Source organism: Mesoplodon bidens (assembly GCF_964165515.1).
Source record: "Mesoplodon bidens genome assembly, chromosome: 19".
In the NCBI taxonomy this organism is placed as follows: Eukaryota; Metazoa; Chordata; class Mammalia; order Artiodactyla; family Ziphiidae; genus Mesoplodon; species Mesoplodon bidens.
In genome coordinates, this window is record NC_138179.1 from 42,348,156 (window position 1) to 42,416,403 (window position 68,248).

The 68,248-nt window shown below is 56.3% G+C and overlaps 3 protein-coding genes across 4 annotated transcripts; 1 reads left to right on the forward strand and 2 right to left on the reverse strand.

Moving 5' to 3' along the window:
- The first annotated feature begins 8,260 nt into the window (after positions 1 to 8,260).
- CBX2 (chromobox 2) lies at positions 8,261 to 17,703 on the forward strand. 2 transcript variants are annotated; one of them, XM_081219100.1, is made up of 5 exons: positions 8,261 to 8,391; positions 8,463 to 8,506; positions 9,537 to 9,602; positions 11,879 to 11,984; positions 13,377 to 17,703. In XM_081219100.1, exons 1-5 carry the CDS (start codon positions 8,320 to 8,322, stop codon positions 14,679 to 14,681), a joined length of 1,593 nt encoding a protein of 530 aa, XP_081075226.1. In that variant the 5' UTR covers positions 8,261 to 8,319; the 3' UTR covers positions 14,682 to 17,703. The 2 variants fall into 2 exon arrangements, with proteins under 2 accessions (XP_081075226.1, XP_081075227.1); XM_081219101.1 differs by having other exon boundaries at positions 8,353 to 8,506; positions 11,785 to 11,984.
- A 3,805-nt stretch (positions 17,704 to 21,508) lies between these two features.
- On the reverse strand, positions 21,509 to 26,123 carry CBX8 (chromobox 8). The gene is made up of 5 exons (XM_081218930.1): positions 25,995 to 26,123; positions 25,571 to 25,614; positions 25,320 to 25,385; positions 25,127 to 25,193; positions 21,509 to 24,674 (listed from the first exon to the last, which is right to left on the reverse strand). Exons 1-5 carry the CDS (start codon positions 26,061 to 26,063, stop codon positions 23,796 to 23,798), a joined length of 1,125 nt encoding a protein of 374 aa, XP_081075056.1. The 5' UTR covers positions 26,064 to 26,123; the 3' UTR covers positions 21,509 to 23,795.
- A 35,374-nt stretch (positions 26,124 to 61,497) lies between these two features.
- On the reverse strand, positions 61,498 to 67,743 carry CBX4 (chromobox 4). The gene is made up of 5 exons (XM_081219308.1): positions 67,587 to 67,743; positions 67,396 to 67,439; positions 66,194 to 66,259; positions 63,962 to 64,028; positions 61,498 to 63,681 (listed from the first exon to the last, which is right to left on the reverse strand). Exons 1-5 carry the CDS (start codon positions 67,653 to 67,655, stop codon positions 62,275 to 62,277), a joined length of 1,653 nt encoding a protein of 550 aa, XP_081075434.1. The 5' UTR covers positions 67,656 to 67,743; the 3' UTR covers positions 61,498 to 62,274.
- Positions 67,744 to 68,248: the final 505 nt, after the last annotated feature.

The following is a 68,248-nucleotide window of genomic DNA, read 5'->3' on the forward strand; positions in this document are numbered from 1 at the left end:
TTTTCACATAATAACATACTACCTCGGAGATCTTATGTGTCCACCTGGCTGGGTTATTGTCCCCAGTTGCTCAAACAAACACTAATCTAGGTGTTTCTGCAACGGTATTTTGTAGATGTGACTAACATCTACAATCCGTTGACTAGAGGTAAAGGAGATTTTCCTGGATAATCTGTGTGGGTCTCATCCAATCAGTTGAAAGACCTTAAGAAGAGAACTGAGGTTTCCGTGAGGAAGAAGAAATCCTGCCTGTGAACATGAATTCAAGCCTGCCCTTCCTGATGGCCTGCCTTAAGATTTCCAATTTGCCAGGCAGCCCACAATGGCATAAGCCAATTCCCTGCAATACATCTCTTTAGGTATTGGCATTTCTATATTGGTTGTTTCTCTGGAGGATCGTGACTGATACAATCCACCCCCCAAATGAGGCCGTGGGCCCTGCTCTGTTGTCATTGCTGGCTGGGGTCCCTGCCAGCCCTGTTCCTCACTCCTACAGGGTGGCCTAACACAGTGCCAGGCTAAAAGAGCCACTAAAAAATATTTGCTGTGTGCATGGTCTCATGACCACCTCTGAACCCAAAATTCACCTTGCAAATTCCTATCTGGCTGCACCCTCACTATCTTGTCCAACTCTGTCTACTGAAGTTGTGGGTACATTGATGTGCCATTCAGTCTGGGACACGTGCTCCCATCAGCAGCATTCACACTAAGACGTGAGACTCTAAAAAGCAGCGACTGCAGGATGCAACTTGTACTAAACCCCAAGAAATATGAAATGGTGATGTCGATAGCAGCCCCTTTCACTTACATAGCCAGGACGTGTATAATAGAAGATTTTAGCTCCAAAGAGGAATATTCTATGAAAATACCTCAAAAGACAGCGGTCACCACTGTCAGCACTGGGAGTTATTTCAGATGCTCACAGAACCTGTGAGGACATGCCCAGCCAAAGGAGCTGGGCTCCAGTACATGGCCGTGCATTGTGATTAGATGAACAGCATTTCAACCAGTGTTTTGTTTCTGCGGTCATCATGGACACTTCTGCTGCAGGCCTGCATCCCTCTCACAGTCCAGAGAACAGAAAAACTTGGTTTTTTAAACAAATGTTACTCTTTGCAGCAAGAGATAAACATTGGAACAGCTCACCGTCTGTCAGTCAGGATCTATTTATATAAATTACCATACATCAACTACAGAATATCATGGAGAGATTCAAAGGAGCAAGGTAGGTCTATCCACTGGTTGGGGAGTAACCTTCGAGCCATACAACTAAGAGGAAAAAAAAGCAGCAGGCAGAACAGCCTTAGTGCACTACCATTTGTGTGATCAGAAGAAACCAGCGGGAGGGTGCACCAGGAGAAAATGCTCCACGCATCCTTGCTGGTTCAGGCACAGAAAGTCCCTGGAAGAAAACCTAGGAAGGGGTCGAGTTTGTTGCTTCCAGAGTGGAGAACTAGGCTGCTGGGGACAGGAGGGGGAGGGAGTTTTTTCAGTATCCGTCTGAACCTTTGGCACCCGGGGCATGCCCCACTCTCCTTGCTCAGTTAACAGCCACAAAGGCCTATGGTGATGGAGGAGCAGAGCTGGAGGCTGGGGGGCTGGCAAGGTGCTGCCCGGCATGAGCAGGGGCCCAGCCTCGGACATGTCAAACTAGACATTCCCGCCGTCCTCTGGGCCACCCTGTGCTCACCTGCAAAGCAGAATTTTCACGGTGCCTTTTGGTTCTAACATTCCTTGCCTCCAAATGCAGTTCCTCTGATTATCACTGAGATGTTTGCCAACAAGAAGCAGGAAAATGACTTTTTAAAAGAATAGGGCTTCCCTGGTGGCGCAGTGGTTGAGAGTCCGCCTGCCGATGCAGGGGACACGGGTTCGTGCCCTGGTCTGGGAGGATCCCACATGCCGTGGAGCGGCTAGGCCCGTGAGCCATGGCCGCTGAGCCTGCGCGTCCGGAGCCTGTGCTCCGCAATGGGAGAAGGCCACAACAGTGAGAGGCCCGCGTACTGCAAAAAAAACAAAAACAAAAAGAATATGTGTCCTTTGGACTTACCTTCGTACTATCTCACCAAAGCAGCAGGATTAAAGAGGGAAACAAAAATCTCTTGTTTCATGTGACCTGAGCGACAGACATTTCTTTGTTTGGGTTCTTTTAGACAAGAAGTAACCCAGCAAATGAAGGGACTGAACAAGAGCGTGCATTTGATTCACAGGGGGATTTGCAACCCAGTTCTCAGGTCCATCACTCCTGAAACCCTTGTTTATCGATGGTGCCCAAAGGATTTATAGAGGATGCTCAGGATCGCCTTTAGCATCCAGGGACAACAATTAGCAAACTCACGATGTGTATTTGTTTACTGCTTTGAATCCTCAAGCTAATTATTGGTTTTTAAATAAGGACTTCACCCTAAATTTTAAAACTTTAAGTGTAACTTATTGTTAAATTTGAGAAAATAATGTATTGATATTTCACACTGGAAAATTGCACTCATAAAATCATTTTTACACTCTAACAATCCCGCACCAGGCAAAGGTTTGAAAAAAGCAGATGTGGGATGTGTAACAGACGTGACTAATTTGTGTTAGAATACCACTGAAACCAGCTAAGCATCAAATACTTTCAGAAATGCCCTAGATGGACTTATACCTCCTATAGTTGCTGAGAATTCGGGGACAGAGGCAACCCCATCTACCTGGGGTGGGAGTCTAAATCAGTGCCGACCCTTGGGGGACACTTTGGCAATAGCCAACAACAAAAAAAGTAGACCCAGTGCCCTCCAATACCGCATCCAGGCATGCTGTTCCAGAAATGTGCTAGCACCTTGCACGTGTAAAGATAAAGACGTTCGACCAGGGAATTCCCTGGCGGTCTAGTGGTTAGCACTCCGTGCTTTCATGGCAGAGGGCCCAGGTTCAATCCCTGATCTGGGAATTAAGATCCCACAAGCCACACGGTGCAGCCAAAAAAAAAAAAAAAAAGATGTTCGACCAGTCAGAATGGTCATCCTCAAAAACTCTACAAATAGGGACTTCCCTGGTGGCGCAGTGGTTAAGAATCCGCCTGCCAATCCCTGGTCCGGGAAGATCCCACCTGCCACAAAGCAACTAAGCCAGTGAGCCGCAACTACGGAGCTTGCATGCTGCAACCACCGGAGCCCACGCGCCTAGAGCCTGTGCTCTGCAACAAGAGAAGCCACGGCAATGAAAAGCCCGCACACCGCAACGAAGAGTAGCCCCCGCTCGCCACAACTAGAGAAAGCCCACGCGCAGCAACGAAGACCCAACATAGCCAAAAAAGAAAAAAGTCTACAAATAATAAATGCTGGAAAGAGTGTGGAAAAGAAGGGACCCTCCTACGCTGTTGGTGGGAATGTAAATTGGTGCAGCCACTATGGACAACAGTATGGAGGTTCCTTAAAAAACTAAAACTAGGGCCTCCCTGGTGGCGCAGTGGTTGAGAGTCCGCCTGCCGATGCAGGGGATACGGGTTCGTGCCCCGGTCTGGGAGGATCCCATATGCCGCGGAGCGGCTGGGCCCGTGAGCCATGGCCGCTGGGCCTGCGCATCCGGAGCCTGTGCTCCGCAACGGGAGAGGCCACAACAGTGAGAGGCCCGCATACCACACACCAAAAAAAAAAAAAAAAACTAAAACTAGAGTTAACCATGTGACCCAGCAATCCCACTACTGGGCATATATCCGAAGAAAACTCTAATTCAAAAACATACATGTATCCCAATGTTCATAGCAGCATTATTTACAATAGCCAAGACATGGAAGCAACCTGGATGTCCATCGACAGAGGAATAGATAAAAGAAGATGTGGTATATATATACAATGGAATATTACTCAGCCATAAAAAAGAAGGAAATAATGCCATCTGCAGCAACAAGGATGGACCTAGAGATTATCATACTAAGTGAAGTAAGTCATATAGAGAAAGACAAATATCATATGATATCACTTATATGTGGAATCTAAGAAAATAATATAATGAACTTATTTATAAAACAGAAGAGACTCACAGACATAGAAAACAAACTTATGGTTACCAAAGGGGAAAGGAGGGTCAGGGATAAATTAGAAGTTTGGGATTAGCAGATACAAACTACTCTATATAAAATAGATAAACAACAAGGTCCTACTGTATAGCCCAGGGAAGTATATTCGATATCTTGTAATAAACTATAATGGAAAAGAATCTGAAAAAGAATGTATTTATATATATATATATATGTGTGTGTGTATATATACATATATGTATAAAGGAATCACTTTGCTGTAACCAGAAACTAACACAACATCAAAAATCAACTATACTTCAATTAAGAAAAAAATAAAGATGTTCGTCACTGTACTGTTTCTAATAGTAAGAAATTGGAATCATGGACTGATATGATTGCAAAATTAATAAACGACACTCTTTAAAATAAAAGCCTTCTACAACAGAGGTCTCTCACGGGGGGCTGTGGTCTGGTCTCCAAAGCAACATCGCAAAGGAGTTGGTTAATTGTCGTTCCCCACCTCCTACAACAGCATTCCTTAACCTCCCCAGCCCCCAGGATCCAAGGGGGGGCGGTCCAGTCTGTGCGTATGTTTAGGGGCCATGCAATAGGCTAGGCGGCCTGGGGCGGGCCCCGTGCAGCCCTGGAGGGCCTACTGCGTGCAGGCTGCCTCACTGCTTCCAGACGTAGCCTGCCCGCCCCCACCAGGCACAAGTGGGAAATGGCAGGAACAGGCTCCACAGCCTCAGGACTTGAAGCAATTTACGATTCCTTGTCCTCATCTGTAAAATGAGGGCTGGGACAGGCTGCCCTTTGTAAGAAGTGTTCTAAACAGTGTGAGCTGCAGATGGCCTCGGGGGTCTCCTGGGTCAGGATGTCTGGGGTGGGACCCAGGGGTCAATATTTGCATTGTGTGCCCAGGGGATACTTAGGCAAACTGAAAGCTTGAGAACTTCTGCAAGGGCCCTAACTGTGCTTATTTTTACTTGAGCTCTGATACATAAACACTGTGTGTCACGTATGTATAACATTTATCCATTGCATATACAGAGTCAGCATCACATAACACAGCTAGCCTGTAAGTTATACCTCAGGCTTGCAAATGTGAGTGGACCTGGTTGGGGGACAAATCATCACATTAAATATTCAAGTTTGTGCAATGTATTGTACATCCTGAGTTTATCCCATGCAGACCATTGAGCGTGTGTCCCGTGTGGATGGTGTTAGTTACTCCTTTTAGCCAACTCTGATTACGGTAATGAGACAGTATTTGTAAAAAAAACTAAGAGCTGGCCTGAAACTGTTTTGTAAGATGCAGCCAGTGTTATTTAGTTTTAACTGCCAAAGCTGACAGATCCTGGGTATTGGCTTCATCTCAGTTCCTGACTTTTCCATTGACTTGAGAATAATACCGTTACATCATTCACTTCTTGTCTCAGTATCTTTGCTTTCGGATCCGCAAGAGCAGCATGAAAATATTTCACCTTTCTTAGTGGCATTTCAGACATTAATTACTTGATATTTGTCATTGGTGCTGTCACTTGCACAGAAAGAAGGTGGCACTAAACAGAGTACTTATGTTTGCCTGTATGCCTGTATTTTTTAATATCATTTTGTACATGTTTTAAACATTCTCATAAACAGTAAAGTATAAATGGAAATGTAGATAAACTATTCATGTTCCAGGATTAATTTAAGTATCAATAATTTCATTACTTTTGTTGAAAATATGTCTAAAGTATAGTCCTTGCATTCCTAAGGACTTGTATTGCCCAGTACTTAACCACTAGCTACACGTGGCTATTTAAATTTAAATTATTTAAAATAAAATTAAATTAAAAAGTAATTCCTCAGCAGCACATTTCAAGTGTTCACTAGCCACAGATGGCTGGCGGCTGACACACTGAAGCGCATGGACATAAGGCATTTCCATCCTCTCTGAAACTTCTACTAGACAGCGCTGTTACGGATTCTGCATTATATCCAGTCGTGTCTAGATGACAGCAAATGCTGAGGAACCATTTGTTGAATGAATAAGAAAATAATTAGTTCTAATTTGTCTTAATAATTCTTAAATGTGACAGTCAAAACGGAATCAGCTTTGGCCCAAACCCATGTTTTGACACAATTGGATTAGCTGGAATCATTCCTCAATTCTGCCAACTTCCAGTTTTGTTTTTAGGGAACACTTCACAAACTTTGGATCATACCTCACCCTATTTATCTGATAATTTAATTATAGTCAAATAGGTCATATTTGTTTCTCCCAATAAATTATCTAAACGTTATTTTACCCAAACTGGGTGTCCCCAGTTGGATAGACAATGTATGTATTAAACCTTCCAAGAAATTGATTTTTTTTCCCCCAGTGAGTTAGGATCACATTCTGGACAAATTTATTTATTAGGGGAAGAAAACATTCTCTTTTTTAAGCTTTCTTTTCTTTAAAAAAAAATTAAGCAAGTATCCCAGGATAACATATATCATCAGGAGGAAACTGGAAACCTCCAGGGCAAAAAAACCTCACACCCAAGATGAATTCTGCAAGGAAATGAGAGTTGAAACTGATCCAGCTATTTGTAGGGTTACAATAAGTACACCTTTGGCCTCAGCCCCACAATTTACTGCCTGGCTCCACAAGATGAGGATACAAAAAGAGCTGGAGAGAGATTGTACGCAGTTCTCTCTACCCCAGGAGTGCAGGTTTTATCCCAAAACAGGTATTCTGGGCTGCAGCCCCTCCCAAGTAAGCAATCAACCCCCCACCAAAAGCAATCTTCCTTTTTCCCACCTCCTTTGCAAATAATATCTGAGTTTGCAAATGCTACCCAAGTTCTCTCCAGGATATCATATGAATGTAACCTATTTAACCAAATAAACTGAAGAACATGCCAGAAATGGAAAGATGGGCTCCTGAAATTCCGTATTTTCTACAGTAGGCCTTTCCTATTAAAACAACAACAAAAATACATTTCTCCTGCAGAATCCTTTATAAATATGGTTTTAATGATCAAAATTACATTGAGACAGTTTCCTGCAACAAGAAACGACTTTTTGACTTACTCAACCCAGAGAGTACTTTGCAGCTGTGTCCAAGGGAAAAACAAAGCCAGAAAATGAATTTTGAGTTAAACTGTACTGATACGAAAAAAAGCTCTAACGTATATCCCCCTTATTACTAGTTTGACTTGCTCTGATCCAAGATCTAAATGATTTAAGGGAAGAGTTGCTCACGGAATACTGATCTGAACAGCATTAAGGGTGGCTGCCGAAGATGACCCCACCGCACTCCAGCCCACCGCCTTCTCTAAACCCGGTCCGGTCTCCTCTCTGCCGCATGCAATTGATCCAAAGGACATGGACTGCCAAATCCTAGCGGGCCCATTAATGACTTAGTCCTAGGTTAGAACCATGTCCTCAAATCCCGATCCCATCTCCTCCACATTCATTTCCTTAAAATCATGAAACAAATTTTTAAAAGGTGCAGTTGCTTTTCCCCCTACGTACGCCCTAAAACTTGGGGGTTGGGTGCCACTCTTCACAACTTAAAGAACGAAGAGCCGTTCGTTTCCACCAGATGCATTTTCCTCTCTCGCCTTTGAGAGAAAAAGCTGGGCTGCTCCGTTTTTGCCGCTCACCTCCTCCCCCAGTACTTTGTCTTCCATTCCTTCCCCGCCCCCGCCCCAGCCCGTTTTGCTCCCACGCAAAATAGTACGACTGCCCAAGACCAAAGGAGACCAAGTTCAAAAATGCGGAGGGCGCCTGGGCCCTCCGCGCCCCAAGCAGCGCCCCTCGGGGACAGGGGCAGGAAGCGGCCGCCTCGCCGCGTCCCAACTTCCCCCCGCTTCGGGGCAGAACAATGGCTTTTTGCCCGGAAAACGAAGTTCGGAGGAGGCCGGGCGCACCCCGGAGACCAAGCGGGACTCGACTGTTGATCGCCAGGTCCGAAGAGGCAAGGCGCCTCCTTCTTCCCCGCGAGGGACCCGCCCGCGCTCGGCTGACCCACGCGCGCTGCCCGCGGCCCCAAACCACCCAGACCAGGCGCGCCGGACCCCCGCCCGGGGCGCGAAGCTGATCCCGCCGTGAACAATGCGCGCCCCGCCCCCCCGGCGCCGCCCCCTCTCGCTCATTGGCCCATGCCGGAACAGGGCGGTCCGCAGGGCTGGTGGCGGGCTGGGGCGCGCGGGGCGCGGGGGCGTTGCGCGTGCGCGAGGCGGGCCTGCGCGGGGCGGGGGCGGTGCTTTGTGTGCGGCCGGCAGGGCGCGCGGCGGCGGTGGCTGTGCGGGGAGCGGCGGTTGCCGCGGTCTGGGCGGGGCAGCATGGAGGAGCTGAGCAGCGTGGGCGAGCAGGTCTTCGCCGCCGAGTGCATCCTGAGCAAGCGGCTCCGCAAGGTGCGTGCGGCCCGGCCCGTGCCCACCCGCCCCCGCCCACCCCGGCTCACGCGCCTCTTCTCTCCCTGCAGGGCAAGCTGGAGTACCTGGTCAAGTGGCGTGGCTGGTCCTCCAAGTGAGTCCCCAACAATGCGGCGCCCGCCTTCCCGCCCGCACCACCTCGGTGTGAAGGGGGGGCGGCGTGGGGTTCCTCGGCCGCGCCGTCGGGGGGCGTCCGCGCGCCGGGCGGGAAGTTTGCGGGGGCTCCGGGGGCTCCTCGGGTTTGGCGGGAGGGGGCACCCAGCCTACGCGGGGTGCCCTTTGTTTACAAGCCCGCGGGTTGCAGGGCTGGGCGGCCTCCCCTTCCAGCCCGCCCAGCTCCGCTCCCGGCGCCCCATCCGCCTTTCCCCGCGCCTGGCCCGCGCCCCTCCGGCGCCGCGCGTTCCTCCCGCGCCCATTTGTTGCATGCGCCCCCGCCCGCCTCAGCCCTCCCCGCGGGACGCGAGCCCCCCTCCTCTAGTCCGTATTTTCCCCGCTGTAACCTGAGCTTTCTATTCATGGATGTAGGGCTCCTTTTTTTTTTTTTTTTTTCCTTTTAATGGAAGGGAGGGGACTTGGCATCCCGGAAGGGGCTCTATTTACAGACAATCGCGCAGACCCAGTTCCCCTTTCTTCCCGGACCCCACTTTTCTTTCTTTGCTTAACCCTCCGGGTTCCCGGCCCGCGTAGGCCTGGGCGACAGCAACATCTTTGGGCTGTGTTTCTGTGCCCCTAGGCCTCCTCCTCCCTGCATCCTGAAGGAGCCTTCCCTTCCCTCCCTGGCTCCGGACCAGGGTTTGGGGTCTTCCCTCTCTGCGACTTTCCATTTTATTGGGATTTGTTTTCCTCCAGAGGGAGGCTGTAGAGTCCTCCTGAGGCCGGGTGTTAATTGGGGGTTGAGATAGTGGTTTCCCTTTGAGTTTGAGGACACGGTGTTAGCTTCAAGATTCGGTGTCCAGGAGCTCGTCCTGGGCGTGGGTGAGACCTTTCGGGACTCTCCCCAGCACCCCGGTGCCCTGGCTGCCAACAGGGATCGGAGAGCAATGGGGCAACCCCACGTGGGCTTGTTTCTGAAGTGGCTGATCAGTGCCTAGTGCTTTAAGATACCGTGTTCTTTGCTTTTCCAGACACAACAGCTGGGAGCCAGAGGAAAACATCCTGGACCCGAGGCTGCTCTTGGCTTTCCAGAAGAAGTGAGAAAGTTAACAGACCTGTGGGAGGGGGAGATTGTTGGGGGGACCCTGGCCTGTCACACAGTCGTACAGGGTAGTGATGGCGCTCCAGGAGTCCCAGGCTTGGGCTGTGGTTTGAGGTCCCAGATGAGTCCTCTCCCCATCTTCCCTCGGCTGGCCAGCACTGTGCCCAGACCTTGGGAGTCACTGAGTAAGTGCTGCTTTTCGTCTTTGTGACAGCGAGATTTGCCAAAATGAACCTTCTTGGTTCCTTCGTGAAAAGTTGTGGCTTCTCTTCTTGGCCTTTTCTGTTGACTAGTTTGCAAACAGCACTGATAAAAATAAGGATGGCAGGTTTGCCCTAAAAATTGCAGACCTGGCCTCCCAGTCCTCCTCGTGGGTGCCACTGAGCAAGAGAAGGCTCAGAGAAGGAACTGGGACACACAGCAGAAAGTTATGCCTACTGTGGTGTGTCTGACCAAGAACAACACATTTATTTTTCTCTGTGCTGCAAAACAGCTAGCACCAAGTGAGCACCACGGGGGCCCCTTTACCAGTCTCAGGGGCTGAATTTACTTCTGTAATTCTAGATGTCATGTCTGTTTTTAGGTAGGAGACTTGGGTTAAGAGAGACCTCTTTGAGATACTCAGGGGGAAGGGTGGTGAGGGGCATGTGATGGCATAAGGTTCCAGGGAGTGCTATTCCAGAGCAGGCTGGTGGGGGCAAGGTGTGGGGATTGCCCTGTTGATAGAGGCTGATAAATTAGGTGCTCAAAAGCTTTCCCAGATGCGGTCGATCCGGCCAGCTGTTCTCTGGTAGCTCAAGCTGTGTCCACTTTTTTTTCACTATAGCAGGACATTTTGGGTCTTCTCAGAAGGGCCATAGCAATGGGGAAAAATAGAGATAGATTTTGTTGGGGGGGCGGTGGTGAGAGAAAATACATCGAACGTATGCTTGCCTCAGTGCCTTTGAAGAAGCTTATCAGCAAGCTCACTGTCTGCTGTTTACTCCATAACTCAGGTCCTGTAAGTCACAGAGGGTGGGAGCTGGTACTTTTCTCTGTAAGACAGTGTCCTGACCGTGGAGAGAGTGTGTGTCCTTAACATCACTTTTACTTACAGCACAGCAGACAGGAACTGAGGTTAGCAAATACCAGAGAGATAGATGCAGCAGTTACAGAGAACCATGGGGTGGTCTGGTTTACATCACGGGGGAGAGAAAACTGGGAAGGTGGGTGCTCGGCCTTCCTGTCCACCCCAGAGATCCCCCTGGGAACTAGGAACTGGTGGTGATTTGCTTGGTGTGGTGATGTGGCCTTTGACTGTAAGGGGAAGTCTCAGGTTCAGAGCTCACGGGTACAGGTTAATGTGTCAGCGGAGACCCGTGAATGCTCCTGCTCTTTTAGGAGACAGGTTGGGGCTGCTTTGAGTATGAGCTGTGTCTCGTTGTACTGATTGGCTTCTTGAAGAGATCACCTTACAGGCCTCAATGCGATGATGTTTGCCCATTTTGATTACCGGGAAACTGCTCCAGATAGAGCCTCTTCCCCAGGGGTAGCCTGGAATAGAGGCTTTTGGGGGTGGTGGGTGGAGGCGGCCTTCTTGGCTCCCTGACCCCAAGTCACGGAGCTGGTTAACGGTGTCCTACCTTGAGCCCTGAGCCCCGGCCACCTCGGAATCAGGCGTCACCAGTACTTCCATCTAGAGCAGTCTAGGAACAGAAAGGGCTTAGAAAGAGGAAACCGGAAAAGAAATGTGAGCCAGGGGCACTGGCTCTGGGTAGACCGCGTGGGGAACAGGAGCCCTTGATTACCCCAGTGCTCTGACGACCGTGAGATTTTGTGCGGGCATTAGAAGACTGAGAATAGGGGGCAAGGGTCCTCACCTCCCTACCTCTGGACTCTTACTTGGAGTGAGGGGGTTGGACCACGTGACCACAAAGCCTCCTTCTAGTTGTGGTATTGTAGAATTTCCACAGTACCGTCTCCCTGCAGAAAGTGGCCAGGATTCGCACAGGGTTTTAAGAGGAGTCGGAGAAAACTGGGAACTGTTCCTTTCGCAGCTTTACTTGAATTTCGTGACTTGTCTTTACCCAAATGTAAATGAAATAGATGGAGGTAAAAATAATACTGACCCCTAATGCAAAGAGGGGGGTCTGGACCTCTGCCTTGGATGTGTTCATTAACAGGATATGTTTTTGCAGGGAAACTGGTGATAAGCTACCTGGGGGTGTTTGAAACCACGGGGTTCCAGGGTGGCAGAAGGAAAGTCTGACTCTGATTGCTGATTGTCTTCAGGGAACACGAGAAGGAGGTGCAGAACCGGAAGAGAGGCAAGCGGCCCAGGGGCAGGCCGAGGAAGCACACAGTGATGTCCCCCTGCAGCCGGCACTCCAAGCTCAAGGTGGGTGGCTGCTTCCCTCCCAGCCGCTGAGTGGAAGGCAGCGGCGGGAGGGTTGCGGGCTTTGGGGAAGGAGGCCAGCTGGCACCTCCGCGTAAGTCTTTCTTTTGCTCAGAAGACCTTGGCTCTGCCTCTCTCTAGGCTGCCGCTGTGAGCCTCTGCCAGCAGGGGGCAACAGCAAACCTCAGCTCTCCACCTCCTGCCCTGTCTCTCTGGGGAGGGCCCTGCAATGGTTAAGCCCCCCAAGCTGGTTTCGTGGTCCTGTGACGTCCACTCTGCTACTTTCTCACCTCCATTGGCTTACAGGGAACAAAAAACAGGAAGCATGTACACAGTAGGTGCTCATAGGTTTGCCAGGTAGGTGCAGCTAAGGGGGGCGCACACACCTGGGCTCCATGGCACAGCCCCTCCTTCCAGTAGCTCAGAGGCAGGATGGGGAAGGGGTCCCGTCTTAGATGTGTCTTTGATTTCTCTCTTGAAGGCACTGCACCCAGGGCCTGAACCCACACACTGGCCAGGAGCTCAGTCACTTCTTACAAAACTGCCCTTCCAGGAGGCTGAGAACCCTGCCGTGAGTCTTATTGGCTAGGGTACGCTGGCCTGGTTTTGTCTTCAAAATGTTCTTTTTGAGCAGGATAGTGGGGCTGGAGGAGTCAGCTTTACTTCAGGAGAATGTGGGACATGTACGTTGAGAAACCTCAGCAAGGCGGGGGGCCAGCCAGGCAAGGAGGCTCCAGACTCCCTGGGTTTGAGTCCATCATCCCCAGTTCGGGGCAGGTGAACTTTGCGGCCGGGAGCAGGTGTTGGCTCTGTCTACCTAAAGCACACTTCTTACACAGGGACCTGAGAAATAGTAGGGTGTGCTTCATTAGTGTTTGGGATGACACCCAGAGGATGAGGAGGGCAGTGGTTTGTTTTCCTATGTGCTGGAAGGTTCTGAAGGGGTCAGCTTTGGAAATGGGGAGATGGAAGCAAGATGTCCAGTTGCTTTAGGTTACCAAGCTCTCACACACACTGCTTCACTCCACCCTTCCCTTCTGAGACATGTGAATCATGCTGCTCTGAATTTCCCTTTTCCAGGTGTCTGCTGAGGGCCAGGAGCTCCCCGTGCGTCCCTGGAGAGCTCGGCGTCCATTGTCAGCATGTGAGCGTTTCCCTCCATCGTTCTGGCTTCACTTTGTGAACCACCTATTTTCCTTCGTTCTCTTTCACTTTTAACTGCATTTCTTGGAACCTCGTAAGGACCTCTTCAATCCTTTCTGGAACCAAACAGTGAGATCGCTCCCTCCTGGCTACCTGTCTGGTCTGGAAGCCACAGGAGGGGCTGGCTCCAAGGTGTCTGATGCCCCTGGAGACCAGGCTGTAGAAGTGACACCTTCCCCTTTGTCGTTGCAGGAACCCGACGCCCCCTCCAAATCCAAATCCAGCAGTTCCTCCTCTTCCTCCACGTCCTCCTCTTCTTCCTCAGATGAAGAGGATGACAGCGACTTAGATGCCAAGAGGGGCCCCCGGGGCCGTGAGACTCACCCAGTGCCTCAGAAGAAGGCCCAGATCCTGGTAGCCAAGCCCGAACTGAAGGATCCCATCCGAAAGAAGCGGGGCCGCAAGCCCCTGCCCCCAGAGCAGAAGGCGGCCCGGAGGCCCGTGAGCCTGGCCAAGGTGCTGAAGACGGCCCGGAAGGACCTAGGGGCACCGGCCGGCAAGCTGCCCCCCCCACTCAGTGCCCCCGTGGCCGGCCTGGCAGCCCTGAAGGCCCATGCCAAGGAGGCTTGCAGTGGCCCCAGCACCATGGCCACCCCGGAGAACTTGGCCAGCCTGATGAAGGGCATGGCCGGCAGCCCCAGCCGGGGTGGTATCAGCTGGCAGAGCTCCATCGTGCACTACATGAACCGGATGAGCCAGAGCCAGGCCCAGGCTGCCGGCAGACTGGCTCTCAGGGCCCCAACTGCCAGCAAGTGCAGCCTAGGGCTGGACCTGAAAGTGAGGACGCAGAAGGGGGAGCTGGGGATAAGCCCCCCGGGAAGCAAAGTCCCAAAGGCCCCCAGTGGTGCTCTGGAGCAGAAAGTGGGGGGCACAGGAGGGCCTCCACACGTCCTCAGTGGCAACAAGGTCCCTGCCGGGTGCCTGGGCCCCCAGCCTGCACCCACCCAGGAGCTGAGCCTCCAGGTCTTGGACTTACAGAGTGTCAAGAACGGCACACCAGGGCTGGGCATGGTCGCCCGCCATGCCACAACCACCAAGGGTAACCCTGCCACCCACCCAGCCACTGGGAAGGGTGCCGGGGGTGGCCTCACTGCGGTGAGTGGGGCTGGCCTGCCCACCGACGCCAGCAAGAGTGAGAAGCTGGCCTCCAGGGCAGCAGCACTGCCCACCCCTGCCGGCAAGAGGGACTTTGTCAAGGGCAGCATAACCCCAGGGCAGGAGGGCCACCCGACTCCGGGAGAGGCGCGGAAGACGGCTACACTGTCTGAGATGAGCACCGGCGAAGAGAACAGCAGCTCCGACTCGGACCCTGACTCGGCCTCCCTGCCCAGTGCCGGACAGAACCTGTCAGTGTCCGTCCAAACCAGCCAGGACTGGAAGCCCACCCGCAGCCTCATTGAGCACGTCTTCGTCACCGATGTCACCGCCAACCTCATCACAGTCACGGTGAAGGAGTCTCCCACCAGCGTGGGCTTCTTCAACCTGAGACATTACTGACACCCCCTGGCTGCCCGGGTCTCACCTGCCCCTCTCTGGCCTCTGGCTTTGCTTTGATACATGGCCCGCATCCCAAATCCTCTCCAGGGGCCGGTGGCCTCCTTCAAGGGCAGGCTTGGATGGGAACTCCCCTGGACCCAGCCCTGCCTGCAAGTTTGGCAGGGGAGGTCCCGTGATGCCTTGCCACCCAGCCTCGCCCTTGTTCCTACCTCTGGGCCTTCGCTTTGCTCTCCATTTGCCTCAGGAAGTCTAGGTGGCCGCCTGTGGCTCAGCGAAATATTTCTCAAGAGCATCCTGTGTTTCTTGAGCCCGACCATGTTCGCTGTTTGAACTGCCTCCGTGGCCTTTGATGGCAGCGGTGGTCACCTTGCCTCCCAATTTCCCAGAGCACAGGTGTTAGAGGAGGGGGCTTCTCCTGGCCCAGCTTGGCTGTTCCTGCCCAGCGGCTGAAAGAGAAGGTGTACTTAGGGCTGGGGGGAGGAAAGGCCTGGGGAGCTGCTCCAGGGAGGACTCTGCTCAGGGTGTGGAAGCGGGGGGGGGGGAGCAGGAAAGGGGCCTTTCTGGTGGGAACTCCCCCCTCAGCAATGCCTGAGCTGGCAAGGGTGAGGGGACTGTGCACCTCCCTGTCCCTGCCCCCACCCAGGACAGATGAGGGCTGTGGCCTTAATGTAAGAGGACAGGTGTGGCAGTTGGGATCAGGAACCCTGAAGAGGTTGGTGTTGGTGCCATCTAACCCTGATTCAGATTAACAACAGCAGCCCCCAAATGTTGACTCAGGAGTCCAGCCTGGGCAGGGAGGGGGCTGATCCCACAGCTCCTCCACCTAAACCTCCGAGTTCGGGGGGCAGGAGAAGGGTGTCCTGCTGCTCCCCGTTCTGCCAGCCCGTTCAAGGACTGCCTTTGTCCTAGTCATGGCCCCACAAACTGCCCCAGATCCACTGGGAGGTGGGCAGTTGCTGGAAGTAGGTCTCCCCTGCCGACACCCGCTGGCTTCCAGCTGCCGTGCAGGTGCTTCCCACAGTTCCCACCTACCTTCCCCTGACAATCCCTCCCCACTTCTGGGGGTTCCATGTTCTCTTACCCAGCTGAGAAGCTGTATCCCTGTACCATTTGGGAAATGGGACAAAATCTGAGTGACCCACCTGGCCTTCGGAAAGGCCAGAGCTTCCAGCCTGACTGCCTCCCCCCAGATGGCTGAGTCCGGCAGCTGTCTTGGCAATTCCAACCAACAACAGGATTGCCATTACTGATTTGGGATAGAGAGGTACATCAGTGAGTGGGGTCACTGGTCTTTGATGCCAAAAAGAAAAGTGGGAATGCAGGGAACTTTATTTCTGCTTCAATTATCAGTTAACATCAGCCAGCAGGTGTGGGATCTTCTGTTGTCCCCGTAGCCCTGAGTGCAGTGGACACGGTGGGCTCTGGTTTCTGAGGGTGGGCCTGCCAGAACTCCAGTCCCCTCAGTCCCTCACCCTCCACGCCAAATAGGAAGAGGTGGCTTTTGTGAAGCCAAGTCGATTTCAACAGTGTGCCTTTGGGGACAGATCCACATCCAAGACCTCACTGAGGGGCATCGAAATGCAGCTTCCGACTCTTGTATGTGATAGACATGCTGGCTGCAGCAGGAATGGTGCCCACCCTGGCAAACCTGAGGACTGGGGGCCCTGGACAGCCAGGCTGAACCTGGAAAGTGGGCAGTAAAGGGGGAGAATGCCCCCTCCACTGCCCCCGCAGGAGATGGCAAGATGCCAGCACACGGCACAGTCTGGAAGGAAGGGGTGCCAGCACCCTGGGCCCCCCGCACCAACCTCCCCTCCTGTCCCCAGATGTCCCTGGGTGAGACTAAAGGGGCTCTCGTGGGCTGCCTCCCCCTCAAAGGAGCTCATAACCTCCAAGTTTTGCTGCCTTCGAGCCAGGCCAGTAGCAGCTCTCGCCTGCAAGCCCTCAGGGTGACCCTGCTCTGGGCTGATCCAACAGCCCCAGCAGCCAGGTCTCCAAACTCTGATTAGGTGCCTTTCTGTTTACCAGCTACTTCAGTCCCAAAGTTTGAATCTGCAAACACCTTACTCCCAGCCACTTTGCCTTCTTGCTGTGTTGTGTGTCTTTCTTGGTGTTTGCGACTCCAAGAGGTTCATGTTTGTGTGTGTTTGTGTGTGTACACACGTGCAGGCGTGACAGCCTTCGCTGAAGAGTTGGACAGATGCTCAGAGTTGGTCGTCATGTTTACCAATAAATAAAAGTAGTACTTTTTTTGCTGGGTGTGGGTGTGTGTGTGGGTGTGTGTGTGGCTAGGCATTGGCCACACATCTGACTTGTTTATCCTGCAGGGTTTCTTATGTGAACTGCATCACAGTGTATATTGAGTGGGTGTTTTAATCCTGTTTTTGTTTGCTTTTGTAATGGATAGGAAGAAGTGGCCAGTCTATCTTCTTCTTTAGAGGATTTGGCATATTTTTATATATATTTTTGGTACCAAAAAGAGTGTTTCTTGTTTTTGGTTACACTCAAGATTCTGACCTGACTAAGAGAGCTCTGGGCCTAGAGGTTTTATTAGGGGAAAACTAGCGGGGAGGACCAGAGCTTTGGACCATTGCCAATCACTGGCTTGATTTGTGCTTTTTAATTTTTTTAAAAAAAAGCCAAATTATTCATGTATGCCACTTCTAATTAAAGTGTGGCTGTTTGTTTGCTTTTTTTTAAAAGAGAGAGAACAAAAGTGAATATGTTATTGCCCTGGGAAACTTAAGATCTTTGTTGAAACAGCACAGCAGCCCAGCCCCCATATTCAATCAGGACCAACCAGTTAAAGGAAATGCTTCCCCCAGGAAACCCACAATGGTTTGGGGGAAAGGGGTGGGAGGAGGGGAGAGGTAGTGCTAGAGGACCAGATTTTTGCTCAAGTGCATCTAAAGATTCTGTGGATTTTCTAGTATTTTTGGAGAACTAACACTAGCAATAGGTTGCAGATCTTTTTAGACTGATGTTAATTTATTTTGCAGGGGAGAGTCATTAGCAAAGGTGTCAGAGGATTTTTGTCTTTAACTTTTTGTTAACTCTTAGTATATCAATAAATTCTTTTCTTGACTTTTCAGCCTGGTGTATGTCATGAGTGATACCTGGAAACAACAGTCTCTTCACTTTCCCTTTCTTGAGGCAAAATAGTTATCTGGACTTGAACTGAATCATGGGCTGAAAAAATTAAAGGCTTTGGGAAAGGCTCAGCCACTTCCCTGGGATGGAAAAAAAAAAATGTTCTAAGCAAAGAGGTGGGGTTGATTATGAGTCCCTACACCAGCATTTCCCAGGGAGGGCAGTTTGGCACCAAAGGGGACATTTGGCAATGCCTGGAGACAATTTTGGTTGTCACAACTCGGGGGCCGGGGTGAGTGTTGTTGCTACTGGCGTCTAGTAGGTAGAGGCCAGGGATGCTGCAATACATTATAAGCTCACTCTGAGACATCTCCCAGAAACTAACTCTTTAGGTTAAAACAAAATTTCCACACACACAGTATCCAGTGATACTGTGTTGCAAAGCTGCTCAACCCCTTGAATCCACCACATGTGGTAACACTTCTAAAGGACACAGCAATAAAATTCCAGGGGAGTTGCCATGAAGCACAAGAAACTGAATCAGTGGTGCTACTACGACTCCTAACCCATGGCTCATAATAAAGAGATGATTTGCTTATTATATAACCTTCCCTGGTCCTTTAAGGTTTGCATTACCCTCAGCATGAATTTATTCATAAATTTCAGCCTCCGGGGAGAATGAAGCTCCCTTTGAAGTAAAGAGAGAAGTTGGGCCTGGACGTTGGCCACCACTGGTTGAAAGGCTAGTTGGGGCGAAGGCCTGAATGTTTTAGTTCGGGAGGAGATTCCCAATACAAACAGCAATGCACCACCACCACCCCCCCAGCTCTGCCCGGCTCCAGAAAAAGCCCTGCGAATTTGAAATCAGGTTCTTGCAGGGAAGGCTGCTGGCATGTTTTCTTTTGTTGTGCCTTCGGTGGCTGGAGCGGCTTTCTTTTGGAGGAGGTGGGCAGGGACGACCCTAGCTGTCCTGTCCTCGGCCTTTGAGAGCAGCAGAAAGGGGTTGGGGATGGCCAGGAAAGAGCGGGCTAGAGGGAGTAAGAACCCGCGCCCTTCCCGGTGGTGGGCCCGAGTCCGCTTGTACAGAGCGCCGGCCAGACGTGCACGAGGGGGGGCCCTGACCCACACTGGCCTTTGTTAGTTTCTGCGCTGCTGATCTGATCGCCTAATCCACCGCCTTCCCAGAAGAATGGGCTGGGCTGCCAAGGGGCCCGACCTGGCCCACGGCATCCCGGAGGCTCAGCCCCGCGCCTCCCGGTCCAGCCCGAGGGCGCCTGGTGGAGCCGGCGGGCTGGACACATCCTTCTTCCCTACCTTTGTGGCTGGAGGGCCTGGCCGAAGGGAGGGCGCAGAGGGGGAGCCCGCGGTGGCCCACTCTAGAGTACTTTTGGGTAGGGGAGATGAGTCGTTTCCTTCTCCTTTTGGGACCCAGAAAGGCACCGCCGCCGGGGAGGGGGCGGGCGCCAGGGAGCGGGGCTGAGGCCATCGCCTCTAGAGGGCGCGCGCGACCCGCGAAGATCGGGCCGAGGGCTCTTTGGACGCGCGGGGAACATTCCCCACCCTGGGCTCCGAGCTGCTAAGGGGAGCCGAATTAGACGACCCGCAACCCGACCGCTCTGAGATGCCCCCCAGCAGCCTCCGTTTCCAAAGTCTCACGAAGAAAGCCCCGGCCCCGGGCCACAGCCTCTTTCGCCGTGTCCAGGCTCCCAAGGCTGGAGGTAGAGCCCGAGCAAGCCCTGAGACGCTCCAACTCGAACTCCAGCTGGACTGAAGGCCCCCTCTGGTCCCAGGGGACTTTGGGGTGAGAAGAGGAAATCAGAATACGAGCCCCCGAAGTGAGGGGGCAGGCCTGTTCGCCATTGGGTCTCCCGCACACAGCACGGGGCCTCGACTAGCATCTGTACTGTTAAGCATCAAAGGGCCCCCCCCAAAAAAAATAATCCAACCCGACGCTCTCCGAAGAGCCATAAAGATTCCAGTTCAACCAGTGTGTGTGCTGGGCCAGGCTCCGCGCTGGCGGCGGCCCCACGAGGCGGCCCTGCCCTCCGGAGGCAAAGGAATGCCCCAGCCGGAGGCAGCACCACAGGCCCAGGCCTCCACACCTGGTCTCTTTCCCAGAGAATCTGCCCAGGCAACGGAAACTCTCGGGAAAAGCACCAGATCAAAGCTGAGGCTGGTGGTGGCCAGACAACTGGGGAAAGTGGGCAGAGTCGGTGCCCTCCATCTCCCGGTCTCCCAAAGCACGAGCCCACTCTGCTGCCCAATGCGGGAGGGAGTCTTGGTGGAGCAGCGGGGCCACGGCTTTGGGGCTGGCCGCCCGCCGCGACCCTCGCCAAGCCACTCCACTCCACTCCCCGCCCTCTGACTCTGCCCGCCGGCCCAGTCCCTCACGTCCGAAGGGTGACCCACTGCCCCAAGCCCAGGCTCCTGGCCGCGCCCTCCCTCCCGGGTCCTCACACAGGCCACAGACTAGAGAAAGGAGGCGGGGAGAGCTCTGCCAAACGTGGGGTCACGGATTCGATGGACAAGAGCAGGAGATGCGCCAGCCTACGCGTGCCCACACGCCTCCCTTCGGGCTCTGCCAAGTACGCCTAGATCCGCGCTTCTCCGCGGGGCGACGTCTGCTAGGGCTATGGGGTGGAAGTGAGCTCAATGTGGTGGCCTCTTTGGGGTCCCAAGGGCGGCTCTTCTGTGCCGGCTTCACGACCCCGCCCCATTGCTGCAGAGTCTTCGGCCAGGAAAATCTGAGAAACCCCCACCCCACCCTGTGCTCTGCTCTACCCCAGACCGTTCCTCGCCCAGCGGTGGGGGTGTTGCTCCCCCCACCCCAGAAGACCGGGGACTGAGAGGCAGTAGGGGTTGGCGGGGGCGGGGGCGCGGGGCTGCGCCGCGGCAGCTCCGGGTTCACTAATCACATCAGCGCGCTCTGCGCCAGCTCGGAGCAGCCAGTTGCCTAGCAATACCCGCGAACTCAATTCCTCAATCAATAGGCGCGAGGCGCTGCATTTCGGGGAGCGCTGGCGAGGCTAGGTGGGTCTGGGGGGCGGGTCCCCAGACAGCACTGGTGAGCTGGCGGGGAAGCCGGGGGAGCGCGGCACAGAGGCGCCGGGCGTCAGGGACCAGGACCTCAGGCCTGGGGGTGGGGTGCGCTGCGGGAGTCCTGCCAGAAGAAAAGGGAACCCAGAGGTCGGGCCCATCTTCCCGAGATCCCCGAGTTCTGCCCAGGCCGCAGAGAAGTGCAGTCCGTAGGTGAGGAAAGCCAGGACCATCCCCCTTATAGAAGGCTAAGAAGGGTCCCATCCCGCTCCCTCCCAAGCCTACCCCTTTCCACCGCCGGATTTGGCATCCCCTCAGTCGCGGAAGGGCCTACTGGAAACGGAATCGTCCAGGGCCGACAGGGCGAGAGAGGGGGGTTGGATGGGTAATGAGCGAGGAAGGAAGGATCCTCTCCCCCGCGAGGCGCCTGTTCCCTCTTCTCGAGGACCAGCAAAAAGGAATAAAATCCGAGACACGTCTCTATTTACAAAGTATATATTTAAACATGTAAAAAGCGGTATTGGATACAGACATTCACAACCGCGGAAGATAGGTGCCAACCTTCACTCGAGCTGAGGCGGAGATCGAGTCGAGATTTGTACAAATCTTAGAATTAAATAAACCCAACACGCACACATCCCGCGCGGTTGCAGACTCCCAGCCACGCGGCCCCGACCCTGCCCACCCACCCCCAGGTCAGCGTCGCAAAAGAGTAAAAGAGACGCGCGAATGGCCACGGACAGACGGCAGGACAGAGGGACGGTGGGGCAGAACGACGCTGGCCGGGAAAGGTCGGAGGGAAGGGGCAAAGTCAGCCCCGAGGGAGGGAGATGAGGGCGAAGGGAGGAAGGGAGGGAGGGAAGGCGGCAGCCAGGTAAAGACACGTGTCCCGGAGTGACCTTCCACTCGGTAACAGACATGTCCCGTCAATGAAGTTTCATCTGAAAATAGCGTCGATATTTAAATAGATACACTTGGTCAACGGCGCTTCTTTATACAAAGTCTAAAACACCAGTTTTACAAATGCGAGCATTTAAAAATCCCCATTCCAGGGGCTTCTCTTTACAGGCGCAATTTCATAATTAAAAAAAAATCATGTAGTACACCGTCTTCCTCTTTTTTACCCCCTCACTTCAAAGGCAAAAGTCTGGAGGAGAGAGAGGCTGAGAAGAGGGAGGTGGGAATACGGGGAGTGCGGAAGAGAAACCAGGCTGGGGTTCCCGCCCTGTCCCCCCAGCATCGAGAAGTTTCCCCCCTCAGTCCCGGGTCCCCGCCGCGCTCGCCCGGAATCTGTGCTTCCTCTCAAGGCTCAGGGCCCCCTCGCCCCTCCCTCCACTAGCAATGGGAAGTTAGATCCCCCGCTGGCCCTTTAAGGGTGGGGGAGGGCGGGGAGGCCGCAGGATCATTCCTCGAAGGGACCGGGATGTGAGGGGGACAGATTTGTGCTTTTGAGTCAAAAGAGGAGCGCGCGTTCTGCGACCCTGGAGCACAGCGTGGTCAGGAGTCGGCCGGGGCGGGGGCGTCCCGGGACCCGCCGCCACGCAAGGCCTCCCCAGCCGTCTCTTCTCCAACTCCCGCTCCTCCCTCCCCCTCTGGCGGAGTTTGAATGTCGAGTTCAAATAGAGAACACTCCGCGAATCGAAAAGGCCTATAAATTATAGCTTTTGCTTTTAAGGGGGTAAAAAACAAAAAAGGGAAAGTTCTGATGCGCACTCTTGGATGGAAACCTCCCCTCGCCCCTCCCCTCTCCCAGCCGAAACCGCCGGGATGCGAGTCCTGCCGGCTCCGAGCCCAAGCCCCAAGCCCCAAGCCCCAAGCCCAGACCCTCCACCGCACTCCCAGCCAAGCTGCGGCCCCCGCTCCCAGCCGCCCCTCCCTCTGTGGGTCCCGCAGGGTGGGCCTGTCTGGCCATACATTCTCCTGAGAGCTGGCGGCCCGCCCTCCCCGAGGGAGGGAGGCTAGTCCAACTCCTCCTGGGAGGTGGGGGCCACCGTCTCTTCTGGCGAAACTAGAGGACGCGAAAAGGAAAAGTCCACCCCCGACCACTTTTCTTGTAAAACAACAACCGCCTCGAACTCTGGGCACTGACATGCAATCCTCCCAATTTATCCTGGCATTTCGGGAATGTAAACAGATTCGCTGGATTTCTTTTCTTTCTGTGGAGTAAGGAAAGGAATCGAGGGAACTGGGAGATTTTGTCCACATGACATACACACGATCCGATCTGCGTGTACAACACACACATCTCCCGTAAAGTGCTTTTCCTGGTGTGGTCCTGGGAGAAATCTGCTGCTCCCCAACCACCCGCAACTTCTTACCTTTAACCTCACACACAAAAAGTTACTCCAGTTAATACTTTCTCCCCGCAACAGATTTCTTAATCTTAAAAAAAAAAAAAATAGGAAAAAGAATAACAGACTGACCCCACCCCCTTCCTTTCTGATTGGGGGGAGCCAACCTTTTGTTGGCCTGGCCCACCAATGGGAAGAGAGAAAAAATCCGGGTCCTGCCTTGGTTCCAGGGGTCTGACCTGGGGCTGTAGGAAAAGGGAGGAGGGGTTAGGTGGGCTGGCTGAGTCTCTCCAGACACCACCAGAGGCCCAGTGCCCAGGTCTTCATCCTCCCTAGTGCCCTGGGTGGCTGTCAGGCCCCTCCTGCCCCACCTCAGCCTGTCTGCCCCAACTGAACCACACTGAGTCTCTCTTTCTCTCCTCGTTTAAATAAAACAACTTCAAGAGTTGAAATATATATATTTAGATATTTTTTCTTAAATAACATATTTACATCTAATAGAAAATATAACTCTAGAGATAATCTTTCCAACCAAAACTGAGGGGGAGGGATGAAAGGAAGGGGGTTATGTGAAGGTAGGGATGGGACAGGACCAGCCAGAAGGCCACCTCCCACCCAGAAATAAAAAGCATTATGCCAAGTTTGCACTCTCACTCTCTCTCCTACTCTCTTGTCCTGGGATCACCCACCCAGCAATTCATCTTTTCTCTTTAAAAAAGCCTTGGTCCGTGTTACTTTCCTTAATTGTGACGGTCAAAAAGTTTGAGGTCACGTCGGTGACCACCACCTTCTCCAAGTTGGTCAGAGAGGGGCTCCAGGATTCTTCCTCTGGGTCCCCCAGGATTCTGGCCACTGGGATCCTGGCGATGAGGGAGGGCCTTCCCCCTTGGGCCCCCATGTCCCGATACAAGCCCCCCACAGAGCTGGGGGTGCCTGAGCCATGCCGGACCCGGGGGCCACCAGGGTCCAGGGTGCCCTGGCCTTTGGCCTCCAGAAAGGCGGCCCTGTGCTTTATGACCCTGGCTGGAAAGGTGTCCACAGCCAGCTTGCCCGTGGCCTCAGCCGGGCTGGGGCTGGCCACACCGCACTGGGCCAGGTCCGAGTCCTGCCTCCGAGCCAGCTGGATCACACTGTGGCCAGCTGGGAACTTTCCTGCCCCGGAAGCAGTGTCGTCCAGCTTCCTGCCCTTGAGGTAATCTCCAAGGCCATCGCTGGGTTCTCCCAAGGGCCTTTGTGAGGGGTCCAGGAGCTCTTTCCGGGGCTTGGGACCTCGCTTCTTGGAGCTGTCGCCTGGCGAGCTGGGTTTGTCCTCTGTGCGGCTAGCACCCCGTTCACGCTCTCGTTCCCTCTCCCTCTCTCGATCCCGGTCCCGATCACGGTCCCGAGGGGGCTCCACTCGGCAGGTGCTGCTGGTGCTGCTGCTCCCCGGTGGGGAAAGACCCATGTTCCGAAGGCCCTCACGGGCCCGGGAAGTAGAGGCCAGTTCTTGGGGTGAGCGGCCGGGATAGGGGATCCGAATGCCTCGGGCAGAGTCACTTCGGAACTCGTAAGTTTTGGCCTTTGCCTTGGCTTGGGCCTGCAAGAAGAGAATGCAGTGTCAAGAGCAGAGCAGGGCCCTGTCCACTGCCCCCACCTCCCCACCCCTCTTCCAGCCCCACCCTCCCTGCTACACTCTCTGATGCCTTGGAATTTCTATATGGGTTGGGGTGAAGCTTAGGGGCAGCAGTCTGGAGGGAGGAGTAGACGATCTATCTGGAAGCAGCCATCCACACCAAGCACACTTCTTGTATTTGATTATATGTCTATTTGGGATGGCTGGGGGGTCTGATAAAGGAATTCTAGTGTGGAATTCCAGAATCCCCCTCCCCTCAAGACACCCTTAGCAGTGCCAGTGACTTGGTGACAGCCTGTCTGGGGACTCCCTCCTAGATTACAAATAGGACACCCCACTGGTTCACAAGCCCTCAAGGCCCGTTTCCCACAAACTGACATAACATTGTTGCTCAGCATTGGACACTGCCATCCTACCTTGAGCAGGAAGGTTTTGGGTTTGGGTCCTCGCTTTTTGGGGCCATAGAGCTCCATCTCTCGTTCCCTGCAGAAAAGAAGGAGGGAAAAAGGGGTGTGTGAGTAAAGAAACCAAGTGGGCCTCCAGTTCAAGCTGGATAGGAGCCACCCTTCGTGTTCTAAGTGAGAAGCTGAAGCTTGGAGGGGCCTCTACCTTTCCTCAAAGGCTGCGAGCAGACGAGCATCCAGGATGTTTTCTTCAGGTTCCCATGTGCTGTACCTAAAAGGAATCAGGAAGAAGTGGGCATCAGTCCCGGGAGCAGGGAAAGAGCCGCGGGTAGGTGTGTGTATGTCTGTAACTTTTCTTGTTGCATTGTATTGTATTTCAACGTAAAGGGAAAAAGAGGAAGAAAGCAAGCTCCCAAATAACAGTCTGGGGTTGAGAATTGCACAGAACCTACTTACTTCTGCGACCAGCCCTTCCATTTCACGAGGTATTCCATGCGTCCCTGAGGATGTAAAAAGGAAAATGTATGTGTGCACGGGGAAAAATGCATGACGAGGACACGAGAAATACATGCAAAAAAATGCATGCACCGAATGAATGCGCGAAATCCCACCGCGAAAGGCAAGCGCCCGCTGCATCACCCCCTGCACGAAACGCTGCACAAAGTGCATGCACCGGCATTCATTCCCCCCACCCCGCCCCCCACCCCCCACCCATGCAATCTGTGCATCGCTGCAAGTCTAAGGAAAGCGCTTGGGCTCAGAGCCGCCGCCACGGCCGCGGCCGCTGCTGGGACCTGGGGGAAGGGAAGCTGGGCTGCAGCAGGGGGAGGGAACCCGGGCCGGGAGGGGAGGGCTCGGCCCAAGGCCTGGAGGCACCTACTTTCCGTATGCGCCGCTTCAGGAGGGCTTCGGCCGCGAACACCCGCTCCCCCACCGCTGAAAGCTCCATGTTGACTCGCCGCTTCCCCCCTTGGCCGCTTCCAGGAGCAGAAAAGCAGCAGCCAGCGCACGACAGACCATAATACTCTCCCGCTGACGTCAGTTCTCCTCCCCCTCCCGCGCGCTCGCTCCCTCCCCACCCCCTCCCGCGCGCGGCTCCCTCCTCCCCTCTCTCCCCGCGCTTCCTCCCGCCCCACGTGTTGCTAACGACGTTGCTAAAGCCGAGCGGCCAGGGCCAGCTCTCCCGCGCTCTGATTGGGCGAGCTGCGGGCCACGCCCCTCTCGCTTTCTCCCCCGCGTTGCTACGTGACCCGCGTTCCAATCGCCAGGGGGCGGAGTCCGAAGCGACTCCGGAGACAGAGCGCTGGCGGGGGGGTGGGGGAGAGGCCGCCGCCGGAAGTGACGTAGCATGGAGGGCGGGCTCGGCCGCTGTCAGTCTGCTGGGCTGGCAGGGGGGCTGTCCACCCTCTGTCCCCGCCGGGGCCCCCTTCCCGCCACCAAGATGTCCCTCCGGTGCTCAGCGTCCCCCACAGCTCTCGCTGGGACCCCTGCGGCGGTGTCAGCCAGGCCCCGCCCCCTCAGCGACCCCCAGCCCGCCCCACCCCCCACCGCCGGGACTCGCGCCCTTCCCTCCCCCCGCCGCCGCCCGCGCCGCACAATGCACAATGCACAGGTGTTGGGGCGCCGCAGGCCGCGCCCGAACCCCGAGAGCCGGCGACGCGCCCCTTGCCAGCTCTTCCACCCGGCCCCCTCCCCCCGAGTTGCACACCCGACCCTCGGTCTCCATGGCAACGGCCTCCCCCGCCGCCGCCAGCCCCATCCCGCTAACAAATCAATGTGCCTTCGTCTCCTTCTCCTGTCGCGCAACCCTGCCCTCGGCCACCCTCCGGGCCCTGCGAGCCGGGCTGGGCTCGAGCGCTCGCCCCCAGCTTGGAAGCCGAATGCAGAACCAGTGGCGGCTCGCTGTTGCCGTCCGACCCTTCCCACACCCCGGGATCCCGTGGGGGGCGTCGCGCGCCTTTTTCCTCCCCCCCCCACCCGTCCCAGACGCCCGCAGCCACCTGCCTCTGCCGCCAGCCCGCGCTGCTCGTCCCCGCCAGGCCCTGGCCCCAAGGGTCGCCAGCCACAGCCCAGCCGCTCCGTGCCCCGGGCCTGGGTGTGTTGGAGGAGGGCATGAACGACCACCAAGCAGAGTCTGGAGCTTGGTTGGGGTTGGGGTGCGCGGCTGGGGGAGCGTCCTGCTTCCCCCGGATCCGGGCGACCCTCTGGGCCTGCGCCGCGCACTTCCTGTCCACAGCTCTTCCCAACGTGCGTGGCAGACACTCCGCGAGAAAACCCGGGGAGCGTCGCGGGGTCTAGTGCGGGTTGAGGAAGAGGGGCGAAAATGGCGGGGTCCAGGAAAGGGGGCGAGGGCCGGGCCCTAGATGCCTCGAGTTTGCACACACGCAAACACAAGCTCCTGTTCAGCTCGAGGTGACCCGTGGCTGGGGCGGCGGCGGTGGGGACAGCAGCCCAAGTCCGGGCCCAGCAATCCCCAACCCTTTTCTCTTACCAACCAAGCTGCAAGTAACAGCACCTACTCCTCGGAACCCACGATTTAGTTAAAACATCGCTGATAAACTTGATTGGAAGCAGTTTCCCTTGGCGAGGGATGTGGTGGAAGAGAGAAAAAAGAAAGAACGAGAGAGAGAGAAGGAAAAGCGAGCCAAGGAGTCTGACTCGAAAGGGCAGAAAGCCCAGAGCGGAAAACCGGCCTCCTGTCCAAAGTTAGGTGCGCGGCGGGAGCGGCGCGTCCTGGACGCGCGGGACAGGCGCGGCTCCCGGCCCACCCTCCCTGCCACTCCCCGCCCCCACCCCTGGAAACGCGGGGTTCCAGTTTTTGGCCTTGCTCAAACTTTACAAGGTGGGCTTTAGGTGTACAGTCTCCTCTCTCTGGCCGTTTGGTCTTATTAGCGAACAGCGAGTTGGCGACGCCCAGATCGCTCTGGCGACCCGCGCGGGCTGCCCGCGAGAGGCCGCCGACGGCCGCGTCCTTAATCATAAAAAGTCATTCCCGGTAACAAATAGTTTCGTTGGCCGGTGCCAGCGATACAGCTGTTTCTGTTTAAGCTTAAATACTTTCCAACAGTTTGGGCAGTAAAAATAAAGTCGGCCTCAGCCGCCTATAAGTGTCTGGTTTCCCCGCCCAGAGAAAGCCCACCCTCCGCCCTGGGCCCGGGTCGCTCTGCACACCCCGCCCGCACCCGCTTGGAATCCGCTGCCCGCTGTGGGCGACGGCTGCCAGGCTGTCCCAGCCACGCACCGGCCGCCGGAATTCCCGGGCAGCCCCAGGGCCACCTTGGAGCCGAAGGGAGGGAGCCTGTCCCGATCGGGCTGGAGGAACGGACCGGCTTCACTACCCCCCGCCTTCCCCCACCCCTCGCAAGCTGGCCCGCGCCGGAGAAGAGTGGTGGTTTCCCTTTTGATAGGGTTTCTGGAGCCTTGTTCCCGGGAGTTGTGTTTGCGTTGGGTGCCTTTACAGACCCGGAGTTTGCACGAGGCGTGCAGAGGTCGATGATATCAGTTTCACGCTGAAAAAGTTAGCTCAGCTCCTCCCTCCCGGTGTTTTTCTTTCTTTCTTTCCTTCCTTCCTTCCTTCCTCCTTCCCTCTCTCTCCCTCCCTCTCCCTCTCTCCCTCCCTCTCCCTCTCTCTCTCCCTCCCTCTCCCTCTCTCCCTCCCTCTCCCTCTCTCTCTCTCCCCTCCCTCTCCCTCTCTCCCTCCCCTCCCTCTCCCTCTCTCCCTCCCCTCCCTCTCCCTGTCCCTCTCTTTCTCCCTCCCTCTCTCACTCTCTCCCTCCCTCTCTCTCTCTCCCTCTCTCTCTTTCTCCCTCCCTCTCTCACTCTCTTTTTTCTTCCTTGCCTAAGTGCCTCCGAAACTTCAAGTGGGAAATGAAAACCCCAGCGCTGCCGTGCATGGCCCCCTCCTCCGGAGGGGTATTTAGTAATTTTTTTTTTTGGCTTCCCCGTCGCATTTTCCCGCCTGTCTTTATGCCTGGTGGCAAAAACACTTGTTCTGAACAAAATTAGCTTAGCGCTTGCGAGCTGTCTGAGTTTTCAAACGTCGGGATGCCTGCAGCGCCTATAGCAAAGGTGGAACTCGATCCAGAAGGAAACGAGAGGCATAGAATAATCTGAGAACAATCAGACCAAGCCCAGTTCTTGTCCGCTGCAGAGAAACTCAGTCCCGCGGGGTGGGGAAAGCAACCCCCGACTTAGTGATGGGGGTGTGTCTCACTCCTGACTGGCGCACTGCTGCCAGCTGTTTTCGAGAGAGAGCAGGGTTGCAGAGAGTGTGAACACCAGTCATTGGGTGACCTCAACTCCCCGACAGTTTGGAGACTGAGAGGTGGCAGTCTGAGAAATAGGTTTGTAGTCTGGCGCGACCCAGAGCTGGGGCCTCTCTGGTGGGTGAAGAAAGATGCCTGTACTTGCCGGGAGAGGGGGCTAGCTTGGGGTGGTAGAGGCGTCCTTCCCGCTGAGGCTTTCAAAGTGATCAGCCGGTGACACTTAGAAGCCAAGGGAAGAAGGAACCCCGCTCTCCACCTTTCTTATTGAACCTGCCTTCCTCGATCACTCAGTTCTCGCCACCTCCCTTCTTTCCTCCACACAACCTCTTTTATCCTTCAAAGTTAGATCACTGCTTTTCCCTCGTGCACCCTTGGGTGTAAACAAAACAGAGTTTCAAAGAACAAGAACCTTCTGCTCTTAATTTCATTGCCCGGCGGTCCTCGGCTGCGGCTGTCAGGTTCGAGTGCGCCGCCACTGCAGTAAATAAGGTAACTGCTTCCTATTACTTTAGCCCCATATGGCTGCAATTTGAGTGTCTTTGGAGACAGTGCGTGTGTCGGGGCGGGGGGGAGTGAAAGTGGAAATCAAATGCTCTCAGATCGCATTTTTATGAAGGAAATTGTCCGCGATTCTTTTAGCAGTCTTCCCACCACCCCCTAGTTCCGGGGATGAGCTGCCCAGTTTCTTTGTTCATGGAATTATAGACGCCCGCCCACCTCGGGACACCTGCTTCCCGAACGCCTGGGTCTCCTGCCCGACTCTGCACTCGTTTTGGTGAACTGGGCACACGCCTGCCACTTTCCTTCCCAACAAAAGGCCTCCAACCTGCTCCCGACTCCTGGAAGCCAGCCCCAGCCCTCGGCCCAGTCTCTGGAAGGAGTCCGGACCCTGTGCTCCATGCGTCCGCCTCCTTCACCGGGGAGCCGCCCCCGGTCCAGGGGGCCTTTTAGGCCTCCCTGTGTCCGCTGCCCGCGGACTCAGCCCCCGGGGAGGAGGCCCGAGGCTGGCGCGGTCCGAGGTGAGGGAAGGCGAAGGGCGGCCGCGATGAGGGGCTGGGCTCCTGGGTCGCCAGACTAGCAAGCCCCAGCGCGTCCTCTAGCTGGAGGGTGAGGCCGGGCCTCGGCTCGTTCATTGGGAGCGTTTCAACTCCACGGCTTGGCGGGTGTCGGACCTGCCTGGTCTTGGCCGCGGACGCGGGCGGATTTGGAACCCAACCATTTGCCTCGGGCGCGACAGCCGGGCCGGCTGTGAAGTGAGCGCGGGTGGCTCCGAGTGTGGCCGCGTGGGCCGTGGCCGCGTGTGTGGCAGTCGCGGCCCGTGGCTTACCACCGGCGGCCCCGGAGCCTGGCGGGCGCCCTCCAACTTTGCCGCCCCCACGCCTGGGCCAGGGCCGGACGTCTCCGGGACGCTGTTCGCCCGCTACAGGGGGAAGGGCAGGGGTGACCGAACACCCGGCAAAGAGGTCCCAAAGACCCGGCCCAGGCAGACTGGCCGGTGACTGGAGGTGAGGCTGCCATGGTTTCTGGCCTGGGCTCCAGCCTCTACTCCTTCCCAGAATCAAGAAGTTCCCACCTCTCCTGTCCCGTTTTCTCCTTCCGAGTAGACTTTCAGACCCAGACCATCGGTGTCAGAGAAACACGAGAACATGCTGCAAAGGATACTAAGGGGCTGACCATGTTACAATAATTTCCCACAAGCCTGCACACACTCTAGATGCCACATAGCCTTTGACTTCAGCCCCCTGAAATCACAGGAGGAATAGCAGCCCCACAGGGGCAAACAACATCTATTGAGCAGCTGTTGTTGGGCACCTGCATTATCCCACTTACCATTGGTAAGAGCCATCCCATTATCAACCTGGTAAGAGCAATTCCATTATCCTCATTTTATAGATGAGGAAACTTGAGGCACAGTGAGGCCAGTAACTTGCCCAAGGACATACAACACGGGTTCTGCCTGAGGAGTCCCAAGCCCAATGCTCTCTAATATCTACAGCAATAACTTTGGATACTCTGCATGTTTCACTTCCTCCAGGGCTTATGGAAATTATTCAAGGTAAGAAAGGGCCAATGGAGTCTCATGGAACTGGCCATAGAGGAAGACAGTGATCTTACTGCCAGAATCAGCAACCTGCTTGTGCTAAGCAGAGATGCTTCTCTGGGCCATTAGCATAAAAGATGATGGTGGAACAACAGAGGGAGGGAGGAGTTCTCAGAGCCCAGTCGACTCAGCTGGAGGCTGGATGTTGGTGGAAGTCTTTGTTTTTCCTTCATCATAGAGCACAGTGGCTAAAATTGTGGGCTCTAGGGCCAGTGGTTCAAATCCACTTATTGGCTGTGTGCCCTTGTGCAAGTTACTTAACCACTCTGTGCTTCAGCTCCTATAACTGTTATTTAAAAAGAAATATTAACATGCTTACCCCACGGGGTGAATGGACAGGTTCAGAGAATTGTCATGTAAGCACTGTCACACCGTCAGGCACAGGCAAATGCTCAATAAATGTTCATCATTACTGTTACACTTGTCGCTTATTAGTGTTCTGGGGCCAGGTCAGGCTAATGGGACTTGGTGGGTCTGGGTTGGGTGACTTTCCCCAAGGAACCCGGTATCAAGCCTGAACTTTCCCTACCTCCCATGAGGGGTACCCACAAAGAGGGAGCCGGGTGCTTGCTCACCGACCCTCCCAGGGAAACTGTGTGCTCCTCAGACACAGTCTAGACTCGCCCCTTAAGCATGGCCTGCCCCAGGATGCGTCCCACCAGATGGCCTCGCTACCAAAACGCAACCGCGGCTCCTGCAGCGCGGAGGCCTGGTTCCGTGCGGATGCGGTGCTGCAGGAGCACGCGCACAGAGATGAGGCCGGCACGCATGCGCGCATGCGCGCACGCGCGCCGCGTGGTGGGTCCCCCCCAAGTCCTCTCCGGGAAGGCTACCTGGTGTTGCTTGCGAAGTCCGGCTCCGGGAGCCGGGAGGCACCCTAGGCTGGCGGGGTGCAAGGGGAGATGGCTCCGAGGTGGACGGGAGACCTGAGCGGCTGCACCTCCGTGCCTAACCCGCAGGATGAAAGGGGTCCGAGAGCGGATAGGTCTGGGTGTCCGGTTCCCGTCGTCCCTGGAAGGGCGTCAGACTCTACGGCCTAGGCACAGCCGGGGCGGGACTGGGAGAGGCGAAGAGGGCAGCGGGGTGTGGGGGCAGAGAAGCCTGAGACAAATGGGTGGCCTAAGGGTTAAGGCCTCTGCGCCCCATCCGAGAGGAGGGTGTTATCAGAAGCCTCCTGGCCCCGAGATTCCCCGGACGCGCGAACTCTGCTGCTGCGTCAGCCTTGGCCTCCGGGCTCGACCCACTGACTGCAGCCTGTGATTTAAGATGCCCCAGGTGGAGAGTCTGACTCCGGATTCTGTCTGCACGGAGAGGACCTTGACCTCGCAGTGACTCGACAGGGTCCGTGTGTGCTTCCTACCCGCTCGTGACCGCATCCATCGAGTAGGCAGGGAACACGCACTTCCCAAGGGGAGACAAGGTTGGGCAATGATTGGTGGCCCCAGAGCCTGCGCTCAGCTAGGTCGCCTGGCTCCCTAGAACCCGACCTCTGCCAGGGTTGGCACTTCGGCCGCCAGCCACGGTGGCCAACTGGTCGCCGCACTGCCCTCTCCATCCCCACAGGATCTCTCCCGCCCCAGGGAATCTGCAGGGACGCCTGGGACTCCTCCTGGCACTTCACGTTCATTCTCACTTCCTACCCCGCCCCCAAGCGGAAGGAATTGAAGTGACTTTTTGATGTGACTCAGGGGACTTCAAGTTAGTTCCAAACTGGAGATCCTTCAGTCAGTGCCACTTCCTCGCGAGGTTGTTCACGCTGAGAAGAGCCAAAATCCAGTCTCCCCTTTAAGAGTTCGGAAAAATCGAGTGCAGGAGCCTGCCGGGTCCTTTGACGAGGCACATGTTGGAGGGGTGGGGGTGGGGAGCGAGTCTGAGCGCTCCGAAAGAACCTCAGGGGGCCGAGGCGTTCGCCCTCACCGGGGTGTACGGGAAACCCTAGGGGCAGACGTTTGGGATTCGACGGAGGAAACGCGACGGTGCTCGCGAGGGTCCGGCCTTCTTGTTTCTGATGGACCCTGGTGGAACCTCGGCGTCCGCCGCTCTGATCAGTGCCTTTTCTTGTAGCCCCCGGTCGGGGTTTCCGCGGTGCGCCCCCAGCGTTAGTCCCAAGGGTGGGCGCTGTCGGGGGCCGGACGAGGCCGGGCGGGCGTCGAGGTTGCGCGACCAGAGCGCGCCGGCTCCGCGCACGCCCAGAAGCCGTGCTGCTGGTTCCGGGGCTGCCGGAAAGCGCGCGGCCAGCGGTGGCTCTGTCCCCGCGCAAGCGCCTCACTGCCCGGGCGAGACCCGTCTCTCCGGCCACCCTTGTCTGCGGGATGGCTCACCCCCCAGGGGGAGGGCACCGACGGCCACTCGGGCCGGGCCACCCTCGCGAGAGAGCCGGGACGCCTTCTCTCGCTGCAGATGAAAGCCTCAGATCGGCTTCCCCGCCCTTCTCTAGGAAATCAAATTCAGGGAACGTGGTACCGTATTTACCCGCACAACTTCCTCCCTTGACATTTTGCACTCTTGAAGTTGGGGCAGAAGTAATTATGCAAACATCTGGGGCTGTCCTGCGCCGCTACCCGGCACCGTTCTTATTCATCTTGAAAGCCGCACTCTCTCATTTGCATAATAATGGCTTATCTAGAGTGACACAGCAAATGGAGGCAAAATTAATTTTCTTCAGCTAGTCTTTGAGATCCTGAAAACAGAAGCTTACGGCAAGAAAAACTGATTTTGCTGAGAGTGTGGGGTTCTTGACCAGACCAGGGAGAGATGAAGTTTAAAGTAGTGGAAATGTGATGTTCACGCTGAGTTTCTGTTGTTTTTCTAGTTTCACCCTTGGAGTTTAGCTACTTTTGGCCAAACGGGTCAAGGGCTGAGCCACCGTGAGAGTCCTGGAAAACACTCTATCACCTCAACGGTAGAGGGAAGTTCAGTGACTCGGGAAACAGGGGCAGCATGGACTGCGGCTGGGGGTGTCGGAGGTCGATGTTGAAGGTAGCGTGGGGCGGGGAGAAAGCAGACCGGCGGCCCGACTGGATTAAGGAGGTATCTGGCCGATCAGCGCTCTGGGCCTCTGGTCTGGCCCCTCTAAGGCTCAGTTCCCCACCCTTTGGACAGATCAAGAGGAAGCACTTCCTTGCTCTGGGATTGGTCGCCGCAACGACTGGGGAAGCAGAAGTCCTTGGATTCAAAGCAGAAAAAAGGGTGTGTGGGTAGTCAGGAGGGCATTATGTGGAGGAAGCATCTTTTATACATTAAAACATCTTTTTGATCTTTTTTAATATGAAGGGGAGTGGCATGGAGAAATCCACAAATAAATATGGTAAATGGATTTGGACCAGAATTGTCATCGTGGGGCCACTTTCAGGGCTATTCTGGGCTCCAGAAGGTTTTTGCAGCAGAACTTGTCCCCTCCAAGGTCAGTCTTCCCTCTCCCAGTAAACAGTGCAGAGAGAGCACAGTGCAAAAGGTTGGGAGATCCACCCGCGGCCTCCCCCGCATCGCGCTGTGGACAGGAACTCCCTATCTCTTCCAAGAAGACGGAAGTTTTACGTTTAATTAAGGAGGTGGCGCCAGTTCAGCTTAGCCACCAAGAAGCCACCATTGCGGTCACTCCTTTTAAAATAATTCTTACATTTCATTTAAAATCAGGGTTGCAGGGGGAAAGCCGGATTACGAATTGCTGAGAGTGGAGCGACCTGCAGAGTGAAGTGAGCAAGCGAGAGGGAAAATGGGCGGAGGATTAGCCCCACGGTCGAAGGACTGGCTGTTTTCGCGGAAAAGGAGGAGGGCGCCAAGAGACCGCAGGGCGCGGGAGAGGGTGTCGCTGAGAGTCGGGACTAATGGGTTGGGACAAGGGAAGCCGTCCCTCCCTCCAACTCCTTTCTCTTTCCTCTGCATTCATTCTCACTGCCTTTTGGACGCAGTCTCCATTCTGCCTTTTTTACACCTCCCTGTGTGGCGCAGCTCGACCCCAGAGGTATTATCTTTTTTCTGGCGGTGCGTGTGATATCACAGCTTCTTCCCTGGCGGGGAGGGGCGCCCTGGGGGAAGGGCATCCCTGGAATACCGGAGGAAATGTTCTAGCCGCTCTCAAGTCTTTTCCTAGCCAGGAAACGCAGGGAGAGTTGGGATTCCAGGCCTCCCAATCATAGCTCCAGGTTTCAGCCTCAATTTCTCCATTTAGGAGAGTAGGGAGAACACCCAATGAATAGTAGAGAAAGGAGCCAGAGGAGAGACTTGCAGGGCGTTGCCGGTTCCACTACTTCCGAAATCTCTTAAGTCTGAAGGAGAAGGTCTCTAGACGACCTCGTTCTCCGGCCGCTCTGGGAGTTCTAGCAGCCCCGGGCCGTGGGTCCCAGAACAGTCCTCCCCACTACCGCACCCCTGCACACACAAGCTTAAGGGAGGGGTCGGACCTCCCCGGCCCGAGAGCAGCCTCTCATCCTGAGGGGGGCACCATCCAGCCTGCAAGGTCCGGAGCAATGGCTTCGTTGACCCCAGAGCCAGAGCCAACCCGGGCCCAACCGACCGAGAACAAAGAGCAGCCCACGCGGAGAGACGGGCTGCCCACCCCGCTGGAACGGCGCCCGCGGGCTGGGGGAGCCGAGCGCCACACTTCGGGCTCCGAGTCACCGTCGCAAGCCCCAGTGCGGGGCAGCGGGGTGGTGAGCTGTCCTCCCAGGAGTCGGAAACTTCTAAGAGCAAATTCCCAAGTCTGATTAGGCGAAAAGTTCGCGCCCCACCTTGCACTAGTCGGGTCCGCGCGGACTTGTCCAGTGGAAATGGAGAGAGTGAGGGCAGTGGGTGCGGGGATCTCAGCAATCCATCTGGGCTTTAAAGGCGCTTGGACCACTCAGAAGCGGGTGGAGGAGTCGCCTGTCTCCGCTGAGGGGTGAGCCGACAGCGAGCGTGGAGATGGGAGTCTGAGGGTGAGGGTGTGCCAGAGGCAAGTGTGGGGGAAGAGAAGGAAAGATGGGCACAGAAGTGGAGGAGAGGTGGCTTGGGGGAGTGACTTGGAGCCTCAGTCAGAGCCTCCCCTCCCCCCCATTGGGTACTCAGATCTTGTAGGCTAACCCGGGTGCCCCCTCCAGCTGAGGCTCTCAATGCTATCCAGCCCGGGTTTCCAGCTCAGGGGAATCCAGGAAAGTGCCTTCAGCACTTGCACCGCAAGAAAAGCAGGCTCCTCTCCTCTGGAAAATCAGTATTCCCACCTGCCAGATTGGCAGGTTCTTTCCCATTTTGTTGCTATGACAGGTACCTATAATGGACCCACATGGAGAGTACTTTGGACCCCAGGAAAGCAGGACTCCTTAACACACACACACACACACACACACACACACACACACACACACACACACACACACACACACACACACACACACACACACACACACACACACACACACACACACACACACACACACACACACACACGCGTTGTTTTTCTAAGATGGGGAAAGAGGTCCCAGGCTCAATTTCCTACAGTAAGGTGGTGCTTCTTCCAGCTTCTGTGGGTTCAGGCACTTCTCTTCCCCAGAGGGAAAGATCCTGGGGCTGTCTACACTGGAGAGCTCCCAGGGATGCTCAGGGAAGCCAGCCAAGGGATAGACAGCTGGATTCTGAGTTGCAGCAGAGGGTGGGGCAGGGCAGAGGGTGGAGCCAGGCTGGAACTGGAGAGCACTGACTGGAGGAATTTATTCAAGGGTAGGGAGGAGGCTGGAGCTGACACCCACCAACCAACTGCCCAAGGGAGCCTGCTGGGGAGTGCTTGGGAGTACCTGTTTCTACACGGGCTCAAATGAACATGATGTTTTATGGTCATTTGTATCCCAGAGTCTTGTGCCCAGCCTGGCACAAGAGGGTGTGCAGGAGTGGTGGGAGTGGATAGATGTAGCTACCATCTGCTGAGCAAGGGCTGCTTGCTCCATGGCAAGCTCTGACTAGATGCTTTCCGATCTCTTCACTTCTATTCTTCATCACAGCCCTTAGAGGGAGACTTTATTAACCACATTTAAAGCTGGGGAAATAGGCTCAGAGGGGCTAAGTAACTTGCTAGTGACCAAGTTAAGCTGCAGGACAGGGCTCGACTTAGGTCTGTCACCCAGGAGTTGAGGTGCCTAAGAGAAGGTGCCATGGTAGTGGAACCAGGCTCGGCAGCAAGCTAGACACACCCTGCTGCCGCTCCAAGTTATGGGGTTTGGCACAAGAGAGCAATCTGGGGTGCAGTTGGGGTCACTGGCCCTTGGATTTCCCAGACTCTGGCCAGACCAGAAGCCCAGCAGCCTGGGGCCAGAGTCCAACCGAGTTTTCCTGCCTCTGGCCCCCCTCCTCCCCAGCCACCCAGGAAGAGCCACTGGCTGCCATCAAAGGCAGTCAATTCCAAAGTGCTTGTAGAGCCCGTCAGGCAGCCACCATGGGTCTTCATGCACCAGCTCCAGGGTTCCAGGACCACCAAACCATGCAAACATGGAAGCCAGTGCCCAGGCTGCTGCTGAGACATGCCTGCATAATCCAAAAAGAGTGGATTGGGAGTGAAAAGAATTGAGCCCAAATCTGTGCTTGCTCCACCCCTGACTGGCTGAGCTGCCTTGGACAAGTCTTTTTTTTTTTCTTTCGATCTCAGTTTCTCCTGTAAAAGGGTCATTTGAAGCAGGCAGTCTTGGAGCAGCCTGTCTAGTTTCCACATCCCGTACATTTGGGGTCGTGTGGTCAGGTTTACTGGGATTCCAAAACCTTTAGAAAATACTTGTTAACCATTGACGGCTGGCCACTGGTGCATTGCCTCAGCCAGCATACAACCCTGGAGTTTGTGACTGCCTAGAAATCACAGAGACTCCTGGGGAGAGCTGGGAGTTCCTGTCCCGGCTGTGCCAGGTACTGGTCTCAGTTTCTCAAATGATGCCAGGCTCAGAGCTACTAAATAGTTAGGGAGCCCAGGAAGAAAGAGGAAGAGTCCTGAAGGAAGCGCTGAGTGACCAGACGGCCTCTCCAGTCCCAACCTCAGTCGGGGACAACGGGGGGCATTACCTTCTCTCCAGCTCCAGTACCAGTGCCAAGCTGCTGGAGGCATAGCCACAGCTGGGACTAATTCCAGGTACATTCTATAGGTGGCATCATGCTACTGGAAATGGCCTCCTTAGAGGGAAGAGGCTCCCTCTGTGGCATCTCCAGGCACTGGGGAAGCCAAGGCAAGGTCGACACAACCCCAGTTCAAACTGCCAAGAGAGGGGCACTTGAGGCACCCGTGGAGTGTGAGAAGAGGAATCAGACTCTGGGGGCCACTGGTTCAGATGCGTAGGTTTCTTCAGGACCATCAGCCTTCTGGCAAGACTCTCTGGGAGTCTCATGCCCATTGCAAACGGTGGGAAGAAAAGGCCTCAGCCCAGTACACAGTGGGGAGCGATAGGTGAGCTATTCGGGGTCTCCAACAACATTCACTGGCAAAGCCATGCTGTCCCACCCACCCAGCTGGCAGGAGAACTGTCACCACACCACTGAGGCTCCTCCCCAGTTGGCAGACAACCTGACCAGGGGCCATCCCCGTGTCCAGACCCTCGCCTGGAGGAGGCCAAAACTCTTCTCCGGGTGGGCAAGGAAACCGGCCAGAAGTGAGGAGGGAAAAGGCAAGCGGTGCAACAAGCTGGAGACAGGACTTGGGGGTCAAAGACATACGCAGGAGCCCGAGATGGCCGAGGCTGACGGGTTGTCCTGAGGCTCCACCCTGGCCAACCTCCCCTCCCAAAGACACCCCTTGCAGCCCCTCCCCCTCGCAGCTGTCTGATCCCGCCTCCTTGGGCCCAATCGTGTAGCTGGGCCGCGGACCCGCCGGGCCTGTCACTTTGGGCAGCATTTAGCCTGCCGTCCAGGAGCAGGCGGGTACAGAGGAGACGCTGAGAGAGGTGTGACAGCGATTCCTCTCACCGTTCCCTCCCGCCGCCCGGCTGGCTCCAGGCTGCCTGGGACGCCCGGGCACCGAGCCCGTGGGTCCTCGCCGCCCGGGCCACACGCAGCTCCCGCTTCTCGAGACCCGGCCTGGGACCTCCGCCAGGCCTGGCGCCGAGGAGGTCGGAGAAATGGGGCGCGGGATCTCTGCTGACGGCACCATGGGCCAGGTCTCCGGAGACGGCTGAGGGGGACCCTGAACCTCCAAATCACAGTCCAGGTCTCTTTCCTCCCCACCCCACCACCTTCCAGGCGTTCGGCTAGGTTTCTCGTGATTCTGGGCCTTTGCTCAGACTCAGCACAGACTGGCTCACACAATTTTTTTAAACAAAAGCAATTAGATTTCAATCCCGGTTCATTTGCATTTGCACCTCGGAAGCAGTGGGGAGGGGGAGGGGAGGGAAGGAGTCGGGAAACTGGCGGCAGCGGGTTACACCTTCCGAGAGCCACAGCTGGCCCGGGCTGCCATTGCGCAGGCCACATCTGGCCCGGCCGAGCGGTAGCCGCGGCCCCCTCCCCGCCCGCTCCCGGGGCCCGCGCGCCGCAGCCCGCTCGGTGGCGCGCTCATCGATCGCCGGGGCCGCGGCCGGGCGAGCGGAGAACAAGGTATAGCCTGTATTTAGGTTCCTGCCCTTATATGGCGATGTGCGCGAGCGCCAGCCGAGCGGCCGCACCATATAAGGACACGCGGAGGGCGCCGGGCTGAGCTGGTGCGAGCTCATTGGCCCGCGCGTCTCTCGGCAACCGGCTCTCACGAGTGGAAACGAGCCAGCCGCCCCCGCCCGCTCCCCACCCCCTCCCTTTCTTTCTCCCCCTGCGTCCCCGCCTCTCGTCTCGGCACCCCTCTCCTTGCTTACCCCCATTTTTGCCTGACCCTCTCCCCAAGTTTTCTTTTCGCCGTTGTCCCCCTCCCCCTCGGCCTCGTTGTCATTCTGTTCCTCCCGCTCGGCCTGTCCTCGCCCCCTCCGCGCAAGCTCCCACTTCCATCCCACGCACCCCCTCCCCAAACCTCGGCGAACGGCGGCGGAGGAGCGGGAAGGCCCGGATGCGGGAGGGGAGCTGGAAGGTGTGTGTGTGCGCGCGCGCGCGCGCGTCGCTGCTGCAGTTGCTGCCGCAGCATCAGGTCCACCGTGTGCACGCACTGGGCTCTGCGAACAGTCCGAGTCTCCCCTCCACCCGCAACACACACACGCTCACCTCCCCCGCCCCAAAGGTAATCAGAGCAATTAGCTGCCGAAGAAATGTGCTTGCGGAACTAGGGATGTACTAAACCACAAACAGCCCTAGGTACGACCAAATTACCATCCCCCAGGGTGTCCCTTCGGGCTGGATTTCTGAATGCAATCATAATAATGATAAATCGATGTCTCATTTAAAGCTTATTTTAAAAACCTGCCAATCGTTGTGGGGGAACGCTGAGTGCGGGAGAAAAATGTACTGATGGAGCCACCCTCGGGTTTCCAGGCACAACGCAGTGCATTGGTGGTTACGGGATGGATGCAGGTCAAGTGCTCAGCGCTGGGCCCACCCGTTGGACGGGAGCCCGAGGAGGGAGAAGACGTCGCTATTCCCGTGGAGATGAGGCTCCGGTTCCCCTAAAACTCAGGCAGTAAACGCACAGCGGTTCCCGGGGCTCCCCTCGGCCCCTCCCTCGCGCTCAGAGGCGCGCGCACGCGCACGCACGCACAGGTGTCCGGCTGACCCCTCCCGAGTAGTAACCGGTTCCGAAGCGCGTGTCCTCCTAGCGACGCCGAGGCGACCAGAGCCACCGCCTCGGGGACTCGCGCCTGTCCCCAGGGGAACCAAAGGGGACGGCTAAGACAACCCTAGCGCCCTGGGACCGAGCTTGCCTCTAGGGCTGCCGCCTAGCCCAGGCATTGAGCGATGCCCCCTACTGGGAAGCCTGTGCCTGGAACCCGGCGCAGGTGGGGGTCGCATAGGAGACCTGGCTCGGGTGGGGGATGGGGAACGGAGAACGAAGACCCGCGTGACCTCTGCTCGGTCTCGGGCATCCTTCCTCGCCTTCGCCCTCTTTCCCTTCCCAAACTCAAATCCCCGAACCTGGCACCTCCCAGGGGAAGATGGCAGAAGCGGGCTCTGCCAGGGAATGCGGGTGCGAGATTGGGGAGGGCGCTGCCTGCTGGATGGAGTTAGTTTTGGCCGCCGCCTCCTCCTCGCTGTTTCTGCAGAAGGAAGCGCCGTGGCCGCAGCAGCCCTTGGTGCCAGCACGTATCCCTCCCTGACCTTGGCTGAGATTTGCTGCCGCGGTATCTTGCCTAGCAGAAAGCACAGTTTCCCTCCTGCGCAGGGACTGGGGATGCCCTCGGGGCAGAGGGTTTGTCTGGGTCGGCGCCCAGAGCTGGACCTTTGCCATGGAGACCTCTCTGAGCCCTGGAAAATCCGTGGATACCCGGGTGCAGCCTCTCGGTGCTCCCACATAGCCCATCCCTGCCCCGCACCTGCCCACGCCCATTTAGGCAGCTCATTCATATTAAATATCCATCCCCAAGTTTCTGTGTGCTCAGGTAGGTGGATACCTTAGCCCAGCGGGAGGAGGGGGAAGGGGAGGGGGGGAGGGAGCCCCCCAGATGTTCTCCCCGCACAGGAACGTGTCTCCTAATTGTGCCTCTTCTTCTCTACTCTTAAACCGCAAGAGCAGAAGCCATTCTCGAGTCTGGAAACCCCTTTCCTTGACCTGTTGGCTCTTTGTCCCTGCCCTCTGATTTATTGAATTTGAAATTTCCAGCCAGCAGTGGTGAAATCGCTGGAGCTGAGTACGCGGTTGGCGGGAGGCGTGAGAGAAACTTGCAGACAGGGAAAAATAAAGTCCCAATTTACAGATACACCTCTTCCCGGCCAGCCCGCCTCACTACGGCCCGGACTGTTCGGGATTGGAGTAAGAGGGGGCTACGGACCCACTCGACTGCGCCAAGTGGTTCGGGCTCCGGAACCCGACCCCACCCGTGGGTCCTCTGTTCGCACTTTTCGTTTTTTTCCCCAGCAATACCAGCCCTGGGGCTCCGGGGGCAATTTCCTTCCCGCCCTGGTGCGCCCCCAGGCCCTGTCCTGAGCCTGCGCCCCGGGCCGGTTCGCCAGCTCGCTCTGGACGCCCCTCTCCAGAGCCCGGGCTCCCCTTGGCGCCCAGAGAAGCTTGCTTGGGCCCGGGTGCCAGGGAGCTGCAGGGTGGCCGCGGGCCCCTCTTCGGCGCGGGCGGCCCTTGACTGGGCAGAGGCGGGGGTCGGGGAGCTGTTCCCTGCAGAGAAGAGGGTGGGCTCGCGGCACCTGCTGAGCTGCCGCCGCCGCTTCGGCTCATGGCGCCGAAGGATCCACCCGGATCTTCTCCGCGGAGTTCCGGGCTTGGGTCATTTTGCAGTCGGCACGCACACAGCTTTTTAATTTATTTTTTATTTTTCACCGGGGGTGGGGGGCTGTGGGGGTCGTCAGGGCTGGCGAGCCCAGCTCCAGCGCCGGGGTGGGGGTGAGGACAGTGGGGCGGCACGCGGTCACCGAGGTCAACAGCCCATTAGCATTGCCCCACCCGGGCGCCGCGACCTCGCGAGGGCACGGGGCATGCGGGGTGGGGGACAGACCGATAGCGCCCTCCGGGCACTGTCCCCCTGCCACCCCCCACTCCTGCTCCCTCCGCCGCTAGGTAACCGCCCCTCCCCCTCCCCTCTCTCCCCCCGCTGCGGCCCCAGATCCCCCGGTGCCCACTAGGGTCCCGGCGCCCGGGCGGAGAGTCCCGGGGCGGGGAAGGGAGCGGGGCTGCGGGTGGGCTGCGGCGCCCGCCCCCCGCCCGTGGCAGCGTGGCGACTGGCGCCGCTTTGGCAGCCATTTTCTGCAGCTGCCGCGGCCGGGGCTCTGCGGAGTGAGGCGGAGGCTGCAGCCGCCAGACAGAGGCGGCGGGGACAGAGGGGCGCGGGGTCACCGGCGGGGGGGTTATTCGGTGGCCGGAGCGGGGGCTAGGGGCGTGCAGTGTCGCCGGCGCCTCCCGCCCCTCCCCCTGCTGCATTGCAGGCGGAGCGGGGCCGCTCCGCGTGGCGAGCGCCTGCGATCCCACCCTTTCCCCGCCATCTTGTACCCGAGCTGGCGCCTTCCCAAAGAGGAGCTGCGTCAGACAAAGCCCGCCCTGGGCCCGCGGGGGCCCCTGCAGCCCACCCGGGCTGGGCGGCCTGGGGGCTCCCGGGCCCGCGCCCTCGGCCCGCCCCTCCCGGGGGGCCGGCACACCCCCTCCCAAGGGGGGCTCCGCGTGCGACGGCCGCTCGCCTAACCCCAGAGGGTCAGCGGGGACCCCCACATCGGTTGCGAGGCTGGACCCGCACCTTCGCCGCAGCCCACCCTGGTTGCGGAAAGGGGGGTCCCCCGCAGGCTGGGCTGGTGACAAGAGCTGGATACTCTTGTAGCCTCGAGTCCCTTCTCTCTTCTGGTTGGGTTGGTTGGGAGGTCACTAATTCTGGAGCCCCCACCTACCCGTAGTGCCAACCTCACGCCCCCGTTTTTCTCCCTGGGAACCTCAAAGAAGCCAACAGCGTGGGCAGCTCTCGATACCCCACTAGCTGCTCAGCAGCTGCTGCAAACGGGAGATTCGGCACTCCATTTTTCTGGGATGGCAGTGCTGTTGCCCCAACACCCCCCGCCCACCCACCCCCACTTGCTCAGCCCCTTCCCTCAACGCCCCTGCACAGGACTTCCTGACCTAGGGGTTTGTGGCGTGTGTGGGGGAAGATGAGGCACCCCTTCCTCGGCCCCGAGACCGCGGGAGAACTGGCTCCCGGCAGCCTACTCCATCAAGTGCCACGCTACTCCTTGGTAGGGAATTTTCTCCCTGAAGACTCCATTTTCCCATCCCCAAGTCCCCAGCCCCTGGGGCGCCCAAGGTCTCCAACAGCTGGTCGGTTCCTCCCGACTGCACATCCCAGGCTGGGGGTGGGGGGAGGAGCACATGGCCACCGGCTTCTGCACCCTCTCTTCCCTTCAACAGAACCCCTAGGGAGTCCCCATCTCCCAGTCCACCTAGACTCCCAGGAGTGTCTGACTGGAAGGGACGGTGGTGGATGAGGAAACAGGCTGGGAGACGGGAGTGACTGGTGCAAGGTCATTCAGAAGGTGAGTGGCAGAGCTGGACTCTTCACACACCCCCACCCCTCCCCTTATTTCTTTCAGATACCAAGACCAAAGCCCAGGTTCGCTGTGGACGGGGAGCTCACTCCTCCAAGTACTCTTGGCCAACGTCGGGACCGCGGCAGAGGGGGCTGGGCACCAGAGGGGTGAGGAGCTGCCAGACTGCTGGTTCACACCCGAAACTGGGTTTCCCCAACCGGACGCCTGCTGTCCCTCCCACCCCCATCCTGCGGGGTCTCCTTCGAGGGTGGAAAACAAAGCATCCCAGGATGGCCTTGCCAACGCTACTGGCGGGGTGCAGTCCTGCCCCCACCAATGCCTGCCAGCCCGCGTGGATTCCGAGCCCGGCTCCGGAAACCAGTCTGACCACTTCGCCCATTTCCCAAGCCTCCCCGGGCGGCCGGCGGCCGGCTCCCAGGGTGGGGTGAGCCCAGCTCGGCCGCAGCCTCCGCTGCCCCAGCGACGAATGGATTTGCCCAGAAGGCGGCCGTCAAAGGGACACACCCGGCCGCACTGTGGGGGCTTCCGGGTCGCTCCCCACCCCGTCTCCCCCCATCATGAAAACTGGTGGTTGGAAGTTCCACTCCCGGGCCGCGTCGGCTTTCATCCGCTGGGTCAGCTGCCGGCCCGACGATCCCGGCGCAGAGCCTCCTCCTGACCTTGCCCCATGCGCATTGTCCCAGACGCGGCTGCCCTGGGGGCGCTTACAGCCGGGTCGGGACACGGAGCTGAGCCCCAGAGTCGAGTGTGAACCCTTTAGACGGTGGCTGTTGCGTGGGATCACAGAGTGTTGCCCGATGCGACCGAGGCGGCAGAGGAGGGACCGACCTCCAGGGAACCGTGGGCGGGAAAGGCCAGAGCAGCCCCACCGAAGTGGGAAGATGGACATGTGGCACTGAAGTCCGCCCTGCGCACGTGTTTCAAAGGATCCACCAGCAATGCACCAGGATGCCAAGAAAGCAACTGCGCCCCACGTCCCGCCCGCGGCTCCAGTCGATGAGAACACCCTAGAGGGCAGGGCTTGAGCTGCCCGGGTACCACCCGTCACGTGGCGACAGCGCTGGCGCGCGCCAGCTAACCCCTACCCCAGGGCCGGGATGGTGCGTGGCGGCTGGCCTGCGGTCCCGGCCGGGTGCGGAGCTGCGAGGCGGCGGCCGCGGGGGCGAGGAGGGAAGATGGCCGGCCGCCAGCGTCGCCCGCCGGGCCGGGGCCGCGGAAGGGCAGACAAGCACGTAAGGTGGAGGAGAGCCGCTACCCAGCTTTGTCGAGAGGCCCGGGCTACTCCCAGTGCCCGGCTGGGGCGGGCGGAGCCAGCTTTGTGGAGTCAGCAGGGTCGAGTTGCGGCCGGTGTGCTCCTTCCCCGAGCCCCGCCCCTTCCCATCCCCACCTCGCTTTTTTAGGGGAGGGCAATCAGCACCCACAGGCAGTGTTGGTGTTGTGCTTGGGTGTCCTCGCGGATCAGCCCACCCGTCCCTGCTCCCAGATGCTTCCCCTCCCCCATGGCGTTAACCTGGGGAAGGGGCAGAGCAATCTGCCCTTGGAGCACCTCCCGTCTCCCCACAACCGGCGTAATAGCTGGCTTATTCTTTCTAGGTCCGGCTGAACGGTTTTAAAAAAGCAGGTGGGAGTGGGGTGGGGGGTGGGGGGTGGGGGTAGGGTATGGGAGGAACCAGGACAAGGTACTAGTTACTCTTTCACTGCAGGCTAGGCAGAGGCTGTCTCCTTTCTGAAGGCGTTTAGGGTGGACGTGGGGTGTGTGTGTGAAGGACCCAAGGGCAAGGGTACAGGTCACTATCAACAGACCACGGCAGAGTGGGCTTGGGGTGTCAGTCCCGTTTGCTGGGAAACCCTACTGCCAAGGCTCTATCCCCCAGAGCTCCCAGCACTTGGAGCCCTGCCCCTGAGGGCACAGCCCAGAAGAAATGGGAGGAAGTTGCAGAGAAGCTGGATTTAAAAGTGGTGAAGGAGGGCTTCCCTGGTGGTGCAGTGGTTAAGAATTCACCTGGCAATGCAGGGGGCACGGGTTTGAGCCCTGGTCTGGGAAGATCCCACATGCCACGCAGCAACTAAGCCCGTGAGCCACAACTACTGAGCCCACGTGCCACAACTACTGAAGCCCGCGCGCCTAGAGCCCGTGCTCCGCAACAAGAGAAGCCATCGCAGTGAGAAGCCCACGCACTGCAACGAAGAGTAGCCCCCACTCGCTGCAACCAGAGAAAGCCCACACACAGCAACGAAGCCCCAACGCAGCCAAAAAATAAAAATTAAATTAAAAAAAATAATAAAATAAAAGTGGTGAAGGAGGAGCAGTCAACAGTTAGCACCCCCTAGAGTGGGCAGAGCAGGATACCTTGGACTCTTAGGCCCACTGTGCTGGGGAAATCATGGGGCAATTCCTGCTTAGGTCGGAGGGTGACCTGAATGACCTCTAGGGCCTCCGCCTACAAGATTCCAGGGAACAGACCAAACAGAAGCATGGCCCACAATTGGGCCCAGTTCTGCTGGAGCTGAATTTCTCCAGACCTCACAGTTCCATGGCAGGACCCTGTGAAATAACATGGGAAGTGGCTGGTACTTAGTAGGTACCCTGATTAAAAGAGTAATGGAAAGGGAAGTCTTTAATTTCCATCTTAGTGTTGATGTCCTTACGGTCCTCTTTGTCATCATGATTATAGAGAAACTTCCTCAAATGCACCTCTGTTCCTCTGTTCCCAGCACTGTTCTAGGCCCTGCACCAAGGGCATGAAGAAGGTGCCTATGAATTCCCATGTGTCACTAGAGTGGAGGCAGCAGCAGTAGGAAACCAGTGTCTCCAAGAATGGACTGTCTTCCCTCTCCCCCGTCCAGCTCCTCTCCTTGGTGGGGGAATCCCCAGATAAAGTGAGCGATGTCAGCTCCATTTCAGGAAGTGCATGAAGGTTATCTGCTCCAGCCTGCTCACCTGCTTCCCCTCACAGCTATTAGGATACTCCCAATACCTTCCCTGGAGCAGCAGGCCAGGGAAGAAAGGGGCAAAATCAGAACGAACAGAAGAGAGAACGTAGTCCCATTCACCAACTGCCTGAGGTTGCCAGTAACCCAACGGGCTGCCAGTTACAGGGAACATCCTTCCAGGGCAGTTTGAGCAGGAGGTCTCCAGGCTGGTAGCCAGAGAGACTGCAGGTGGGAAGGTGGGGGAAGAATTATTACACCTACCCTGGACCCCCTAAGCCTCATCATTCTGCACAGTGGGACTTCCCTCAGCTTCAGATGCCATTCTGGTAATCGGGCATCTAGGCATTTTTTAAACTCACTCAATATCCATCCATCCATCCATCCAACCATCCACCCACCCTCCTACCTATTCACCCAACAAAGATTTCCTAGGCACCTTCTCCATTCTGGTCAAGCCCAGTGCTCAGAGTTACAGATAAAACACCTGGCTTCTGACCTCATGGAGTTTAAAGCCTGGGGTGAGAGGATACAGTAATAGAAAAGCCGCACACCTAGTGTAATTTACAACCTTGAAAAGTGCCCGGGAAGAAGTGCTTGGTGCTATTGAGAGCATATAACAGGTTCATTTGGGGTTGTGGGCTGCAGCAAAGGCCAGGATGGAAGTTGCCTGGACAACTCTGGCTTCTGGTTCAGGATTTTTAGCGTTGTCCACTCAGCCCATGAGGATGTGACCAAAACTTAAGCATGAATGGAGTAGCCATGGGAATAGAATGACCATGACGTGCGGTCGGTGAATAAAAATACTCTGTCAGCTCTCAATTGCGGGAAAGAGGAAGCTACAGAGAAATTCAGGCACGAGGAGAGGGGAGTTTATTGCCAGGTCTGTAGCGCAGATGTGGTAACCGGCAGCTCCTTATTTTGGAGGCTACTCTAAAACTATGTTCAACTTGGGGGGCCTCCAGAGGACTGAGCCAGTTGTGGAACAAGCCAGGGTGTTTAGGTCTGAACCAGAACTTGAGCCCTTCAAATCTCATCTCAAACTGTCTGTTGTCCAGTTTGCGTTGAGAGTGGACCACAAATCGGGACCACAGACAGAGGGCTTGTGGTCTTGGATGCTTCACCAGCTAAAGTGTGGGGCCCGAGCATCACTGTATCCACCTGTAAAATGAGGGGGTGTTTCCTGGAGTCTCTCGGAGGCTTCTTCCAGCTCCATCCTTGTGATGACTCTATGGTCCCAGGAGCAGTGCACTTTTTGGGGTTCGTCTCAGTTCACAGCCGGCGCCTCTGATGTGTAGGTGGCTGTGGCTATGCTGCCACTCCTGCTGGGGGGCATCCTGACCAGACACTCTGTGTGTGCAAAGACTCCCGAGGGAGCAGTGTGGCACTGGGGTTAGGAGCCCAGGCTACCTGAATCCAAGCCCTGGCTCCACCACTCACTAGCTCTGTGACCTCAGGCCAGGCACCTGACCTCTCAAAGCATCCATTTCCTCGTGGGGGGAATAATAGTTTGTATTGCATCAGGTTATTGCGAGGATTAAAAGAGAAAAACCATGTAAGGGCTCTCCCGTGGAGCCTGGCTCAGTGAGCAATCTATAATTGTGAGTTATTGTCATTATTAGGTCATGGGGACACCAGGCAGTGGTGACACCAGGCAGCTGGTGTCACTTTTGGCATCTGACCTAAACTCAAGGTGATGATGAAAATTATGAGAGAGAGAGAGAGAAAACAAAATACCTCACAAGTCAAGACAAAAGCAATCTTTTTCATAAAAGATAGAAGAGTAAAGACAAAGATCAAATCTAATAACTATAGACTATTGTTTAGACACACAGAGAGAAAGGGAGATGCCTCTCCCGCCTCCCAATCCCATGAGCGGGTGGGAAATCATGCTGACCTGGGGGGACCAGGGGACAATCCCTGAAAAAGCCTCTGCCTGAATTTTTACTCTTTTCTGAGGCTGGGTTGGGGTACATGGGGAGAAAGGGAGCAGCAGAGACTTATAACCTTGTAAACACAGCTCATTCATTCAGTAACTATTTATCCAGGCCTTCCAGACACTGTGCTGGGGAATGATGGTGACAAAGACACAGTCCCTACTAGTGAGAGATGTAAGGTGACAGAGACACAGGGATCCCCGCAGGGCATGACACAGCACACAGGTGCGGCCTGGAACTCTGGGCATGTTTTTGGTCAGCTGGTGGAGGCTCCTCACCCTAACTGGGGGCTGGAAACCTGGAGGAGGCTTCTTTGCCACCCAAGTTAATTTCTGGGCAGCTGTGTGGTTGCAGGGCAGGTGGAGAGATGAGAACCACCTCGTGGCTGAAGAAGGTTCCATGTTCCTGGCTCAGGGCTGGCTAGAGAAAGGCAAGAGGGACTCTTGCATTGTGGGCTTCCAAAGCTCCAGGGAGAGAGCTGGCCAGCTCTGCATTTGGAACAGAGAGAAATGGGCAGCCTACACCTGCCAAATCTGTGAGGTGCTTCAGGAAGGGCCCCCTTTGAAAGCATTATTTATAGATCTGACCGTTTGCCCACTCTTATCTTGATGATGGGAATTTGGGACAACAGGTCACAAGTTGGTGTCTTCCTTTGTCAGCAATCCATTCAACATGGCAATTCCCTCGCCCTTCACATAAGGCATGGGTGACACAAAGAGATGGCTTGCCTGCAAGAGACCCAGCTGGTCTGGAGTTGGAGGCACATTTCATTTCTCCAGCCAGCTGGGGAGGCAACTGGAGCAGACCTGGAGATCGCCTCTAATGTTTTAAATGTCAGTATGGTCCCTACTTGCTGACTTGACAAGATTTGATCAGCTAAATTGGCCTGTGCGGTATGTTCCCTGCAATGCACAGTGTGTATCTGGATCTTTCAACAGTGTCACCAGGGAAGCTAGATGGCAGTAAACAAATTTCAGTGGTTGTGGTTCTGGGGTAAGCCTTTCTCTTACCCCTTCTGAGCTACTTCCTGTCTCACTGGGGCTTGCAATTCAAAAGGGTTCTCCCCTTGGGCCCTAATTAGGTTGAGGGAGGGACCAGCTCCATTTGGGATGCCACAGCCACCTCTGCAAGCTTCTTGGGCCCAAATAATGCCAGCTTTTGGCGGGGACAAAGTCAGGCCTAGATCGGGGTCTTCCCAGTGTTTCCAGAGTCTCATATGTGCCAGGAAAGAAACCAAATTATGAGCTAAACTAACCTAAACTCCCAGAGGTTTTCCTTCATTCATTCATACACTCACTTTTTCACTCATAACTTGGCTAACCAGGCAGCATTTATTGTCTGTTTTTGGTCGGCCTTGTTTCTGTCCCATTACTGGGAGGCAAGTCAGAGAACCGAAAGGCAAGATTCTTTTCTAGCGTGTTCTGCGATTGAATCGAGATGGGAATCCCGGGACTTCCCTAGTGGTCCAGCAGTTAAGACTCTGTGCTCCCAATGCAGGGGGCCCGGGTTCAATCCCTGGTCAGGGAACTAGACCCCACATGCCGCAGTTAAAAATCCGGCACACCACAACAAAGATCCCGCATGCAGCAACAAAGACCTGGTGCAGCCAAATAAATAAATATTAAAAAAAAAAAAAAAAAAGAAGATGGGAATCCCCAGGTCAAAATGAGGAGGGCAATCTGGGGGCCCAGGGATGCTTTAGTTTTAGAATCTCTTCATGAGAAGCATGACTGAGTGTTTCTGGGGCCCACGCCGTCTCTGGAAGCTGGACCCACACTTGGCCTGTCAGCCTGCTGATGTTCACAGAACTCCTGGCTTGGCAGGTCTAGAGGGCAGCGGTGGGGAGACCTCAGCTCTAGCACTGTGTCCAGCTCACAGTACTGAATATAATCAAGTCAGACACGCATACACACACAGAAACCTAAAAAACAAAACAAAAACAAACTGACAAAATAATTCACTCCTTCCAGTCTACCCTCCCCCAGTTGAAATTAAAATGACCAGGTGTGGGAATTGCTTGATGGTCCAGTGGTTAGGACTCTGTATTTTCACTGCCGAGGGCCTGGGTTCAATCCCTGGTCGGGGAACTAACATCCCACAAGCTGCGTGGCACGGCCAAAAAAAAAAAAAAAAAAGACTATGTGACCAGATCAATTACCAAATGACTGAGCAGGGATACACAGGCTGTATCCCTGAGACAGTCATATGAACAATCGAAGCTTCTTACTGCCTCTTTGGGGCTAACACTACCCTGGGACATTCTTAAGCCTATCTCTAAGCAAACCTTACAGCAGTCCCTGCACCAATTTCCTCCACTTTCACTGGTGAGGATACTGAGGCTCAGAGAGGTTCAGAGATTTCCCTCCCTCCCTCCCTCCCTTCCTTCCTTTCTTCCTTCAACAAATAGCTCTGGCGCACTTGCCAAATTCTGGGAGCTGAGAATAAAGGAATGAGTAAGACAGACACTGATTTGCTGTCATGGTGCTTACACTCTATTGGGGAAAAGGGGAGGCAGACAAGCAAACAAATCAAAATTTCAGCTAAGGATGCCTGCTCTAAAGAAGCAAAACAGGATAATATAATAAATGGAGTAATTGGTCATAGAAGGCTTCTCTCAAGAGGTGGCATTTAGAAGACCTAAACAGTAAGAATAAACCAGCCTTGGGGAGCTCTGGGGGACAGGACTGCCAGCCCCAGGGCACAGAACTGGTAAGTGCAGAGCAGCTGGCCCACGGAGACAGGTTTGCCTGACTGCCTAATCCTTCCTCTTCCTGCCACATCCTGCTTCCTCACATGGCCAAAGAGTAAGGTTGGGCTCTGCTGTACGGTGTGAGCAGCCAGGCTGAGCTGGAGGCGGCCATGACCTGTGAAGCTCGGTGGCTATGGGCCCACTCTCCTGGACCCCCATTCATTTGTGTTGAGGTCATGGGGTGAAGGGTTAGAGAACAGGCCTTCAAGTAGTCGGCAAGGGACTGTCGAGTTGCCCAGATGTTCTCAGCTGCTGGAGAGCTGGGTCTCAGTCTCACCCGCACGGGAGGCTCTTCTGATTCTTCCCAGCCCCACTACGAGGCTCCAGTGCCAGCCAGCACTTGTCCCCAACCCCGAAGGGGAGGGTCCAAATTGCAAGAATAGTAAAAGAACTCTCATATATTCTTTATCCAGAGTCACCAGTTATTTACATTTGCCCCATTTGTTTTATCATTCTCTCTCTCTCTTTTCCCCATAGTTTTTCTGAACTATCTGAAAGTAAGTTGGAGACCTTGTACCCTTTTATGCCTAAATCCTCTACTGTGTTTTTCCTAAGAACAAGGACATTTTCTTACACAACCACTGTACAGTTATCAAAATCAGGCCGTTTACCATGGATGCAATACTATTTTCTAAACTACAGTCCACGTACAAATTTTGTCAGGTTTTTTTGTCAGTTTTTTTTCCTTTTCTAAGAGCCAAGCCAGGACTGTGAATTGCATTGAGTGTCCTGTCCCCTTTCAGTTTCCTTAAGCTGGGACGGGGACTTCCCTGGTGGTTCAGTGGCTAAGACTCCACACTCCCAATACAGGGGGTCTGGGTTCAATCCCTAGTCAGGGAATTAGATCCCACATGCATGCTGCAGCTAAGGATCCCGCATGCAGCACTGAAGATCCTGCACATGTCAGTGAAGATCCTGCGTGCCGCAACTAAGAACCAGTGCAGCCTAAATAAATAAGTAAATAAATAAATATTTTTTTAAAAAGGTGGGGCCATCTCAATGGGCACATGCCTTTCTCCTTAAGCTGGGACAGGGCCTCTGGGTTCCTCAGCCTTGGCATTTTGAAGAGTAAGTGTCTGATATTTATTTCTACATGGTTAGATTGGGGCGCTGCATTTGTGGCAGAAAAGCACTGGAGTGATGCTATATCCTTTTCAGTGCATCGTATCAAGAGGCACAAGTCAGTTTGTCCCCATATTGGTGACACTAACTTTGATCCCTTCCAACCCAGTGTTTTTTGTCAGTTAGTTTCTCTCAGCCTTTTGTGTCTCTCTCCTTATCTGTATGGGTTTCTCTCCTCATCTGCTTCTGTCTTGCTCTCTTTCTGTTTCTGTTATGACCATTCTCCATTTTCTTGTGCTGGTCCTTTTGGTATCCTTACCTCTGGGTCTGTCTCTCTCTTTACCTCTGGTTTCCTTTTCTCCCTGCTGCTGCCTCTGCCCTAGATTTTGGTCCTGTGTCACCATTCTCTCTCCAAAGTACTGAAAGGCATGCAAGACCACTTAGACCTGCCACCAGGCTGACCCACAGCTGAAGACCAGGTGTGTCCTCGGATTCCTAAGAGGAATCATATGGAACTAATGAGAGGCTAGACCTTTGAGGCATCGTAGTTTACCCAGGTGGAATCTCATGGTCCTGGGAACTCATCTCTGGGCCCATGAGAAAAGGCAGGCTCTAGAGGAAGAGGGATTCTGCATAAAATTTCCTCTTCTTGCTGTCCAACTGCCTTCTGCCCACCCATATGTCATCGCCCATGAGAGAGTGCACAGACCCCAAACTCCCCTCTAGACCCAGGGCTGAGGCTCACTGTGGTTAGGCCAGGACTGAGCAAATACCATCTTTCTGCCAAGGCAGAGCCAACTCAAAGCTCTGAGGTTAGCAGGTTTCTTGCCACCTCAGAGAGCTGAGCCCACAACAGCCTTCGTCCCCACTTGGTGGTCACTGGATTGGAAGAAGCCCAGACCCCGGGCTTCTTTTCTCTCTGGGTTAGGCCCCAAACCACAGTCAGAGAATAGAGGCCAGACCATGGCACTCAAGAGCAGCACACGCAGGGAGATCAGCTCGATGCTTTGTGACCACCTAGAGGGGGGGGATTGGGAGGGTGGGAGGGAGATGCAAGAGGGAGGGGATATGGGGATATATGTATACATATAGCTGATTCACCTTGTTATACAGCAGAAACCAACACACCATTGTAAAGCAATTATACTCCAATAAAGATGTTTAAATAAATAAATAAATAGCAAAAAAAAAAAAAAAAAAAAGAGCAGCACACGGCCAATCACTCATGGCTATGGCACTGAATTTTGAATTATGTTATTATTATTCCTATTATTAAATCTCACTTTATGGTGGGTGACTTGGGTGAGCACTGCTCCTCGTTGGAACGTACGTACCCACTTGTGTACATACCCAGGGACTTTCTGCTCTGGTGGTTCCTCTGCAGTTATTTGTTTTCATCCTGGTCTATGGAAGTAGGCACCACTAAGGACCAGCATGAAGCAAAAGGCTAAAGGAGGAAACAGTACTGGCTGCCCCACCACCTGTCTAGTTCTTCCTGCCGGGCTAGGGCCGGGCAGCATCCTCTCCACCCTCCAGTGCTCAGCAGCAGCAGCACCGCCAGGCCCAGCACAGGGAGCAGTGTAGGGGCTGGCGCCACCCTCATCTGTGTCTCTTCAGGGGTCACAGGCCTAGGGGATGTCAGAGCCACCAAGGCTCTTGGCACTCAAAGGCCACCCAACCCTCTCGTTTTGCAGATGAGCAACCCGGGGCCTGGGAAGGGGAAGTAATGGCACGGCAGTGGCATAGCTGGGGCCAAATCCCAAGGCTCATGACTTCCACCTCGGTGATCCTTCTGCCATCGCCCCTGGATTTCTCAGCTGCCTGCTCAATAACTCTCTCCCAACCCCAGACCTGTTGGCAGGCAAGAAAAATAACTCATGCGAGTCAAAAGCAATTTGCAAACATAAATAATTTTCAATGCCAGGAGAGGAGACAGTAGGAAGACACATTGAAGGCTGAAAGGAACCTGGCCAGTCCTGAGTCTCCTCCACCCTGCCCAGTGCTTCCTCTCTCCCCTCGGCACTAATGGGAGAGTGGGGAGCACAAAAAACAAAGCAGGAAATGGCTATAAGGATGCTCACTTCCGTTGCTCATGGGAGGGATTCTGCTTTCCAGGCTCTTCTCTCCCCACCCCCCAACATTCACATGATTTTGTAATCCCACCTCCTTTAGAGAATCAGAGGAAATTAGATGGTCTCTTGCTTGCATCTGGAATAGCCCAGGCCTCCTCCATCCGGCTGTATTCCTCCTTGTCTTCAACCCCAAAGAGCACTACTTCGACAAAGAATGGAAGACACGCAATTATTCTGTTACATTACTATAACCTCAATGTTATATTACAAAGGAGCTGAATACGGCTGTCCCGTTTTCTCAATTTGGATGCTGCTTTACAGACCACCCAAGACCATCCTCTGGTTTTGTGACAGGCATTTGCTCATCTCCCCAGGATGTTATGGCTTATTTTGCCCTGACAGCCAGCGAAGTCCCTTGTAAGAGGTTTTGGAGAATAGTGGTGGTAGTGAGGGAAGAGCCTGTGTCATTTCGGAGGGCTGAGAGCGCTAAGCACACCTTTCTAAAGCCCACCCCAAGGGGCTCTCTAAAGCAGAGAGAAACAATGAGAAACCAGATACCATGGAATTAGTGAAGAATTTCTCAGATGAAACAGGAAAGGGAGGAAATGCAGGGAGGTTTACATTACACCTGGCGCAGGTTGAAAGGAGTCAGGGCCAGTCGTCGGCAATATTAAACTCCATGGTGCGTTTGAAAGGATCCTTCGCTCAGGCAGCAAAAGAGAGGCATTCCTGCCACCACTCTCCTCCAGCCCTAAATGCACACGCACATGCACACTCACGCAGGCATGCACACGCACCTTGGACGTCCATTGGCAATGCCAGCTCTCTGCCCCTATCTAGATTTGAGAACTTGCAGATAATTAAGTGAAATAATAATTACAGGCAGCATTTGGTGAGTTTTTACTGTGTCAGGCCTTATCCACACAGCTTACGTGAAGACCATACATGAAAATAAAAAAGGGGCGTGTGCTGTGTCTTCTGCTTGTTGCTAACTCTGTGTGTGTGTGTGTGTGTGTGTGTGTGTGTGTGTGTGTGTGTGTTTTGGAGTAACATGCCCATATCTCGACTATTCTGAACCTCGTGTTAAAACTAAATACATAAGGACGAGGTGATTGCTGTGCTGTCAGGAACCGTATAATATGTACCACTAGCTAAATATGGAAATTAAACCATGAATCTCCTGGAACTGACTCAAGGATTATCCTTAGGGTCTGTTTCCCTAAATTCAATTACCACATAATTACCCGGAGTCTCCTGAAACTCACACAGATGGATCAGGTGAAGGGCGAGGGGGCAGCAGGACCCTAGAGCAGCTGAGTGCCTGAGTGTCTGACATCCGCTGGTGGCAGGGCGACAAGGAGCAGCCTGAGTCCCCAGCCTCTGCTGTGCAGCTTTGTGGTCATGGGGGTTGAGCCCCTGGGGGTGGCACGGGGGTCTTTCTTGTGTCTGCTGCTAATGGCTCGCAGTGCAGGAATCAGCATCACTGTCTGAAAGCTCCCATCTGTCTCTCTCTCTCTCTCTCTCTCTCTCTCTCTCTCTCTCACACACACACATACACACACACAGGACTCTGTACACACACACACACACACACACACACACGAGGCATCTGATTCTGAGGTATTTATCTGGGAACTGTGCACAAACTGTGGGAGTGCATGAAATACCCAAGACATGTCCCTTGCCTTCCAAATGCTCAAGGCTTTGTCCAGTTGGAGAATCGAGGTGCATGCACACAGGTATGTTGCAGCTAGCAACCGATTGACGAGTTGGCGGTGGTGGTGGTGGGGCGCGCGGCAGTAAATACTGCAGGAGATCAGGCACAGCAGGCCTTAGTAAAGGCTGGAATAATCTAGAACAACCTCAGGGAGGGGATGGGACCTAAACTGGCCTCTGAAGAACCCACAGAATCCTGGAAGCTGGGAGCACAGCCCCTGGAGACAGACAAGGCTAGCTCAGAACCCACTATCTGTTCCCCTGTATACTGAATGTTTGACCTTGAATGGGTTACTCGAGCCTCTAAGCCTTCATTTTCCCATCTGTGAGACAGGGACAGTGATAGGACGTAGCTCATGATGACGCCCTGAAGTGCCCCCACAGGTAGTGGGCACTCAATCCATGTTAGCTGTCAGCAGTAGCTGCAAGGGGAAGAGAGGAAGAGGAGGGGGCGGGGGGGGGGTTTGAACTATGGCCACAGGAAATGGACACTTGCATCCAAGAATATCCGCCTTTAGTACTATTTCCTCTTTAGAGTCTTCATCTTCTCAGATGAGCCACAAACATAACATGGAACCATAACGTGGAACCATAGAAGAAACTCGATTCAAAAAGCACGAGGATCTGGTTCTGTATGAGTGCAGGCACAGCTGTTATCTCTCTCCTGTCCCAATGCCATTCTCGGTGATCCAGGATAAAGCTGGAGAGGCTGACGATGCGGTCCCAGGTCAATGGGTAATCATCCACCAAGCAGGTAGTGAGGGCAGAATGCAGAGGGCTGGTGGTGCACCCTGGGTTATAGAGTTGTGGGGGAGGGAAGGGAGAGGTAGCAGTCAGCTCAGAGGCAAACATCACCGGGTATCTGTCCCTTGGTCAAGCTGAGTCTCTCAGCCAGAAGTCGTTAGAAGGCATTTGGATCTGACATGAAAGGTTTAATGTTCCCTGGTAAAAAAAAAAATAACCCGTATGTTTACTTAGGGGGGTTTCCAGAAGCGCTCAAGGCTCTTTCCCGACCCAGTTCATCCTCACTGTCATGGCACGTCTTTGAAGGTGCCGAGGAAACTGAGGTGTAGGAAGGGAAAGGGTTTTGGTGAGGGGAGTGGGTACTGCAATTGGATCTGTTCTGCCCTCCTTGTATGTTCTGGACTTTGTCGTTGGGGTGGGTGGGAAGGAGGAGGAGCTTCAACTCAGGAGCCCAAGGTGGGCCAACAAATGGAGGGTCCAATTCTGGTCTTCCATCACTCCTTTTTCTGGGTCTTGTCCCATGCTCACTCCACTCCCACCTGAAATCACAGGTGAAGGCCCCGCTGTCATGCAGCAGCCATTCTGTGCCATGCCAGCATACTCAGTGTCACTACAATCACCGCACTCACAGGATCCATGTGGCTCAGTTCTCAACAGTTTCTCTCTCCTATTGGACTGAAACTTCCCTGTGGGCAGGGGCTGACCAAGTAGACTATTCAGGATCCAAATAGAGTTTCCAGGTAACATCCAGGATGCCCAGTTCAATCTGCATTCACATAAACGATGCATCTTATATTATTTTTTAGTATTAGTATATCTCAAATATTTCATGAGACATACTAAAAAATTATGCATTGTCTATCTGAAATTCAAATTTAACTGAGCATTCTAGATTTTTATGTGCTCAGTCTGGCAACCCCAGCTCCAAAGCACCCTGGCAGGATCCAAGGATGGAGCTAACACTGAAGGGCTAAACTTGGCTCTTGTGAAAACGAGTTGGGAGAGGTGGTGCAGGCAACAGGGAGACCAGAGCTGGAGTCTGGGACCCAGCTGGTGCAGGAGGGACCAGCTTCTGAGGGATGGATGGATACACAATGCCCCTCTCTTTGCAATGAGTCAGCTTCAGCCTCTATGCTCAAGGCTCAGCCCCAATAGAAAGGTTCATTTGGAGAAAAAACAGAGAACTTCTGGTCTCTGGGCAAAGTTAAGATCCCAGTGTGCAAGGTAAAGATCTCAGCTTCCTGCTTTCATTCTCTCCCCTGAACTTGGGCTCAAAGAGAGGGTTTAGGACCCTTTGCTTATGAAGCGCTGGGCATTGACCGACATCTCTGCCCTGCATTAGGAAGAAGCAGTCTACACCTGCGAGAACTGGGGCTACTGGACTCTCCTCCCCTGTCCCGATGCCAGGGCCCCTGGCCCTCTTTGAGTGTTCCTGAGCTTTGGACACATCTATGTCTGAGAGGTTAGGGTGGAGCGAGTTGCCGTGGGGTACCTCTCTGCTGGGTGATAGCAGACCACCTGATTGGTTCTAGAATCAGTACAGAACTGGGCAGTGGCTACATGATCTGGACAAGCTGTTCTGTCATCAGAACCTCAGACTCTCATCCCACAGGGAAGCTCAACCCCTGTGGGGTCTGAATGGAACAAGATGCTCAAGTGGCCCCTGGCACATCCGAGGAGCCTAGCCAATGAGAGTCCTGTCCCTCCTGGGCCAGAAGGGGCCTTGGACACTCTTGAGTCTGGTGCCAGTTGGGCATCTCTGCTGCTCCTCCTGACTTAATCCATCTACCTCTGTCCCACTGCTGATCTTCTGACCTTAGGTTCCAGGCTCTTCCTAGGACCATCCTCCTCGAAGACCTACCCCAGAAGGTCCACCACCAGGCCCAGTTTTCAAGGCCTCAGACCACCTGTAGGCCACACCTTTCTGCGAATGGTAGTGGACAGGTTTCCTTCCCTGCCCACCAACAGTGCCATCCTCTACCTCCCCTATGCTGTTCCCCAGGCTCAGCCTCGCAGAGGCCACCCACTGGGCAGGAGGAGTACCCCTAGGGGCTAAGGCTCACTCCCAAGTCACCAACTGTGCAGACCTGAACAAGGGGCTCCCCTTCCCACTCCTGATTTTTTAGTTCTCTTCTACCAGAAAAACAGGGAGATGAAATCCACGCCTGGCATGTGCCTTTGTGTGCCAGTCAGTGAAGGACAGGCCCAATTCTAGTGCTGAGCAGGCAGTTTGCCAGGAGCAGTCAAGATTACCCCTCCCTTCATTCCCAGGGTGGCAAAGGGCATTCATTACTTCGAGTGGGGAGGGGCGAGTGTTTAACTCACTCTAAAGGGGGCTGGGGTGATGGGGGTAGTGGGAGGGACAATTCACAAAAGCCAGGGCTAGAAACTCCCAACGGTTTTTTTTTTTTGAACTTCCCTTCCCTCCCTCCCTCCCCTCCCCCCCGCTAGGCTCCCCTCCCCCACCTCCAGCCGCTTGGTGGCCTGCAGCCAACACTGGCCACACTGTCCGCATTCAGGCCTCCTGCCCTCCTGGCCCTCTATCTCTTCCCCTGGCCTTCCCAACACTGTGCTCTCTCGCCACCTCTCCCCCCTTAACAACCCCCCATTAGGAACCGTGTTGACCTCTTCCGCCCGGGCGCCCAGCACAGACTTGGCCCCTCAGTCCCAGACGGGCAGGCAAGGGGCTTGGGCTCCAGGAGCAGCCCCGCGCCCACCAGGCCGTCAGTTCCGTGGCCCCTGGCCCTGCTCGGCCACTCCAGCCAGGAAGATCGCTGTGTCTGCAGAAAGGACGCAAGCATTCCCGGGTCTCGGCTTCCAGGCCCGGAGGAGCCGCACCTCGGAGCTCGGCCCACTCCCCTTGCCCCCTCGGGGCCCTTAACCCCTTCCTGCTTGGGGAAATCAAGGGCCCCAGCCTTGCCACCCAAAGCAGGACGGGTGAGATGGGATCCCACATTTCCCTGCTCACTAAAGAAGTGGGGACGGGCAGGCCTTGCTCCTCTGGCCTCTTCCCCCTCCCACTCCCCATCCACCTCGCAGGAAGCCCCCCGCCCCCTGCCCTGGCCGCGTTCGCGGCGCCTCCAGTCGGAGCCTCTGGCCTGGTGGTTTCCGGGGAGAGAGGCTGGCAGAGAAAGAGCCTCGCAGCTTCCTCGGTGGGGCGGGGCCAGCGATGGCAGCCAGGGACGCTGAAGAGGGTGGGAGGATCCCCTCCCGGCTGAACCTGCCCTACCCGGCAGGGATTATTAGGAAGGAACACCCCTGCCACATCAGGGCCAGCGCCAGGGTGTGTTGCGCCCTGGGGTGGGGGTGGGGGCAAAGATCAGCAGGTGCCGGGCGGGCGCGGCGCTGGGGGCTGGCCCCACCCAAGTCTCCGCGCCGCTCGCGCACCCGTGCACCCCTCCCCCCCACCACGCAGATCCCGGGTTTGCCAGCGCGGTGGGCAGCGAAGGCCTGAAAACTCTGAGAGCGGGGGCGACGCCAGCACAACCCCCCCCCCGCAGGAATTCCCCTCTCCTTTGGAGAGCCTCTCGACTTCCGGGGAGCGGGGTCACTCCCCGAGTGCGGGCGCCTCTGCTCGCGAAACCAGTCCACTTTGCTTTTGCAAAGGTTTAAGCGCAAGTTGCGATAGGTTCCTCCACACCCTCACCGCCCCCCCACCCCGCCAGACCTAAGGCGGAAGCGGGATCGGGAGAGGGGTCCAGCCGCCTCCTGAGCCTCAGACGTTCGCTCTTCGCTAATCTCAAACAGCGAAAGTGCACCTTCAACATCTCCATTTAATATTTACATTCAAGCAGGTAATAATTGGAAGCTTATAGTTTAGACATTTCTAGTAGCAGCAGTTTCTAGAGAGCTCGTTTAGCCTTTTAACAAAAAAAAATTTTTTTTTGCACATAGAAACAACACATCCATGTGTACAGTATCAAAAAATATATACCAAGGTTACTGGTATTGCAGTTCCTGGAAGGGGAGGAAATGAAATCAACCGAAATACTGAATGAACGGGTAGAAAGGTCAACAGAAAATAGTTTGTCTGATATAGAATATAACATGATCTAGAGAGAACTCCATAAATCTAGGTTTTTATATTTCAATATATAAATACCTACAAATAAATATATATATATCAGCCCGAAGGGGGTGGTGGGCCTTTTGAGCTCAAACAATACATTTCAATAATAACACCACGTACAAACGGGAGTAAAGTCTGCACTTGACAAGTTAGCACGGTTAAAATATAATACTATAACTCTTAGACCGCCTCGAGTGGCTGCCCTGTCAGTCCCGGAGGTCCACGAGAGAGGGGATGGGGCAGATGAGGGGCGAGACCCGCAGGCACGGCGTGGAAGGCGCCAGTGTGGGCCGGGCGCTCCGGAACCCGGTGGAGGGGCGCGGTTGCCGCGGCTTCTGGCATTTTCGCGCTGGGGCCCGGCCCGGATCTCCCGCAGTTGGAGAGGAGGAGTCCGCCCCCAGGCCCCAGGTGTTAAAGCCCCGGCGAGTACAGCGCTTCCCCTTCCAACGCCCTTCGGAAGGCTACACCGTCACGTACTCCTTGAACGTGACGGTGAGGCAGTTTGCGGTGACGTCGGTGATAATTATATTCCCAAAGAAGGGTTTGAACTCGCTGAGTGGCTCCTCGGGCTCGTCCTGGGCCTCGGTCGGAGGCTTTTCGGCCGCTGTCGCCGGCGCAGCTGCCACCGCCGCGGTTGCGGGCGCCTCAGGCTTCACCTGGAGGGCGCTGGGCGGCTCCCCGGCCTCGCCGCGCGTCTTGACGCAGCGCAAGTCTATGGGCTCGTCCAGGTCCGAGTCCAGCAGGATGACCTCCGGTTGCGGGAGGGAGGCGGCGGGGGGCAGGTCCGCGGGGCGCTCGGCGGTGGGGCTCCCCCCCAGGCAGGTGGGGGTGCTAATGCTGCGCGCTGTCAGGCGCTTCTTGCAGGGCTCTCGCTCGCCGTGGGTCTCGGAGAGGCAGCGCTTGCGCGCATGGGAGAGATTTAGGTCGACGGCGTGGTGATGGTGGTGGTGGTGGTGGTGGTGGTGATGGTGGGAGGGCGGCTGTGTGCCGCGGGGCGGGTCCCAGGCCAGCAGGTCAGGCTTGGTGGTGAGCTGCAACGGCTGCTCGCCGAAGGCCTCCTTGGTCGGGGAGAGCTTGCGGGAGCCGGCCTCCTGGGGCTGCGGGTCCCCGGCCCCCGGCCCCTCCTCCTCCCTCCTCTTGGAGGGCGTTTCCACCTTCTTCTCCTCCGCCCCCGCGGCCTTTTTGAAAGTCCTGTCTGCGGGGGGGTGACGCTCCTCGGCAGCCCGCTTCTTGTGGCTGGGGGAGCGCGCCTCGCCCTCGGCTGCCTCCCCGGACTTGATCTTCACCGCCTGCATGCCGTTCTCCATGTACTTGCTCATCACGATCACGATGCGTCCGTTCTTGTTCTTGTTTTTGACTATCTTCATCTTGCCCCCAATCCCGTTGCCCGTTACCGCTTCCTTGGGGGCCGGCGTCATCCCGTTGGGGGGACCCTTCTCGGAGCCCTTGCCTGGAGCCCCGACCGCACCGGCCAGGGGCTTCACCGCTCCCAGGTAGCCCTTGGCCCCCCCACCGTGGGCCCACTTATCGGGCGGGTGGCTCTTGGCGCCTAGGTCCGGGCAGGTGGGGCTGGTCGCCTCCTTGTGGCTGCCCTGGTACTGCAGGTCATACATCTTGGGGTCCGGCTGGTAGGGGTGGTGCTTCTTGCTGTTGAGCTGGTAGTAGTATTTGCCGCTCTTGCCTGGCGGTGGGGGCTTGCCCGCCCGCTCCTTGCTGTGCGGCTGGTACTGGTGGTGCTTCTTGCTGTTGAGCTCGTACTGGTGCCCCTGGCCCTTGCCCTGACCACCCAGCTCCAGCTTGGCACGGTTATCAGCCGAGGAGTCCTGGAGTCCGGTCAGCACGTTGGAACGACGGGCAAAGGTAGGTACCTAGGGGAATGGGGGTAGAAATGGAGGGAGAGGTAAGAGGAGGGGTAAGGCCAGCCCCAGAGCAAGGCTCAAGCACCAGGAGTGTCCCAGCCCCTACCAGGTCAGCAGCTGCGTTAAGGGGTGGGGAGGGCGGGGAAGGGTGTGGGAGGTCATGATGAAAGGAAGTGGAATTGGGTGTTCTGGAGGAACTCGCCCTGACTTCCGGGCCTGGAGGCAGCTCAGGTGGCAATGTCATGGGAAAGACTTGTGAACGGCCCCTGGGGCCAGGGAGTGTATTCACCTGCACCACCAGTGGTTTGGGCTTCGGCCCTCTCTTCCGATATCCCATCAGCTGCTCCTGCCGTTCCCTGGGGAGAGGGAACAGAAGGCAGTGCTATTAGCCTCAGAGTCACCTCCCTCCTGCTATGCCGCAGCCTGCGTGATGCCCCCACTTTGGTGAGCAGCAGGGCCAGCAAGAACCGGAGGGACCAAGAGCTCACGGCAGAAGATCACCTCGGCCGCCACTTGGGTGCCTCGGTCCAGCCCAGAGTCCCGCTTTACGCCCACACCAACCCCTATGTGCCCAAGGGGTCTTCTCCGAAGGTCTCCCCCACCTCAGATGTCCATACCTGAACCGGGCCCCCGCACAGCCCCGCCTCTTGGCCTGCAGCTTGGGGCTGGGCGTTTTGGCACTGGTGTCCACAGCCTTGGGCCCGGGGCCCTGCACAAAGTGCACTGGGCTTCGGGGTCCAGGGGATGCAAACAAGTCCAAATGAGGTGTGCGTCCACCCTGGGCCTCCCCGTCAGAGGCACGGGATGCTAATGACCTCATTAAGATTCAGATAACGAGTGCCGCCGGCAGAAGGGAGGACTCGTTTCCTTAAAGGCCAGGCACTAAACAGGGGGAGGGGCTGCGCCCTTGTTTACACAGCGGCAAATGAGCCAATTAGGGGCTGGGGGCGGGGGCCGGACGCCGAGGCCAGGGCCTGGCCAGGTTCGCAGCCACCTGGTGAACCGGCTCTGGCAAGGCCTGGGCAGAGCTGCTGGGCGGGGCGACGCGGGACGGCACGCAGAAGCACCGCCTCCTCCACGAGCCCGGGCTCCTAGCCTCCCCTGATTTCCAAATTATTAATAAAGCCCATGGCGGTGGCGGTGGTCAATACAGCTGCCAGGCTTCCGCCTGCGGCCTGGTGGAGGGTGACCTGAGGCTGGGGGAAGGATGATCCTAGCACTGCCCAGCCCTCTATGGGAGAAGTGAGTAACTCTCCAGAGTTGGCCAAAGTTGCAAACCATTCCCGGGCCAGAAATCCGCTCTCCAGCGACCCTAGGTACCCCGCTCCCACCCTTGGGCTAACCCAGGGGAGTTCCACCATGCCTGGGGGCCCGGGCCGCGGCCTAACTCCAAAGTTGCATGGCATTGCAACAGCCTGCGTTTTAAGTCTTTGGGGACCCATTATGCAACATGGCATCAGCCGCTGATATGGTTATAGGGTGGTGAACTCCCAGGTGGAACCGGGGCAGGATCCCTTCTCGGCGCCCCCCTACATCGCAGGAGAGCAACTTCCCTGCTGGTCGCTTGTTCCAAGGGTCTAGAGTTTACAGTTTTAGCGCCAAACGCGCCACAGGAAATAATGCAAAATAAAAGGGGGAGGAGGGATGGAAGGCAGCGGTGTGGCCCAGCTCCGCGGGCTCTTGCCGCTCCTCCCCTCCTCGATCGCCCTTCCCCCTTCTGTCCTCCCCGAAACAGAGAACCGCAGCCACCGGCGGTGAATCCAGCTGCAGCAGCTGCAGCGTGACAAGCATCTGTGCCCACGATGAGCCCCTCGTCAGAAGCCACCCCTCCACCACCAGGCAGTGCCCATCCCACACCCTTTGGGCCAAGCTCCCTCTGCCCTGAGAATGGGGTCCAGACCCACCAAGCAGCCTAGTGGGAGGTGTGAAGGGCACGCAGCTCCAGAAAGAATCTGCCCCCTGCCAATCCCAAGCTCCCTGGGGGGTGAGTGTGGCAACTTAAGGCCTTGTCAACTTTTCTCCAGTCCCCAACAGGTTAAGTTCAGTTCCGTGACGTCCGGTGGTTTCACAATGCCAGCTCCCTTGGAGCTGCCCCGAGAGTTGCCCGTGCCAAGCGGCCAGTGGCAGCAGGAAAGCAACACCTAGGCTCCGGGGGTGGGGCTTCAAGGTAGCGAAAGGAGGGGGGCCGGCAGGGAACTAGGCACAGCCCCAACTTCTCCGCGCAGCTGTAGGGCCACCCGCATGCACCCTTCCCACAGTTTCCCCCAAACACAAGCCTCTCCTTCTCCGGCCCTGCCCACCCCCCACCCCCCACCCCCACCCCCCCGCAAGCTGCAGCAACCGCCAAGGATGTTGGTTAGAGGAGCCGAGGCCCCAGCCGTGCCCATTCAGACCCGGGGGGAGGGGACTCCCGCCAGCCCCCTCCCGGCCCTTTCCCCCTTTCCTGTTGCAGCGTTGGCCCACTCTCCCATTCCCATATACGGTCACGGCTGCGAGAGGCGGCTGCTTGAGGGACGCTCACCTGTTCTGGAAGGCGATCAGCAGCCGGGGATCCAGGATGTTCTCCTCGGGTTCCCACGTGTTATATCTTGCAAGGGAAAAGGGAGGGGGACACGGCGTAAAAAAAAAACCGAGCCAGCTTTGCGGCCTCCAGGTGGGGAATGACATAAGGCCCTACTCTGTCTTCATGAACCGAAAGCTATTTAGCTGTGGATGTGGGGGTGGAGAGTAAATTTCTGCAGGCCTGACACGGTCCCTGATACACCCTCCCCGAGTCAAAATAAACACACAAGGGCAGGAAGAAAGGGGAGGGGTAAGGAAAATGAAACTAGCAGTTTATTTTGCAGTTGTCAAGAATTTTAAGCATGTTACTGCGACATGTTCCAAAGCCACTTTGCTCACCAGGAACCCTGCGTGCAGAGCAGCCAAAATGCAAAGTCGCAGTCCCCTCCTCCTCTCCACAGCCCCGAGTCTCCGCGAGGGCTTCAGCCATTCTCCATTTGACCCCTAATCCGATAACCGTCAGCCAAGCGGCCCCCCACACCCCCTCGCGGCCCTGGAGCCCGCTGTCACGGGCAAGCAACCCCCAAATACTCAGCAACACAAAAATATGCCTGTGTGTGTGTGTATGTGTGTGTGTGCGTGTGTGTGTGCCTGCGCGTCTGTCTCCATCCGGTGCCTTCGCATTTCAAATTAAAAAAAAAAAAATTCCCCACCAAAAGCGCCGCAGTGACAGTTCCCAACATTTTCTGCTTTTTTTCTTCCTCTCCCTGCACCACTAGGAGGGAAGAGGCACACAATTGCATTTTCGTCGCTTTTTAATTTTTTTTTTTTTTTGGTTTTGCAATATGGAGCCGTTCGGTGGAGGGAAAGGGGAAAGGAGCCATTTTCTGCTGCACATCAGTCAGTGCCTGCGCCCTCCCTCCCTCCGCCGGCCTCCCCGGCTCGGCCCCGCGTCTCTCCAGCTCCTCCGGCTCCTTTTAGTGCATAAATTAGTGATGGCATTTCCCGGAGAGCAGAGCACAACACAGGGCGCCGGGCTCGGGCTCGGCGGCTCGGCTTCCCCAGTGCCTGCCACCGACTTCCCCACCCCCTCCTCCCTCCACCCCACCTCCACCCCGCCTCCCGTCCTCTCCCCCCACCACCCCACCAGCCCAGCGGGTCCGGAGCCCGGGAGCCCCGCGCCTCGGCACCGGGTTCCCCCGCCCCTCGGCCGCTACTTACTTGGGGGACCAGCCTCTCCATTTCACCAAATACTCCACTCTGCCCTGAGGGGGGGAAGAGACAGCACTCCATCAGCTTCCGCGGGATCCCCGGCTCCGGCCCGCAGCCTCCCCACCCCCTCCCCGCCTCCCCGCGGGCTGCTCCGGCTGCCGCTCCCCCGCCGCCTCGCCGTCGCCCCCGCGCCGCCCTACCTTGCGGATACGCTTCTTCTCGATGCTCTCCACCGCGAAGACGTGCTCGCCAACAGCTGGCAGCTCCATGGCCGAGCCGGAGCGCGCCGGGGCGCGGGCGGCCGGCGCGGCTGCAGACGCTGCTGGCTCCCGCCGGCGCCCCGCTGCCGCCCCGGCCGAGGCGCCCCCGCCGCCTGCGCCGCCGCCGCCGCCGCCGCCGCTCGCCCAGCACAGCCCGGCCGCCCGCCGCTGCCCGCGCCCGCCCCAGCTCCCGGCTCGCGCTCGCTGAGACAACTGAGCCCGGGCCGCGGCTGCACAAGAACTCATGCAAATCCGGACGTCAGCGGGCGGGGCCTCGCCGGGCCCTGCTTGGCGTCAGGGGGCGGGCCGCGGCCGGGATTGGCGTAGCCGGGCCTACCGGAGGCCCCGGGCCTGGGCGGCGGGGGGGGGGGGTGGGGGGGGAGGAGGAAGGGCGCGGGAGGGGGCCGGGAGGAGGAGGGCGCCGGGGAGGTGCAGGGGGAGGGATCTGCGAGCCTGGGAGAGGGACACTGGAGGGAGGGAACGGGACCGGGCCGGAGAGGTGTGTCGGCGGCGGGCCGAGGCGGGGTGGAGAGCTTGACGGGGCCGCGAGGGTCTGGCTGCGACCCCTCGCCTGCGGCCTACCGCCTCGGCCGGCTCCCTCG

What these genes read in the sequence shown, in the direction of transcription:
- CBX2 (XM_081219100.1), top strand. Translation starts at nt 8,320, where the DNA reads ATGGAGGAGCTGAGCAGCGTGGGCGAGCAGGTCTTCGCCGCCGAGTGC. An exon ending in TGAGCAAGCGGCTCCGCAAG is followed by an intron (nt 8,392 to 8,462) that starts GTGCGTGCGGCC and finishes CTCTCCCTGCAG; the next exon opens with GGCAAGCTGGAGTACCTGGT. An exon ending in CTCTTGGCTTTCCAGAAGAA is followed by an intron (nt 9,603 to 11,878) that starts GTGAGAAAGTTA and finishes GATTGTCTTCAG; the next exon opens with GGAACACGAGAAGGAGGTGC.
- CBX8 (XM_081218930.1), bottom strand. Translation starts at nt 26,063, where the DNA reads ATGGAGCTTTCAGCGGTGGGGGAGCGGGTGTTCGCGGCCGAAGCCCTC. An exon ending in TGAAGCGGCGCATACGGAAA is followed by an intron (nt 25,615 to 25,994) that starts GTAGGTGCCTCC and finishes TTACATCCTCAG; the next exon opens with GGACGCATGGAATACCTCGT. An exon ending in CCAAAACCTTCCTGCTCAAG is followed by an intron (nt 24,675 to 25,126) that starts GTAGGATGGCAG and finishes CTCTTCTTGCAG; the next exon opens with GCCCAAGCCAAGGCAAAGGC.
- CBX4 (XM_081219308.1), bottom strand. Translation starts at nt 67,655, where the DNA reads ATGGAGCTGCCAGCTGTTGGCGAGCACGTCTTCGCGGTGGAGAGCATC. An exon ending in CTGATCGCCTTCCAGAACAG is followed by an intron (nt 64,029 to 66,193) that starts GTGAGCGTCCCT and finishes CCCTCTCCCCAG; the next exon opens with GGAACGGCAGGAGCAGCTGA. An exon ending in CCAAACCACTGGTGGTGCAG is followed by an intron (nt 63,682 to 63,961) that starts GTGAATACACTC and finishes CCATTCCCCTAG; the next exon opens with GTACCTACCTTTGCCCGTCG.